Genomic DNA, 72,089 nt, shown 5'->3' with positions numbered 1-72,089 from the left:
CGGTGGAGTCGAGTCTACACAGGACGACGTCGCAGTCGTATTCGGCAACCGCGTGAACTGCGGAGAAATTCGGCGGCTCTTCGCTTGTTCGAACCGGCGGCATTCCTTGATGATTGCGTCAACCGTTCCGCAGTCCTTGTATACAAGAAGGTTAAAGGCGTCATCTGCGATGCCTTTGAGCACGTGACCTACTTTGTCGCACTCTGACATAGTGGCGTCGACTTTCATGCAGAGAGCTAATATGTCCTGAATGTATGATACATAGGACTCTGTGGACGTTTGTGCACGGCATGCGAGCTCCTTCTGCGCAGCGAGCTGACGCCCGAATGGCTTACCAAACAGGTCACAAAGCTTGCGCTTGCAGAGATCCCAGCTGGTGAGTTCATCCTCGTGGGTCTCGAATCATACCCTGGCAGTGCCCGTCAGGTAGAAGATGACGTTGGCCAACTTTAGGGTCGGGTCCCACCTGTTGTGTGTGCTCACGCGCTCGTACATTGCGAGCCAGTCCTCCACGTCGACGCCGTCCGTTCCGTTGAAGGTCCCAGGATCTCTCGGATGGGCAATGATGAACGCCGGGTTGGCGGACGCCGACGGAGCGGCCCCTTCGCTGGTCATGGTTGAAGAGCCGGCGAGCTGACGACCGCTGCGAAGTTCCGTGCTTGCTGTGGCTGTACCCAGCACCTCACACCAATAATGTAACGTGAAGATGTGCACACCAAAAGGGAAAAATATATTTACAGGGAAACAGCTTACAGCCACGCAGCCGAACAACCAGGCACGTGAAGCCCAGCAGCAGAAACGCACTTCGTCCTCTTCGCGTTCCAAGCGCGAGCGCACCAAGCACGAGCGTTCCAAGCACAAGCACAACCGTAGCAATATATATATATATATATATATATATATATATATATATATATATATATATATATATATATATATATATATATATGCGCTTCGCCTCAGTGTATTGTAGTCGTTATGGAGAGCGCGAAAGAGACGCAACAACGGCAGAACGAAGCGAGCAAGAGACAACGCGCTCAAGAGCCGCCAGAAGAGCGCGCCGCACGAGAAGCGTCGTAACGACGATGCGGCTAAAGGAAGTCGTGCCACGTCGCGGAGTGACTCCTCAACTGCGGAAGAGACCGGTTTGAGTTCTCGAGAGCGTCAGAATGAGACGCTGCGTAGACGACGTGCCGAGGAAACGAAGCTTTCACAATTTAATTAGGGTTAACCAGAGCTAAACCACAGCCACTTTTTTTCACGCCCCACGTATTCAGAACCTCTTTGTCATACGATTTGCAGGCAGCGTATCGGTGTTCACACAAGCGATTGGCTACAATAGGTGTTCTTTGTCCAAATCTGCATAGGTGTCTTTGTCCTATATTAAACCTTTATCATTCTACCACTTTGGTGCATTAATAATGAATTTATTTGTTTTCTTGCTTCAAGCAGCCAGCTTTTGTTTCAAAGTGCACATGCTGCGCACGCTGAGTCGAAAACGCCAGCACGGAAATTCAAGACATTTTGTTTTCTGCAGATGTTGGTTTTCTCCTGCGAAAATAGCCCTGCCCGAGCCACAGCTTCTACACACCGCCAGTTGCACCTGTCTAAATGCCAGACAAAGTTTTCCATCCGGGTCACGCTTTAGAATCATCTTTAACGCTGCGCGAACACAGCATTCAAACGCTGCCGTTTTGTGTTTTTACCCTGCTTTTTCTTCTTGAGGAGTTTTGTAGCGAACCATTCATCCTTTTCGGGTTTAGTGATGTTTAGTAAGGCATCTTATATGCTCCCGATGTGCTATACAGCACAGCAGAATAGCTACTCAGCATTTCTTCGAAAGATAAAAGCGGTGACGAATTAATTGCTCTTTGTAGAAAAAAAATAGGAATGCTCAGACATATCTGTTTCGAAGGAAACGGAAACCCTGAACTTTCGAGCAGCGGAAGCTTTATTGAGCCGCCATAAAGGGCAGATGGTCGGCAACGCGATCGCATTTGTGATTATGCGAAAAAATTCCGACGAAGATTTCTATTAAAAAAGAAATCAAAAACGCTCGTCAGCAGTTCTTTGAAATATCACGAAGGCGACACGTTGCCGGCATTCTACGCTTTTAGGCTCCCGAGCATGATCGCAGTGATCTAGATGCTGACGACAATGTCTATGCTTCTAGCATTTATAGATACAAAAACGCGTCATCATATTTAGAAAGATCACGAGGGCGACCATCTAATCGCTGACAGGTGCTGTTTGTCGACCAAACCGATAATGAAAATCACTGTGGCGATGAAGTTGGTTGAGAGGGTTTGACGTCACAAGGCACTCAAGCTATGAAGAACGCCGTAGTTTTGGGTTCTGGATAACTTCGACCACCTGGGGCTCTTTAACGTGCAGGAGCATCGTACACCATTTCCAGTCCATCGCAATGAGACCGGCGCTGCCGTGCTCGGAGCCGCATCTCTCCAGTCAGCAACAGAACACTATAACCACTGAGGCCCCGCGGCGGCTTGCGCTAATAGTAGTTAACAGGGATACTCAACAATAAAGAGGGCGTCTGCGTGTCGTATTTTATGCGGTATAAACTTAGCACCCTTGCAATCGAGTACGCGCACACATTCGCCGAACCTATGCCAATGTATACAAATAGCCAAAACTTTCGTTTTAAATATATAGGATTCAACAGATAAAAAAAATCGGAATGGAAGAAAGTGCACGAGCGACAGCAATTGCGCTAACACTGGAGACCTCAGAAACTAAATATTTAATTTGGTGTGCGCTTTCTCTGGCCGATCCAGTACTGAAATACGAATGAATATCTTGCGTCGTGCCGCAAATGGGCACAGTGGATACAGTGCCCTACCCGTATACACCAATATTTATCCCCTTAAGTCGCAGAAACTTGCGCTTGAACAATATTTCGAGATGATAAACTAATTAAATATCCCGAACGTTCTTTCAAATGTAGGTCCTGTTTTCCCCGTATTGCAATTTCAGTAAATGTACGCCAAATAATGGTCAGTCAAGCAAAAATTTGTCCTTGGTTTTGTCAAACATTGTCGTACCTGTCATCGATGTACGTTTATTAACCAGTAAGTACTCCGTATCTTTGCCATCCTTAATTCGCAATCCTTAATTCCTCCGCAATAACTGACCATCCATTATTTCCAATTTTTCATGACTATCTCTGGCACGTAATCAATGGGAACTAAAATTAGTTACTTAACATAGCGCAATTTTCAGTAAACGTCTGCTGTATATTACGGAGGGATAAATTTTATCCGAAAACACAGCAGCGGTGGCCTAGTGATTGAGCATTCCGCTCGCATGCGGGAGGTGCGGGTTTTGATCCACAGTGCCGCCGGGTACTCGACGCTGATACAATCGGCGCATGCTTTCCTGGCCTGGTGCTCGGCTTAATCAGGGTGAAGTGCCTGGGAAATGGGTCTTTGGCCCCCCTTCAGGAAAACGAAAAATACCTTGTGTCATAGGGCTATTTGACAGCAGGTGCCCTTGCGCCATAAAAATTCACTATTATCATAATCAGTTTTACGTGAAAATAAATTCTCTTTAATTTCTCATAGCCGTGCATAGAACTTAATTGCGGATTATAAGACATATATATTGAGCAATTGATGAAAATAAAAATGCTGCGCAGTCCACACGTCTAAATGTCCGCACGTTTAAATGTGCATGGGCAAAACATGCACATTTAAACTGTAAAACCGGCACGTGTCTACCGCAACTAAAGGCATTTCTCGCAGGCTTTCAAAATTATGTGCGGCAGATATCACTGGTAGAATGTTTAATGGAGTAATTTTTTTCTCTTGTTTGATCCAATACAACCGACCAAATTGCCCTCACGAATTTCCTCTCATTTGGTGCTGTAGATGTTGAACCCAATGCAGCGGTAAAAACTCCTTTTTAAAACGCCCATCTCATCTGCAAAGTACTTCATAAGCGTCTAAACCATTAAATTCCGCACTTGTTTTTAGATTGTGTATCAAAAACACAACGAAAATGATGCCATTCTCCGGAATTGCCATTCTCCGAAAACACCCTGAGGCTTTCCCCTTCCTTGGTTACTTTGTCATTGGCAAGAACTCTCTGTCCGCCCTGTCTCTGCCATATTATCTGGAATGTAAAATTATATAGGTGTTTCTTGTTTGGAAGGAACGACCTGTAGCGACCCGCGCTCTCGGCAGTGGCCAAATGCCATAGGGGATGAAGGGTCGCCGGCAGAGAACGCCCTGGGACCTTGGCCCGGCCAATAGCTGCCGCCGCTGCTTCGCCGCTATCTCCTTTCTGCAGCCCTCTAATAATTGTGGCCGCGGTCGCCTTCTAGGCGACCTCCACATGATGGTTACCGCGGACTGTCCGAACGCCCCCGCAACCGACGTATTGCATCGTGGTGACGCACCGAGCCGCTCCTTCTTCCTCAGCGGCTTTCCTGGATGGCAGGCTGGCAAGACATAGTTTTCGACCCGCCGCTTCCGGCGTGCTGGCAAAGCACTCCTTGGCGAGTGGTTGGCTCACTTCGAGGCAGCGCTGCAGCGGAACGGCATCACCATCCAGCCGACCTGTGCAACATCATACCGCCCGACCTGCTTCGCCGACTCGCCTGCCCTGCCTTAGGCTGCCGGCCATACGATGAACTGCATGCTGCCGCCTTGGCGGACTTCGGCGCCTGCTACGTCCCGCTGCCTTTCTACAACGCTGCAGACCCGCTTTCATGGCCGCCAGCATCTGGCCCCGTGCCAGCCTCACTCTCGCTAACGCAGCCTTCGTCCGAACACTACCCGCCTTGGCAGCCTCTGGCCCCGTCCCTCCTCCCCAGCGTCTCCGGCCCAGCCGTCACTTTCCATGACACTCAATGTAGGCTTAACACGAGCAGCTGTGCCGCACGTCCTGCTCAGACAACTGCCCTCTGCCCTTCTCCGGACCTGCCTCCTTGCTTTTCTTCGTGTCAGCCCGTTACCACGTCGCATGATGCCCCTGCTACTCCTCATTACAGTAGTTCCCCCCCAAATACTTATTCTGGCCAGTCCCCACCACATCGCCCTTCACTGAAGTAGTTGCCAGCGCATGCCCACTGCAAGCAATGCTCTGCTGCATAATGCGATCAGTGGTTTTCGGCATCCCCGTCTGCCCCATCACAACCTCCAACAGCTCAACAGGCCGCTGCAGCGATGTTAGCGCGCTCTTGGCAAAGCCCATGACAGCTATCCACACACGCAGCGCCTCCAAAGATCCACAACACAATAAAAGCAACTCGAAGCAGGATAAATCCTAACCGACGAAAGCGGTAACAAGCATGGCGATTGTCAGCCGTCCAAATTGCCTGAAAAGAACCCTCCTTAGGTTCCTGCGCCTGTCCTCAAGCTAAACCATGCTGCTGTTGTTGGTACTTCTTGCTCCACACCGGTTTTAGAAACTTCAAAGGCGCCTTACGCCACTTGCTCGGCCACCACCAAACGCAAGTTCGACAGGAGCCTCCCTGACCGCCTCCCCGCCGCCCCTCTGTCCCGCCCATCCAGGTTCTAACCACGCTGAAGCTTTATCAGCCGCCGTCTAGCAAGCTACCTAGGCTCACCATGCCAGCGGACGTGCCCCCAGTTGCTGTCGCGGTGCCGAAGCAATCGCTAATTGCCGCTACCTCAGCGGTGTACCCCAGAGTGAAAAGCATAGAGCCTGTGGATAGGGCACCGCTCGTGCAGCCACCCGTCGCGTTCAAGCCACTCACTCCATGGTTGGCTGTGAGCGTGCCCCAGCAGCCACATGCAGTCAACCACAGCCATTTCAGGTCTCGAACCTCGCTGGGTCTCGCGTGGCCGCCCACCTGGGTACCGGGTAGCTCGGCTCGGCATCGGTTGCGCGAGTCTCGTGACGCGCCACACATCTACTTGCCTCTGCTGAGCCGTCCATTTGCGGCATTCATCAGTTGAGCACCAGAACCACCGGCACTGGGTCTGTGGAGGTTGCCTACAAGGCGACCGCAGCAACATTTATGAGAGGGCTGCAGTGAGGAAAGCGGCAAAGCAGCGGGGGCAGCGTCCGACCTGGGCCAAGGTCCCAGGGCATGCTCTAGCCGTTGCCGGTGACCCTTTGTCCCATTCGGCATTTGGCCACTGCCGGCAGCGCGGGTGGCCACACGGCTCCTCCCTACACGATTAGTCGGCCCGTGAAGCCGGTATGAGAAGAATCGTGCAGGGCGTCCGGGGCCCGAAGACGAGGCTCAGGCGGGCGACTCTTGCTGTGGCGTTGCGGCCTGGCTCTCAGTGCGTGTCGATGGACGCGTAGTGGCATGTGAGGGATGTAAGTCAGCCTGATAAGTGTACCTGTAGCGCCCCTCGCACTGCCCTCTGATCGAAGGCCATGGAGCGGCACCGTGAAGGAAGAAGAGGTTGGCGCTAGGCTGGTGCAGCACGAGCAGCGCAATAAAAAAACTGTTCGAATCTCTACGCTGTTGGAGCTGGCTCTTTTTGACCTTAGCTCCGACAGATTTGGGGACCTGGCATCGAACACGCAACCCCAACTTCCTACATTAATTCCGCTGGTTCTTCTTTTCCGTTCTTTCTGCAGGTAGCGACACGTCCCATGACACTTCGCCTCGCGGTGCTTCGCAGTCCGCGTTCCCACCAGTAAACCTTCCGGCATTTTGGCCCAACAGCCCGGACCTGCTCCAGCAGGTTAAGGCGGACTTCCAGCTGCGGCGTATTACCAGCTTGAAAACCAAGTTTCCTCGTCTCGTGCTTTCCCTGCCTCCAGACGTCACCGGAAAATTAGCCGACGTCATCACCTCACCGGACACTGCCCGCCCCTTCGACACGTTGAAGGTGGCTATCATCGACCCCAAGTAACCATTCGAGCGGAGCTCCTTACCGCCATAGAGCTCTCTGAAAGCCGTCCTTCGCAGCTGCTCCGTCGCATGCGCCAGCTGCTAGGAGACCTCGCTGCCAAGCAGGACACTCTTCTGCCTGAGTTGTTTCTCCAGCATCTTCCCCAAAACAAGGCCCTCGTTCTCGCGGCCGCGGGTGGTGTGCCATCGTATAATCTTGCCGAAGTCGCTGACCACGTTGCGGCATCCAAACCTCAGTGCTGTGACCACTCCGCCTCCAGCTACTACCGCAGCATCCCAGACTGCTGTCAAAAATGTCGACTGGATGCCCTTGACAGGTGGCTCGCTGTCCTCGGGTCCTTGTCACGCCGTTCTCCAACGAGGTTCAGGTCATGCCGCCACTCCCCGAGCCCCGGGACCTTCGTGCTCCACGGAGCGCCAACCATCCGACGCGCGGCCAGACACTTCGCCCCCAACAGTCTGCTGGTACCACCGTACATTCGGTAGGTCTGCCGTCAACTGCAGCCACCCATGCTGCTAACGGTGAAAAGCTGCAGCCGGCCACTGACGGTGGGAAATGGTGTTGGTGGACGGATGTGCCATAACATTTAAATTTTAGACGAGATTACTGGTGCTCATTTCTTGGTCGATTGGGAGCACAGGTCAGAGTCATAGAAGATACCTCCCCGCTCCAAGCGAAAGACAAGTCCCCCATTCCCACGTACGGCCAGCGGTCCCTTAAGCTAACCTGTGATTGCGCCGCACGTTTTGTTAGATTTTCATTCTCGCTAACGTCGGCCATGCTGTTCTCGGCGCTGATTTCCTCATTTTTTTCAACCTGGTGGGCGACATGCGAGCTCATCGGCTCATAGATCCCAGCAGGCACATCTCCGTCAATGGTGTGCTCTCCACCGCTGCGCCGACGGGGCTTCGAGCTTTCGTCCCTGCCTCGCCGTAAGCGAAACTTCTCGCTGATTTTGCCAACCTGACGAAGCCACACACCTGAGAGCCACCGGTGCAACACTCGATCACCCACCACATCATCACCTTTGGACCTCCGGTGTTTCTACGTCCTCGCCGCCTCTCTGGAGAACGCCTCGCCATCGTTCGCCGTAAAGTTCAACACGGGCTTGAACTCGACATCGTGCGTCCTTCCTTCAGCAACTGGGCATCGCAATTCCTCACGGTGCCAAAGAAAAATCCAGGCGACTGGAGACCATGGGAAGATTGCCGCATCCTCAATGCTGACATGCTCAGACCGCTATCAACTTCCTAACCTTCAGGATTTCGCATCTGCTGCAGATATCCTAATCTAGGCCACGTGCGCCTCTCTGCGCATGCGTCGATGGTTCCTCTTTCCTTGTTTCTCTCTTTTCTCTTATATATATATATATATATATATATATATATATATATATATATATATATATATATATATATATTTCCGAGCTGGAAATAAAGGTTGTCTTTTTGCTCTGTGAATTGGCCTGGATTTCATCGCGTAGCTGCCGGCCTTTGGCCGGTAGAACGTAACAGTGGCGACGAGGATTCTGCTGCAGCAAGGAAGCCAAGGAGAAGGAGCCCACCACCGACCATGGCACACAGGCTACCGGAAATTGAAGACGATAAAGATAAGTGGCAGGCGTACCTAGTCAAGGTTGAAGCCTATTTCGAAGCGAATGATGTGAAGGACGATGATAAGCAAAGAGCTCTGCTGGTAGCTGCGCTTGGAACAAGGACAATAGAAATTTTGAACGGAAAGTTAGCCCCGCGAAAGCCTAACGCCCTGACCTACAAAGAAGTTGTGCAGACGTTAAACAGCTGCTACGACCCGGCACCGAATGAAATTTCTGAAAGTTTCAAGTTCTTCCATTGCTGCCAGCAAGAAGAGGAATCTGCACATGCATTCATAGTGGGAATACGGCAGATGGCACACAACTGCAATTTTGGAACTATGCTGGACAGAATGATAAGGGACCGTATTGTGTGCGGCGTCAGATCCGAGGATGTGCAGAAGCAGCTGCTAGCGAAAAAGATCTGAATCTTGAAGAAGCCGAGGCTCTTTCCCTTGCCGCAGAGGGCATTGAACGGGATTCGCAAGGTTTTGTTGCGGACCAAGAACAAGCAAGATCGCTAAAGCTCTCTGGTTAATAAGAATCGCCCGCGAAGTCGCAAGGCGTGCAGCAATGCAAATGTGGCGGTAATCATGGTCACAAGACCAATGCTTGTCGACTAATCAAGCATAATGTTACAAGTGTGCACGGCCAGGGCATTTAGCGAGAATGTGTGCGGCAAATGAAACAAGCAAAGTGCTAGTAGTAACTGCTCAGGTGACGGAAACCGAAGAGAGTGATAGCAGCACGTCACAAATCTGGTCCTTGATCACCACGCGCTCTCTCATACCGCCCATCAGGAAAGCGTTTGTGTTGAATGGCATCTAAATAATGATGGACATATGATACTGCCTCCCCTGTTTGTGTCATTCCGAAGAGCATTTACAAATTGCACTCTCACCCATGGCCGCAGCTACCAAAGGCGGAAGTACAGCTTCCATGCCATCTAAGAAAGTTGCCGCTTCTGGGTGCACTGACAATGCCAGTTTTTTATGAAGGTACCACAGCGCAGTGAAGTCTGACAGTTTTAGACTACAATGGCCCCTGTCTATGCGGTCGGGACCTGCTGAAAAAATTAACAGACGTACGCATTCAGGTGCTGAGCGTGTATTCGACGGCTCCTGCGCCAAAAAAAATCCTTGGAGGACGTGCCGACGGTGCTCCAGCAACACTCCGACCTTTTCACTAAAGGCGCTAGTCTCATGAAAGGCCGGACTGCACATCAAGGCTGGAGCAAACCCCAAGTTCTTCAAGGCAAGGAAAATTCCTTTTCCACTTTGTGATAAAGTGTCTAAGGAGCTGGACAGATTAGTCTCAGCTGGTATAATATCTCCAGTCCCTCATTCCGAATGGGCAACGCTCATCGTGCCAGTTTTGAAGGACGGAGCAGTGGGCATTTCCGGGGACTTCAAGGTTACACTAAACCCTGTGTGCGATGTTGAGCAGTACCCCTTGCCTGTCATAGACGATATTTTTGCAAACTTGTGTGGAGGAAAAAAATTCAGTATTTTGGACCTTCGCGATGGTTACAATCAGGCCGAGCTAGATGAAGACTCGCGGAAAATAGCAGTGATACGCACAAAAGGGGCTCTTTTGCTACAAAAGTTTGCCGTTTGGCATCGAATCAGCTCCAGCGATATTCCAAATGAAAATTGAATCTCTGCTGCAAGGACTAAAAGGGACCCAGGCTTATCTAGACGACGTCCTGATAGCCGAGAGCAGCGATGCTTAAAACGTAAACCGGCAAGCTGTGCTACAGCGTTTCTGCGAGAACAGTATCAAGCTTCGTTCCGACAAGTGCAAGTTCGGTGAACAATCAGTGACATATCTTGGCCATCGTATCGATGCTGAAGGCCTACACCCACTCGTGAAGCATGTGTATGCAATCAGACTAGCCGCTTCACCGCGAAATGTTGCTGAGTTGAGATCCTTTCTCTTAATGGTTACATTTTACAGTAAGTTTTTGCAAAATCTTTCCACTATACTTGCACCCTTGTACAGCCTTCTTGAAAAAGGTGCAAAATGGGTTTGGCACGAAAAAGAAGATGCGGCATTTCAGAAGGCCAAGGATGCTTTGTGTTCAGCCCCAGTGCTAACGTACTTTAATCCGCAGCTGGAGTCTATGTTGGAATGCGACGCGTCACCTTACGGTATCAGTGCTGCCCTTTTTCATCGAATAAACGGTGAAGAGAGGCCAATTGGTTTCCGATCACGAACGCTCACCTCAGCAGAGAGAAAATACTCCCAAATTTAGCCCGAGGCTTTAGTCCTGGTATTTGGCATGACACGGTTCCGCGATTACCTGTTCGCGCGGGAGTTCACGCTTGTAACGGACCATCGCCCCTTGTTGGGCCTTATCAGACAGGATCGTCAAACTTCTGTCAAGGCGGCCGCCCGATTTCAGCGCTGGGCGCTTTTACTCGGGGCATACCAGTACAAGCTGATCTGTAGACTTGGCAAACAAATGCTAATTTCTGGCGCTCTAAGCCGTTTGCCTGAATTGCTGCAGGAGCCGCTAGCGGAAACCGAAGATCTGTCGGAAATGATGCTTATCATAGACGAATGGGACCAGCCAGCGGTTTCCCACCTAGAGATTCAAGCTCTCGCAGCAGCTGACGGTTTTTTTTGCAAACGATATGCAGGTACGTGACTGAAGGATGGCCCTCAGTCGTAGAAGATGACAGCAGAGAAATGGGGGAATTCTGGAAAAGGCGACATGAGTTGTCTGTAGAGAATGGGCTGTTGTACTGGGGCCATCTGGTGGCGATACCAAGTGAGACGCGTGAGAAACTCTTCATGCTGCACGAGTCTCATCAGGGTGCGTCTACCATGAAGAAAAGGGCGAGGGCTAGATTTTGGTGGCCAGGTCTAGATCGAGACATTAGTAGAATGGCCTCAGGCTGTCGAAGCTGCGTGCAGGCTCTGCCCATGCCACCTGCACGGAACCCCATTAGCTGGCCGATTTCGCGAGAGAGGTGGTCACGGCTGCATGCCGACTACGCAGAGCCCATTGCAAACAAGATGTTGGTAATCGTCGACGCACACAGCCATTAGATAGAAGCCATTCCAGTATATCGATCAACCGCTAATGCAACTGCCGATTGCATGCGAACCTTTTTTTAGCAGTTTTGTGTTGCCCCGCACCATAGTTACGGATAACGGTACACCCTTTGCCGGTTCAGAGTGTTGTATTTGTGCAGAAAAATGGAATCGAGCATGTTCGTACCCCGCCTTATCACCCTCAAAACGATGGTCTCGTCGAACGGGCCGTGAGAACTATCAAGGAGGGCATGAAGAGAATGCCTGGTGTGGAGCTGGAAACTGCTTTGGCTAGAAATCTTTGTAACTGCAGAAATTCGCAACAGGCTTCAGTGTTTTCACCGTCTGAACTTCTTGGATACAGTTTCCGTACAAGACTAGATATGTGTCTTCCTCCCAGGAGCCACGAAAAGCCCAAGAATCCAGCGGCTGATGCCGCCAGTTGGTACTTCACCCCTGGAGATGCCGTCTATGTGCGCAACTACGTCATAGGAGAAAAGTGGACACCAGGCAAAGTAAAATCGACGAGTGGTGCCCGTTTAGTCACTGTGGCTACCGAGGACGGTGTCGTTCGACGCCATGTCGACCAGATCCGGAAACGTTCATCAGACACAGACGGAAGCATAGAAATTTCAAGTCCCGAGGAATCGACTCCGACGACCTTAGGGGCACCGAAATACGAGGCTCAAGACCTTCCCAAAGGGCCTGTTCCTGACCTACGTCGATCCACAAGAACGAGAAAGCCAGTGGAGCGCTACAGCTACTAGTGGAAAGGAATGCTGCAGATAACCTAATCGGGGCCACGTGCCCCTCTCCGCACATGCGTCGATGGTTCCTCTTCTCTTCTTTCTCTCTTTTCTCTTCTATATATATTTCCGAGCTGGAAATAAAGGTCGTCTTTTTGCTCTGCGAATCGGCCTGGATTTCATCGCGTAGCTGCCGGCCTTTGGACGGTAGAACGTAACAACATCAAACCTTGCTGGTTGCATGATCTTCTCTAAGATTGGCTTAGTGAAGGCTTGGCATCGATGTCCAGTGGAGCGCGCTGATCCTCCGAGGACGGCCATTGCCACATCAGTCGGCCTTGTGAGTATGTTAGGATGCGTTTTAAATTGCGCAGCGCCGCACAGACTTTTCAGCGAACTATCAACCAAGTTACGGGAGAACTCGACTGCGTGTTCACTTACATTGATGATTTCCTAGTCGCCAGCTCATCCGGTTTTGAGCATGGAGGTTAACTGTGCGCCCTTTCCACCCGAACAAGTGCCTTTTCGGCGTCGCAACAAGAAGTTCGTAGGCCATCTTGTAACTCCACAATCTATTCTGCCTCTCCACAAAGTCAAGGCCATTCAAGATTTTCCACCCCCCGCGTCACTTCAAAAGCCCAATGAATTCTTGGGCCTTCAGAACTTTCATCGCCGCCTGCTCCCGAGGTGTACTAATTTCCTGAAACCGGATACACACCTTTTGGCTACCAAAAAGATCCAGCTGTGCCAATTGAGTGCACTGATGACGCTGCATCTGCTTCGCTGCTTCCAGGTGACGCTCGCAGACGCCACATTGCTCATACATCCAGATCCTGATGCTCCACTGCGCCTCGTCACCGATGCATCTCTAGTTGGCAGCCTCTCGGTTTTTTTTGTCACAAAAGCTGAAGACACCTGAGGCTAAATACAGCACTTTCGGCCTTGAAATCGTCGTGGTGTACCTCGCCATCAAGAATTTTCGCCACTTCCTGGAGGGCCGGAACTTTCCGTCGTTACAGACAATAAGCCCTTGATATTTGCCTTTAAGCGGAATCACAGCAACCGCACTCCACGCGAAATCCGCCAACTCTTTTATCTTATTTTTTAGTTTACTGGGGATTTCCGTCACGTCAATGTGGCCTGAAAATGCTGCTGCTGATGCGCTTTTCCTTATCGGTGCATGGCAATCGGGATCACCAGTGAACATGAAGGAGCTTCGGCTCCACAGTGCAACGACCCAGAGCTTCATCTTTTTCGCACCTCCTCCATGTCCCATTCTTTTGCTAAATGTCCACTGCGGTTTTTCTCTAACCTCATTACGTGCGAGACATCCACCGGTGTCTCGCACCCGTACGTACCTTTAGCTTTCCGTAGCGTGGCTCCTGAAAAACTGCACCACATGAGCCACCTTGGTATTCGCGCGACGCAGAAGCTGGTCACATCTCTCTTCCTGTGGCCAAGCATCAAGCCGACGCCCGTCGATGGGAACGACTCTGCCTTCAACGATAGTGCGCCAAACTTCACCGCCATACCGTCACGCCTGCCTCTTTTTCGGCCTCCCGACGCGAGGTTTTCCCACGTTCAAATAGACATTGCTGGACCGCTCTCATCCTCACGTGCGACTTCCTGCCTGTTAAAATGTGTGCATCGTTTCACCCGCTCTCCCGAGGTGTTGCCCATTGCTGACACTACGGCAGAGATTGTTGCTTCAGCATTCATGGCCGGCTGGGTGTCACGTTTCGGCTGCCCGTATGTCGTCACCACCTACGGCGGCCGCCAGTTTCAATAAGGCCCCGTACACAGCCCTTGCCAACATACTGGGCATCCGCCACATCCATACGACTGCCTATCATCTGAAAAGAAAGTCTTGCTGGGCAAGTTGGTAACTGTACACCTTTGGTTACAGGCGCGTAAACAGACGGGCGCTCCGTCCCGTATTTCTGCCTTGTGCTTTGTCTGTTTTCTCGCTTGTAACCAAAGATGCCTATCATCATTCGGCAAATGACATGGAGGAGCGTCTTCTTCGCCAAATGAAGACGGCCCTTACCACTTATCAGCCATGGGAACGCCCGTCCAACCACCTTCCCCATATCCACTGGGCATTCGCCCAGCACTGAAGCCTTCTCTAATCTACTCCTCTGCTGAGCTAGTCTACGGTGTTTCTTTGCGCCTTTTTGCGGAATTCTTCTCCTGCGTCTCCTCCATTCATCCATGATGCTTCCCTCCACCTCCGAGACGTAAGCGACACATTTCGCCACATTAGTTCTGCCATCACTGCTGCCCGTCACCCTCCGTTGGTGTTTGTCCACCAGGATCTTGACTCCTGCAGACATTTTTTCGTACACCGTGAGCACGTCAGTCAACCCTTTGCGCAGGCCTACGATGGACTGTTCCGCGTCCTATATCGTGCGATGAAGACTTTCATGCTCGACAACAATGGCCGTGAAGACGTCGTGTCTGCTGACAGACCCAAACAAGGCTACATTTCCGCTCATCCAACCGTGGTTCCTACAGACACTCTCGCTTCGACAGTGGCACCATTCTGTGCGGCCTCCTCCAAACATATCAGCTGGCAGAACCTGCCGCGTTCATTCTACGAGGGGGGGGGGGAGCTCTGCAGTGCCCCTCACATTGTGCCCTGGCCACAGGCGGCGGCACAGTGCCGAGAAGGAAGAGGTTGGCGCTAGGCCGCCGCAGTTCGAGCAGTAGAATAGAAAAACAGCTCGATCCTCATCGCTATCGGAGCTGGTTCTTCGCCTCCTCAGCGCTGCCAGACCCCTGATTTACACCCGCTTTCCGCACCTCTTGAAGCGAAAGCTTTACTGGCCGCGAACTTGCGATTTCGCCGTGGCGGTGCTCGTAGGAGGCACATGACGTCACAACGCGCGCCTCGTCGCGGAGCTAAACCGATCTGGCCGGGCCGGCGGCGGCTGGCGCACTCGGCGCGAAGTATAGAGACATGCTCCAAGTCTTCGCCAGTGCGGTTAGAGTGCACTGAAGCGGCCGAACGCGTCTGCGGTCAAGCGTAGTTGGAGTATTGGGGGTCTCGCTTTGGCCGACGTCACTATGCCGTGCAGCGCGCGGGCGCGTTACGCCGGAGTATAAACGCGCCTTAACGGAGGATTCGCTTAACCGCTGAACAACGCATTCGGTGGCGGCATCTATGGGAGCCACTGAAACCGTCAGCACACTCGCTGAATAAAAAAAAAAGATTTGCCGACGCTCGGGGATCGAACCAGAGCCTTTCGCGTTTGAGGCGGAGACGCTACCACTCAGCCACGACGGTTCAGGCTTCAACTATGAAAAAGGCGCATCTAATGAATGCACTCTTCCGATGCAGAAGTCTCCGCGCTTTTGCTACGTATATCGTGGCCTAACAGAGCGAAGCCATCAGCAATTTTTTTTTCTCTACAAAGTGCACTAAGATGCTTTTTACGTGTAGGTTACTTTCGTGAAAGGCTTTCAGTTTTCACAGCAGCGAAAAAAGCGTTCTGCCAACAAATTTTCTGTGTAACTGTGTAATGAATCTGGTTGTTCTCGACATAGCAATGTAAATGGGAAAACTGCGCTACAAGATGTTGCAGCATAAATTAGTGAAATAGTGCCATAATGTTTTATGATGCCCTTCATTTTTATACTTACGATAGAACATAACTCACATTTTATCTAATGTCACTTATGTCGCTTATCCTACTAATTGGTCCGGAACTCGATCCTTGAAAAATTTAGATCATGTCTTCAGCTTTGCGTGCACATCACTTCCACGCCGGCTTGGTTCTCACGATAAAAAATACTAAGCTGTGCTAAGCGCATGGCAGAATATCGCCGCATTAACTGTCTTGGTTCCTCGGGTTACGGAAGCAACCAGTTTACACATCGATGTTCTGTAGGCATAAATATTTCACTGTGGTAATCTACAACACATTAACAATAACAGAAATAAAAAGCTCGCACTGGTATAAACAGCCCTTGCTTGCTCGTGTTTTGTTATCTACAAACGCATATTAAAGGAAATACGAATAAAAATTTCTCGCAGCTACTTTGGTCTCCCATGCTACCTCCCCTCGTTTCCTACCAAATTAAATAAAATATTATTGAATATACTAATATTTATCTTTCATCTTCGAGAATTTGGCATGTGATTGAAAATTCCCAAAAGAAATTATTTCGTCTGAGTACAAAACATCGCTTCATTTTTCCATTCCACCGGAAGATGAACGCATTATTCGATCGGCCATACCTGTTGTTGATCCCTGATATATACAAAAAGTATATTTAAATGCTTTTGAACATCAGCCATAGGGGCTTAGTCACTTTGGCATTCAGTTTCACATCCGAAGCAGGCTGCTCGATCGGGGCGGCGGCGGCGTATGTCAATGGATGCGCAAAACAAAAATTCAGTTGTGCTGTTGAATGTCAGCTGCATGTTTGGGAGGCCCAGGAGGTCTAATATATACTGGACCTTTGTACTGCAGCGTTCCAAATAGCCCATGTGTCATTTCGAGTCATTAAACCTCACAGTATAAGCATTATTAGTTCATTAGCAATTTTATTGAGAATCTTCCGCATACCAGTCGCAGATGTCATGCAGTGAGAACGTTGATCAAAAGGCAATTCTCATTAGCTGGCCACTGATGCACTACACTGACGCTATTTAAGCACGTCCTATCCAGCTATATTTATTCTATTAGAACCCTATCGTCGAGGTTCATCGTATTGAGAAGGTAATCTCCTATTTCGTTCGCTCATGCGCTAAATATGTTCTTTCCTTAATGCACCGCCTTGTAGAACGCATATGCGAATTCTATCCTTTACTATGTTCCAGGACATGAATATTTGCACTGTACTTCGAAGTTCTGCGGAAAACATTGTTGTTAATGTGTTTTATGTAATTCATTAACTGCTGAAGCAAGGACTCTAATGAAACTGGTGGAGCCCAAATAATATGATGCTGTTAGTATTAATTCTACTTGATACGTGATGAAACATCTCCTTGTTTTAGTGAGCGTAAAAATTGTGCATTTGACATCCAGAATTATCCAGTAAATTGCAGTAAATACCCTGCGTTGTAGCAGCGCTTACGTGTTAAATGCAACAGATATAGAAATGATATGAACGAAGAAGTAAAGTATGAACAGGAAAATACACTACAGTTTATATCGTTCTCTAAGAAGAATGTGAAAACAATGCAAGACGCAATGGGGGTCGCACAGCAATTAGCTGATTTGACCTACTAACAGAAATAGACGGTCTGGTCTCGGAAAGATCTAGAAGGAAGGGTCTTGGAAGGAAAGAAGATGTCGTGAATTGTGTCTTGGAAGGATGCAAAACCGGAAAGATCTGGTTATACAAATCTGGACGAAACCAGGCAGTCATCTTTGACGGGCAAGAAAATGTAATTTCTCGTCACATGCTGAAAACAGGTGCCCCATGCAGTCTCAGAAACTACGTGGTAACGCTGAATATACTGCCTAGATAAAGAATGAATGCCCACAATGAAACGTGACTCTTATGTGTTTTCTAACGATTTAGGAAGCTGATCTCTTACCCTGAGATATGTGTTGCGTGGGTTTGTTATAGCATTTAGGCCCTGGGACGCGCATTGTCCAGTGTTCAAACCTATTTTCATGTTCACTGCCTGTTCTAGCAATTTTAGCGAACAGTTCGAGCTGGTGCAAGCACTAAGGCGTTACGCAACATCTACAGCTTTCAACATTTTGGGGCCTGGCGCATATCTTTTACAGAAGTACATATGTTCAGAGTATTTGTAACGTGATAACGCCCGTTACAGAAATGCCAAGATACAGCATATACTAAAAAACGCCATGCCGTTCTCAAAAATGAAGCGAGCGATATCAAGATTTATAGCACTAAAAACATAGGCTAGGTGAAAGGATTTAAGGCCACAGCGCTATATTTTCCAGCAGTATAGCACAGCGTTGATGCCATTCCTGAAGCTTTACATTTGCGTAGCTGATTGGAATCAGCGTCAGATCTTTTCTATTGCTTGCAGTCTATAAGAGTTATGGGTTATGGGGACTTACCGTCTCAAAGCGACTCAGGCTATGGGGTAGGCCATAGTGAACGGCTCCGGAAATTTCGACCAACTGGGCTTCTTTAACGTGCACTGACATCGCACAGTAGACGTGCATCTAGAATTTCGCCTCCATCGAAATTCAGCCGCCACGGCCGGGATCGAACCGGAGTCTTCCGGGTCAGCAGCCGAGCGCCATAACCACTGAGCCACCGCGGCGGGTTTCAGCCTATAAGAGTGCTGTAAGTATTCCCTGTCCAGCCTAAAACAATGAATAATGTATGACGACTTTTGAGGCCGCCTGTACACTTGGTAAACGCATGCCGATAATGGATAGGCGAAATATACTATATGTTATCGTTTTATCTGTGTCTTAGTCCGAAATAGAAGAGTCCAACATTAGGTTCTTAATTTGGCAGCTCTCCAAGTGGTTTCAACACTGCTGTTAGGCCAGAAATTAATCACAGGAATCTTGCACTTATACACATTGCCGATTTCCATTGCATTTATTTGATCACCTAGAGTTTTTTAGTAAAACTGGTAAGGAAACTTATTTCCACAATAGTCGGTCATTAGCTTTGTCAACATAGTTTTATGAAAGATAATACCTTGCATTGGGGCTTAAGTTCGATAAAGCGCCTCTTTTTCTGCAAATGTGCTGTAAAAAAATGCCTCCAGTGAAACTTCTTCGGTCGGCCTCACAGTCTCCACTCCAAATTTCACCTAAGATGTAGGAAGCCTAATAGCCTGATAAAGTAGAAACCTGATAAAGTGAAAGAAACAGTCGAAACCTGATAAAATCTTGCCAATGAGCGCTGATGTAAAAATGCATTTCAGGAAAGGCGTGGCGGTTCTTAAGACAGCTCATAGATGGCGCTATTTGGCGCTATATTGGCGGGTTTTTACGCATAGGAATTTTGGCGGGCTTTCACAAGGCGTAGTCGGCCGGACGATGGGTCGGCAAGCTAGGAAAGTTAAGGAGGACAAGGACGGGGAGTTAGTACAGTGCCAGGAGTGCGACCGTTGGTGTTACTTAGATGAGACAGGGTTCGGGAGCTTAGCCGAGGCGGGTGAGGCTAGCTTCGTGTGTAAGATGTGCAAGCGGTTTGGGGACGCCGTTCATGCGTTAAAAGGGGAATGGGAAGCTGGGTTTAATGCACTTAATGCGGACCGGCAGGTCGAACGAGAGGATCGGATTAAGCTGGAAGCTCAGGTCGCCGATTTGATTAAAAAGGAGGAGAATAATGCCGCCCTGTTGAAGCGAATGGTGGGCGAGATTAAAGAAGAGCGGGAAAAGCGGACCCAGCTAGAAAAACAGGTTGAAGCGCTCAGGTCGCGGCCGGCTGGGCACCCCAGTTCGGAGAAGTGTCAGGTGGAGGACGAGGCTCGTCGATCGTACAGTGCTGTAGTGCAGCGAGCATTGAGTGAGAAAAATGCGAACGAAATGAAAAAGGTTAAAGCGGGCATGGAAACTCGCGACAATAGCGTAAAGCGGCAGGAGAGTCAGCTAGAGCGATCCGGAGGCCAACAGATGGAATTAGGAAGCGAACGTTTGGGGCACAGGAGAGTTCTGGTGGTCGGGGACTCGAATGTAGCGAGGGTTGAGGGAGGCGTTCTGACGGCAGTGAAGGCAGACAGGCGGGTGCAGGTGGAGGCTCAGTCGGGAAAGTGCATGGTGGATGCAATGGCCAGAGCCCGGGAGGTGGTGGTGGGTAGCATGGATGGCGAACACCTTGTGGTCATCCATGCTGGTCTCAATGATGTACTGCAGGGGAGGAGCCAGAATCTTGAGACGCAGTTGGAGGTGGGGATGCGTAGGCTTAGAGAGGCCTCTGAGAGTGTGCATGTGACCATATGCACAATCCCAGAGGTCCAGAGGCAGGCTCGCGAAACGGAAAGGAGGGTCGTGGAGACTAATCGGGTAATTAGGCTATTGAGTCGACGACTAAGATACGAGGTGATGGAGGTCAACAGGGAAGTGTACGAGGTTAGGCCCCACCCTTTTGCACAGGATGGCATCCACTACGGTGGTGCCACTGGCAAGAAGGTGGGTAGTAGGATAGGTCGCCAGGCAACAGCTTTTTTGGGGGGACCCAGAGCTCTGAAGGAACCAGTGTAGAGAAGGAAGAATTAAGATCAAACGGGCAATGGAACCATAGGGGAAGAAAGAGACGCAAGCGCCAGGGCCAAGTTAATTCAGATATAGGTTTCATTAACATGCAAGGTGGCAGGAATAGACTGAAATGGGAGGAAATAGAAGAACAGTTAAGACAGGAGGAATTAATGGTATATGGTTTAGCGGAAACACATCTTAGAGACATGGAGCAACCACCCTGTAACCCAGACTACGCATGGGAATATTGCAATAGAACAGAGGGCAGCAGAAAGGGAGGTGGAATTGGGGCATTCATTCATAAAAGTATGAATTTTCAAAGGGTTAGACTGGGATGCAGGGAACATTTATGGCTAAAAGGAACAGTGGCAGGCAAGCAAACACTCCTTGGCTTTGTATACCTGTGGACAGGGGTTAATGCCAAAGAGGAAAACAGGAAAATGTTAGAATGTATTGCAAGCGACATTGATGAGCTAGGAGGACAGGGCGAGATAATTATATTAGGCGACATGAATGCACACATAGAAGACCTGGATGGGTGCACGGATTCGACAGGAAGCATGCTGCAGGACATGTGTGACAGGCATGATTTAGTTGTATGCAACAGCACCGAGAAGTGTGAAGGGCTCATAACATGGGAGGCGGGGAGTCTGCACTCGACGATAGATTATGCACTAATGTCACAGAGGATGTATAACAGATTAGGGGTAATGAGCATAGATGAAGATGGTTCCAGAAGTCTAGGTAGTGACCACAAGCGTATCAAGTTGAGCTTCAGAAGAAAAAGCAATGTAGGACTGAATCAAGATAAACAATCAGGGGGAAATTTTTACTCAGAAAAGCAATTGGAAGTAGCAGCCAAACAAATCGAGAAAGTAATTTTTGAGGATAGCGAAACAGAATGGACTTATACCAAATTAACTCGATTACTGGAGCTAGAGCTAGCTAAGGTGGGAGTAAAGCTAAAAGGGAAAAGATGCAAACCCAAGAGTTGGTGGGATGAGGAGGTCAAGAGGGCAATAGAAAAGCGCAAGGAAGCATCCAGGGAACACAGATATTCCAAGAAGAGGGGGGAACCAAAACCCGAAGTAGACAGAAAATGGGATACCTTCATAAAGTGTAGAAGGGACGCATCCTATTTGATTAATGAGAAAATTAGAAGAAAGGGTGCCCAATGGATGTCAAAAGTAAATAAAAAGGATAGAAAAGCAGCCCAAAAATTCTGGAAACATCTAAATGCAATGAGTAATAAAACTAGGCTAGAACAAAGGTTTATTGTTACAGATGAGGGTATTCGACTAGAAGGGGATGAAGCAATAAAACACATAGGAACAAGGATGACGGAAAAATTTTCAGCAAAGCACGTGGTACATAATTTATCGAAGGAGGATAGACCGGTTACAGCAATAGCTTCACTTGAGCAAGGAGAGTGGGAAAGGGCAGAGAAGAAGGTTCCTAGTGGCACATCAACAGGACCAGATGGTATCCCGATTATGTTGATAAAGAAGTTAGGACCAAAATCCAAGCAAACATTAATACAGGTAGTGAACAAAATGATAGTGGATGAGAAAGTCCCCGATGAATGGCGATTAAGTAGAATGAACATGATATATAAGGGAAAGGGGGACAAAGCAGACGTAAGTAACTATCGCCCCATAACAGTGACGTCTGTGGTTTACAGGGTGGTGATGCAAATTATAAAGGATAGACTGCAGGCTTGGGTGGAGAACGAGGGGGTGCTAGGGGAACTACAGAATGGGTTCCGGAAACAAAGGAGGTTGGAGGACAATCTATTTTCATTGACACAGTGTATAGAAATTGCGGAAAAGAAACATAGGCCCTTATTGCTAGCATTTCTGGATATTAGGGGAGCCTATGACAACGTTACTCAGGAGCATTTGTGGGAAATATTGGGCACATTGGATGTGGAAAATGGAGTAATTAATCTTTTAAAAGATATATATAGAGGTAACAGAGTGCTCATAAAATGGGAAAAAAATGTATCAGGGCCTGTAGAGATACAGCGGGGGCTTAGACAAGGATGTCCTCTGTCCCCTTTGTTGTTCATGTTGTACCTGCAAGGTTTGGAGGCCAAGCTAGAGGGGAGCGGACTAGGTTTCAACCTATCTTTTTTCAAGCAAGGGGAATTGATTAAACAGACATTACCGGGACTAATATATGCGGACGATATAGTGATAATGGCTGACAACAAGGAAGACCTGCAAAAGTTGTTAGACATATGCAGTACAGAGGGAGATAGATTAGGCTTCAAGTATAGTAAGGAAAAATCTGCAGTCATGACATTTAATGAAGAGAGCGGCGAGCATAGAATACAGGAGTTCGTGCTAAAGGTAGTGAATGAGTACAAGTATCTTGGGGTGTGGATAAATAACAGTGTTGAGTATCTGACAGAGCATGAAAAATATGTAATGAATAAAGCTAGTAGGAATGCAGCTGTCATGAAAAATAGGGCACTGTGGAATTACAATAGGTATGAGGTGGTAAGAGGGATCTGGAAAGGGGTGATGGTCCCTAGCCTGACCTTCGGGAATGCGGTCCTGTGTATGAGGCCAGATGTTCAAGCAAGGCTGGAAATTAGGCAACGGGGAGTAGGGAGGTTAGCTTTGGGAGCACATGGCAATACACCAAATCAGGGGGTACAGGGTGATATGGGATGGGCGTCTTTCGAGAGCAGAGAGGCTAGCAGTAAGATAGCATTTGAGGAACGATTGAGAAGGATGGAGGAAAAGCGGTGGGCTAGGAAAGTTTTCAGATACCTGTATATAAAGAATGTTGACACGAAATGGAGAAAGCGAACTAGAAAATTGACAAGCAAATATCTGGACAGCAGTAAGGGGGCAAATCAGCAATTATCGGTTAAGAAAAAGGTTAAAGGAACAGAGAGAGCTTTGTGGAAAACAGGGATGCTGACGAAATCGGCACTAGAAACATACCGGACCTTTAAACAGGAAATTGTCAAAGAAAATATCTATGATAATTGTAGGGGAAGTTCTTTGTTGTTTGAGGCCAGGACTGGAGTTTTGCGGACTAAGAAGTATAGAGTTAGGTACCAGGAGATAGACACTTTGTGCATTGCGTGCGGAGAGGAGGAGGAAACGGCTGAACACTTGATACTTTTCTGTAAAGGGCTTCACCCTACAGTGGAAGGCAGCGGGGCTGACTTACCCAAGGCATTGGGGTTTAGGGATAGTGAAGGAAAAGTGGATTTTAAGAGGTTAGAAGTAACCAAGCGAAGGTTATCTGATTGGTGGCTAAAAGCAAGACAGGAGTAAAATTTCACAAGACATGGCTAGGTGGCTTGAGCCACCGCCCGATGTAAAGGGTTCAGCCGTATCCATCCATCCATCCATCCATACCAAAAAGAAACTTAACACCAGGACCGGTTACATAATCATGCAAGGAGAAAGAAAGAGAGCGAACTGGTTAGAAAGAGAACACCAGTTAAAGGTTAAAGGAAATAGGCGTGCACGCTCTGTGCGAGACACATCTCAGGGATATAGAAGGTCCAAAGTTTATTGATGGCTATGCCTGGGAAGAGTGCAACAGAGCAACAACGGAGAAGAGCGGGTGATGGGTGGGCAGGCTGATACAGCAAACAACAAATTTGCAAAGAACAAACTCAACTTTCAAATAACATATCTTGGTATCAGGAACTATTACCGGTAAATGGGCATGGCTAGGGGTAGTTTATTTAGGAACAGAGGACACATGCAGGCAGGAAAACAAAGATCTAGTTAAGTCTCTTGATGACGATATAAAAGTTTGTAAACGGTGCCGATATGATTCTCCTGGCTGACATGAATGGCCACTTCAAGGATCTGGAAGGATGCGCAGATTGCAACGGGAAGTAATTCATAGTCTTCTGTGAGCGCCACAAAGTAGTTATTGTATATACAGAAACATAATGTCAGGGACAAATCAAGTGGGAATGCTGTAACACGCAGACAACCATTCACTACTGCATAATGCGAGAGTGAATCTACAGCAAGCTCGTAAAAGTGGAAAGAGATGAAGAGGCGGAATACAGCCTGGGAAGTGATCATCAGCATATTAGTCAGCAATTGGAAGCCCATATGAAAAGAGCCCTGATTAAACCACGAACAAATAGCGCTAATAGAGGCAGGCTTAGAACAAGCAATAGAGAAACGCCCAATGGAAAAGCGGGATTATTATCCGTTTGAACTATTAATCAGTACAGAAATTAAACAAGTAAAAGGGTAAACCGCTGGTGAATAAGGAGGAAGCTGGTGGAATAAGAAAAATGAGGAGGCCGTCGAACAAGGACGGCTTCAAGGAAACGCGAAGAAGCAACGAAAAACCTGTTATTTTTAAGAAAAACTACTAAAGATAAGAATCTTATCGCCAAAACAAACAGGAAGTGCAGGTAAGAGTCCACGCTAAAATGAAGCAGTCCACTAATAGCTCGCATGCTAAAGTTTGCAATGCGACAAAAGGAGGGCCAAGAAAATACTGGAAACATAAAACCTGGCTGGGTATCGAAGATTGCAGAAATAGATTCAAGATGCCGGAGGAAAATGTTGCGAAGGGGGACAGCGCTCAACCACATTACGTCTGTTATAGCTGAGTTATTTAGGAGCAACGATATGATATAGCCTCCCCAAATAAGGGTGCAATACACGACAGCATAATAGACGTATGCTTAGAACTGGCCAGTCTTAACTGGAAAAATTTATGGTGGTTCAGCTCTGGTTAAACCTCGAGTGACGCGATACTACAGCTGGCCGACTGGAACTTAACCAGATGAATTGTAAAGTCAGGCTTTCACCGCTGCGTTTCACTAGGCACTCCTTCTCATCTTCTTCCTACTTGACACGGCCCATGCGCACAGGTGTTGCAGCTCGCGCCGCCGGCAGCAGCAGCTGCTCCGCGGCACTTGACCAGCCAGGTGGCTGGTCACGTGACCAACCACGTGACGAACCACGTGAAAAGCCATGGCACCGCGCCACCAGCAGCTGCTTCGCATCACGTTATCAATCACGTAACCAACCACGTGACCAACCACGTGACCGTGGCGCCGCCATGCTGAAGGCTCGAAATGATAACGTAATGTCGCTAACGCTACAAAAGGCAGAGACGAATATTCCTAACTGCACGACCGCAGGGAAGGAAGAAATTCCAATCAACCTGATAATCAAGTTGGTCCAAGAAGCAAGGAAACGTTGTTAAAAGCATTGGATACAGTAATAACAAATAAGCAAACTCCGGACATCTGGCGACAGAGTAATATGAATTTGATTTTTAAAGGGAAAGGAGATAAAGATTCCAAAAATGCTGAGTCCTTACTACTAACTGCATTTACGTTTTCGTTAACCCAGTTGGTTTTGGATGCTACAAGAATTTCCAGCTCTGCTGTACTTGACGTTGCGTTTGCAAGTAGCTCGCTTTCAGACTGCTCAGTCAGTGTCAAGGACGGTATATCTGATCATCAGTTACTTGTTTTTGAGTGTCCTATTTCGGGCTTGGGATCGTATGTTAAACCTTCTGACACATTTGTAAGAGACTATACGCATGCTGATGATGACGGAATTATTAGTTGTATGGAATCTTTATTCCCTTCTTTTATTGAGACAAATGACTTTAATGTGCTGTGGTCAAAGTTTAAAGACATAGTCATGCACTGTGAAAGCACCTACGTGCCTTCGAAGAAAAAGCGCATCAACAGGGAGTACCCGCGGATGGATCGTAATCTGATACATCGGAAACGCATAATAAAACGCTCTCGAAAACGTGGTGACAGGAATCAACTTGCAAGTCTAGTACGCACTTTCAAAGATAAAGTGCGCGCTGCAAGAGATCAGTTCTTTTCTTCCACATTGACTTCTTTCATGTCGGAGCAACCAAGGAAATTCTGGCAATATTTATTTAAAGATAAAAGCGGCATCACAGAGATTAGAACATCTGGCACAGGCATTGACGATCCTTTGACCATTGCTAATGAATTTAACGCCTTTTTTCAATCGGTGTTTACCATAAACGCATCGCACGCGCACTTGCAACCTTACGCGCTTCGTAATCCGATGCCCGAAGTAGATTTAAGCAAAAACGGCGTCCTCAGTCTTTTACGTAATCTAGACAAAAAAGTCATCAGGTCCGGACAAAATATCTAATGTTTTGCTCAACAGATACGCAATCTGGGTAGCAGAGTACTTATATGTAATATATAAAACATCGTTAGAATCCTGTGTGATACCAGATGACTGGCGCCTTGCAAGGATAGTTCCGATTCACAAATCTGGATCCCCTTTAGAACTAAATAATTACAGACCAGTTTCCTTAACATCCACAACTTGTAAACTGCTAGAACATATTTTATTTAAAGCGATTATAACACATTTAGAGAATAACCATTTACTTCATGCAAATCAACATGGATTTAGGGCTGGTTTATCCACAATAACACAGTTAGCTGAGATAACGGATGATTTTATGAATGAGCTGAATATGAGGGGTCAAATCGATGCAGTGTTTTTGGACTTTTCCAAAGCGTTCGATGTAGTTCCGCATGCCAATTTAGTAACTAAACTGCTCTCAATGGGCATTGAACGCAATATCTTCCGTTGGATAGAATCTTATTTGTCGTCAAGAAAACAATACGTTCCTGTTAAAGACTGCGTTTCTGGTACACTGGAAGTGCACTCAGGGGTGCCACAGGGGTCAGTTCTCGGTCCCTTGTTGTTCTTAGTTTATATCAATGACATCTATTTACCTGTTCAATCGCCTGTGAAGATCCGGTTGTTTGCGGACGATTGTGTTATTTATACTAGTGTAAATCATCACTCCGACCAAGTAAGGCTTAATGACGCGTTGCACTCAATTAGAGTATGGTGTGAAACATGGGGACTGAAGCTAAACACTTTGAAGACGGCAGCTATTACATTTACCAACAGAAAGAACCCTTAGATTTTGCTTATATTTTTAATAATTGGGTGATGATGGTGATGGATTTTTATGGCGCAAGGGCATCTATGGCCAAAGAGCGCCATGGCAGAAGGTATTTTTCAAATTCTCAAGGTGGGGTCGAAGACGCATTTCCCAAGCATTTCACCCTAAATAAGCTGAGCACCAGACCAGGGGAAAGCTTGTACCCATTGTATCACCGGTGGGTACCCGGCGGCACTGGGGATCGAACCCCGCACCTCCCGCATGCGAGGCGGATGCTTAACCACTTGGCCCCCGCTGCGGTTAATAATTCTTATATTCAAAAAAAAACCAGCGAGTGAAGTATTAGGTGTTACACTCACAGGCAATTTAAGTTGGGAACCCCATATATAAAACGTTTGCAGCAACGCGCTAAAAAAGCTGGCATCTTTGAAACGGAAATTGCGCCGTACTTCATCGACCGTTAAGTTAACAGCATACAATGCTCTTGTCAGACCAAAATTCGAATATGCGGATTTAATCTGGAGCCCTCATCAAAAATATTTAATCAAGAAAATAGAAAGAGTGCAAAATTTAGCTTTGCGGTTTATATACTACACATACTCGCGTTTTTCAAGCGTGTCCGTTCTTCGCGACAGGGCGAAATTGAAAAAACTAGTTCACCGCAGAATCGTATCTCGCATCAAATTTTTATATCAGCTGTACCATGTCACTACAAAATAGCGCGTGAATGTTATTTACCCGAGCACCCCATGCGCTCCGCTCGTACAAACCACAACAAAACAATTAAGCAACCATTTAGTAACCTTAACATCCATCAATATTCTCTTTTTCCCCATGCAATTTCACTATGGAATAAATTACCCGAAGAAGTAGTTAACTCTAATACAACAGAATCGTTCGCTCAGCTTTCAAATAACCTTTTCTTTGACCTCTAAGGTAACCGCAATGAAAGCAGTTTCTTTTGCGTTACGCTTTTTCATTGTTATTTTGTTTACGTATTGCACTGTTGTACGTTCATGTTTATTTCTGTTATGTATAGTGTTACAATGATGTATGTACATGTTTTGTTGTGTTCTTAATTGCTAATTGGCATTGGTAATTTACGTTGTTGTATGTACCCACTCCTGCTTGGGCCCGAATAGGGCCTGCAGTATTTGTAAATAAATAAAAGAAGATGAACATAATGTCCTTCAGATCGATTACGATAAGATGTGTTATTTATAGGCTTGCAATTTGAATGGTGAAATTAAAAATAGAGTCATGCGTAAAAAGTATTCAGATGCTCTGAGAACTTTAGAATCGGTTCAGAAAGGGTAGGCGCTTCAATGATAGCCAGTTAGTGCTTACCCAATGCATAAAAATAGCTCAAGTGGAAAACGCACCTCTGCATTTATCTCTCCTGGATGTGCCACAACGTGAAAATGGAACTGTTATGAAACTATTAAAAATTGAAGGTATCGGTCATAATGTAATTGATTTCCTACAGGAAATATACCGAGACATAAAGTTGAAATGACATCGGAAGGGATAAATAGTGCGACAACTGTCAAAGTAGGCAAAGGATTAAGGCAAAGTAGAAGCATGGGCGAGTTGGTAGGTACTCATTATAAAACAGCGCACGAAATAGAAGGACGTCTCGTTGTCTTGTTTCATTTCGTTGTCTTGTTTCATTGCAGATTTCCGTCGTCCTTGTCATGTTTGCGCTGTATTAGAATGATTAAGGCAATGTTGTTCTCTTTCATTGCTGGTATTAATGCTTTATGTGATAAATATGGAAACAGGGCTACAACGAAAGTATCTAGTTTATATAATCTGTCGTACAGAATAGGTGGAAAGGGCATTGAGCAAAGGCTGCCTGGGTTAATGTATGCGGAGAATATTGTACAGTTAGTAGATAGCCAAGGCGATTGGCAAACTTTTTTTGCTGTGGACACAAAAGAGACGGTCTAGTTTTCAGTTTTACGGCAATTAAGTAAGTTTCGATGGTTTTAAAAGATACAGCTAAACAGGAGCTTACAATACATGTCCATGAAATACCAAGACTGCCCGAATAAAAATACTTAGCGGTATGAGGTAACGAAGGATAGATATACGCCGAAGAGCACTATCAGCCTGTTAGAGCGAACGGTCGAAGGGATTCTGGGATAAAAAACAGAGGGCAATATGGAGGTACAACAAGTGTAAAGTACTGAGAAGTATTTCGAAAGGAATAATGGTTGCGAACGTCATCCATCCATCCATCCATCCATCCATCCATCCATCCATCCATCCATCCATCCATCCATCCATCCATCCATCCATCCATCCATCCATCCATCCATCCATCCATCCATCCATCCATCAACCCACCCATTCATCCATCCATCCACCCATCCATCGATCCACTCACCCATCCACCCACCCAAGCACCCATCCACCAACCCATCCATCCACCCATCCACCCATCCACCCATTCATCCATCCATCCATCCATCCATCCATCCATCCATCCATCCATCCATCCATCCATCCATCCATCCATCCATCCATCCATCCATCCATCCATCCATCCATCCATCCATCCATCCATCCATTCATTCATTCATTCATTCATTCATTCATTCATTCATTCATTCATTCATCCATCCATCCATCCATCCATCCATCATTGGTGCTGTACATAATTTTAAGACGCCGCAGAAGCAATTTTGTGCCGAGAACTCTAATATTTAAATCCTCAAAGAAGAGGCTTATTCGCCGCGTCTCCTCTCGCGCGACCCATAGCAGCGGAGATTTTCAGTTGCCTCGAGCTTGAAACATTTCTAACCATCTATCCCCATATTACAATAGAGAATGGAAGTAGGGACAGTAAGGAGCAGGTTAGGCAGAGAAAAAGGTTCTGCATAGCTACCATGCACCGCTACAATAGAGAAGTGGTTATTTACAAGGAAACAGAGGATGGATGGATGCCGATTGTCTTCATATGGCTGCGTTTCACTGTGCACAGATCATCGCCATCGTTCTGCTTCCTCTGGCGCAGCTTTACTCAGCTGGTTTTGCTCCTATGTGGCTGCCTGAGGCTTCGCAGCTCAGTGTCATGCCTGCGCTGCAGCTGCTGCCACTTGACGCTGCTCTTTCGCTACCTCTGTCTCCGTTTCACGCTCGAGGCGTGTAGCTTTGGCAAGCGTTGACAAAAAACGTCGAATTTCCTCCTCTGCCTATGAAGCGCCTGCTCTGAGCCCTCCTCCTGTCATGTTGCTTTCCATGAAGGTGAAAGCACTTGATGGTTGAGTATCCAAGCCTGCACTGCATTTACCCTGCCCCACCACACAAACCAAGTCACAACAGCACCCACTTGCGAATTACTCCTGACATCTTCCAGACGCGAACTATTGCGCGTCCCATAGATCTCTGGCGTTCTCTGTACGCAGCTCGGAAAACAAGTGCTTGCGTTTGGCACACAGCTCGAAAGTCTGACAGTTTGGCAAACTCGCTGAATTCCTGTGGCGATGGCCGAGTAGTAGCAGGGCACAACACGAGCGTAAACAGGAAATTAAAAAAAAGTGGCGATGGGCGAGTGGTTTAAAGCATCGGCCAGCATAGTTCCTGTGTTCGTACGAATCCGTCTCGGCGCTGAGCGTACAGAAGCTTTTTGTTTGTCTATTTAGACTGAGTCACAACCACGTACAGACACACACCTATACACACACACATGACCGGCACCGGGTCTTATTACGGTGTTGCTTCTAATGCTTACGCACATGCCCACAACTCCAGAAATTGCCCGTCAGAAACGGTGTCGGAACGCTGTGGTGGTTGTCTCGTGCGTTGTGGCTTCTGAAATAAAGCTGCTCTTCATGCATGAATTTCTATATTATGCAACAAGGATTGGACAACACGAGCGCTAAACTTGCGCTAACCGATTTTTATTTGGCGCTTATTGCTTTACAAAGTAACAGGTAGGGTACCAGGGTAGAATCATACCAACTAAAGCATTATCTTGTCAACAGAATGACGCGAAATGTAAAAATGACCAAAGAATACAAAAACCAACAACCAATTCTCAGCGCGTTTCACACTATCGCCCGCGGCTCTTAATGCAAGAAAGCTATGTACTTTTTTGATAATGGTGCAGAAGGACTGCTAATACAATTCTCTTTCTCCAGTTTTTCTATTGCCGTGGCTTCAATTATCTCTCGTTTTTCGATCACCATGTTCGCCTATCGCCGAACATTCTGCAAACTTAGGTGTGCACTTGTGAACACTGCAGTGACGGGTAAAATTAAGAGACCCCTTCTCCCTAACATTTCTGAGGTGTTCAATGAGACGCTTATTTATGCAACATCCACTCTGCCCTACATACAACTTTCCACACGAAAGCGGAGACTTGTAAACGATGTTGTCGGTAATTACACAGATGAACTTTTATGCCGTATTGAGCAGGGATTCCGATCAATGACGTCCGGGCAAGTGGCCTTCGTCGTGAAAGGTTGCACGGAAAATCAGAGTTAAAGTTTGCATCTCGGCCCTAGCAAAATTGTCCTGCGTGTGCAAGGCCACATGCCCGGACGTCGTTGATCAGAGTCCCTGCTCTATAAGGCATCAGAATACGTTTGTGTCATATACCGGCAACGTAGTCTACAAGATACCGCTTTGTCGTCGCAAGTTGTATATAGGGCAGACAGGCAGTTACCTAAATAAGCGCCTCAGTGAACACCAAAGATATGTTAGAGATGAGAGGTCAAGTAATTTGGCTCGTCACTGCCGTGATCCTACGTGTGCACTGAAATTGGAAGAATGTTCGGTTATAGAAAAATATGGCGATTAAAAAACGGGAGAGAAAATTTAAGCCACTGCAAAAGAAAAAACCTGAGATGAAAATTTGTATCAGCAGTCCTTCTCTAGCATTCTCAATAAAAGTCATCGCTTTCTTGGATTCAAGGCCGCGGGGGGATAGTGTGAAACGTGCTAAGTAGTGGTTATTGTGTCGATTGGTTGCTTTTACGTCTTGACAAAACATGCTGTTGACAGTACGTGTCATCGCAAGGGAGTGGCGCATCGCTTAAGCGCAGCACTGCTGCGCCAGGAGTGGTATGGAGACTTTAAGCGATCTGTGAATGCAAAGTAGGTAGTGACCAATTTCGCATATATGGACATACCCTTAACGCAGAACTCAAGTCCGATTTCACCGATCTTTGTCTGTAGCCTGCTTGACGTTGAAAACCAAGCCTCGACGCGAAGCAGAAATGAAAGCAGCCGAGTTGCCTGCACATCTAATTAGCAAATTTGCTTTACCGGGCTAAATATTCCGCCATTTTAGTGCGTTAGGACTTGTAGTGGCCATTCTAGCATTTAGCAGTTTTGCGTTTGTTTTCCTGAAATCTGGTATGTAGCTACGTGCCCACCTGTCCTTGTGGTTGTGGGCAACCTGCCCAGGTGCGTATATATTTATATAAACAGGTAGGTAGTGGGCAAACTGCCCACCGTGGCAGGTGAAAGTTCAACTAATGATCGATGGCGAGAGGTTTCTCCGGAAGTGCAACCTGGTCTCACGATCCTTACCGATGGCAGCGTCTGCCACAGCGGGGCAGTGGTGCTTCGCTAAACCAATGCACCTATGCCCAAGGACTGGTATGACGACTCCTAGGGATTTGTGAATGTTAGGTCGAGTATGACCAAATGAGCATATATATGAGCTTTCACACATCGCTATACAAACAAGTTCAACTGTGCAAAATGAATCCCATCTCCGGAACTGAAGTGAAAACCGAAGTGCTAGCGCACCTAATTCGCATTACCTCTATGTACGTAAATCGGCCGTCATTTTGTTCTACGGTTCGGAGGAAATTTCGTATTGTGTCGAAAAAATCGTCAAACATGTTTGACTCTTTATTCTGCCTCGTCAGTGCGGTGCTTTGCGGACGATGCCCACCTAAGCGTGCGAGAATACCAAATAAAGTTATTAAATGCCTAAAAACACAACATCGCGCCCGCAGCAGCACATGCAATAAACAAAGGCAGGCAACCAGCCCCTGACCGTATCATCATGCACAATCCTTAGCACCCACTGCGCTTGCTTATCTCTCAGTGACTAGCAACAAAGATTATTTACGTTTGTGTTTCATGCGCAGAGGGCACACAGCGATACTGGCAATTAAACACATGAAAGTGGAAAGAAGGCGTGATTTTATTAATGACGTAATTTATTGTATGCTGTATTTTGGATTGTTTTGTCATCTGTAGTGAGCCTATGATAACACTCGAAATCTTCAGCCTTCCAGTATAAGGCAATCAGCTCGTGAATTAAACCATGCGCCTTGTGTGGCACTGAGGCAAAAACTTAGTCCGTCAACCTTTTGTGGGCCCAGCTGGGTTGGGTGCAGCGGTAGGCTTTACACTATCTTAAAGAAAATGGGAAAATATTTGGTTTTCTTAGCGGATTTAAGACTGGACGAGTGGCGTTTTTTGATGGCTGATGCATATCTCCTGTTCCTTTTCTGCCCAGATACTCGCCTGAATCTCAGCATGCTGAAGGTTGTTGGCATTGCCTTTTTAATGGCAACATACATTTACTACATTGAAATCGATGCGACTACATTTGTACCAGTTCCCATGCTTAACAGTAAGTGTGAATAACACGAAAGTATAGGTTTCACCGCAAGGCCTAAAAGCCCGTTCTTCATTTTTGAAATACGCGCGACATAACCGTGTATACTTTCAAGTGTACATTGTTGCCTTTCACAGTAAGCACTGAGAAAAACGTGTTTTAAATTAAACGAAGTAAACGTGATCGGAACATCATAGTTCTGCAAACAAGGGACAGAATAACTAAGCGAGATTTTGAAGATTGACGCTCATCATTCTCGCGCACAGGTCACTTTTGTTACAGTCCTATTTCTTTCCTGTTTCGGTTTGCAAAGATCACTCCTAATGGCACTGAGTGGCTTTGTTTAGAGTCCCACAGAGGACGTAATGGGAAGCGGAAAATTAACCGTGCTTCAGTTTAGAAAAGGCCTGCGCAGCAATTAGTGTAAGAAGAAAGACTAGCGCCTCTATCCGCGCATTTAAACGCAACAGCGTTAAGGCACTTGTATCGCAGAAAGGTGGTGTCGTCGGCGTCGGCCGTGAGCCAGAAATCCCTCTTCCCCCTCTTGAGCAAAAATCCGTCCTCTTTCCATGAGCGAAAAATCGCTCCTCCTCCCCGTGAGCGAAAAATCCCTCCTCTCCCCGTGAGCGAAAAATCCCTCCTTTCTCCACGAGCAAGAAATCCTCCTCCTCGCACTCCTCCTGCTCCTCGCATTGTACGCCACTGCCCCCAGAGGTGGCGCGTGACGGCAATGGCTCCCGCTCTTCTCGTTCGGGCGCAGGGGGCCATGGGGGCACGCAGAAATCACGCGGTGAGCGGCGAACAACGCAGCGCACATCCAAAGCGCGTTCAACACGAAGGTTGTGGCTTTCTGCCCGTTCGTTCGGCGCGGAAGCTATGATGGCGTTCGTGGCATCGGGTTTGTCGAGAACGATGTGCCGACAAACTACGAGTGCAACTTGTGTCCAGCGCGTTTCAGCAAAGCACCTGGCAACGCTTCTACGTGGTTTGCCGCTCCGCGTGTCCGTTTCACCATACGTAGCTGAGCGATTTGTATAACGGACAAGGCGTCGCGCCGAATGGGCGATGGCGTTCCATTGACTCCCTGGCAGTGCTGCAACACGCTGTCGCGTTCCACTCTTAAAGCCGAAGCTTAAGCGTTCTCCAATTTTTAATTAGGTGATACAAGAAGATACGATTTTCGGCTCATGTGGTGCTATATGGATGTCTTCTGCTTGTTTCAGTGGAAAAACAGCATTACGATTGCTCTCAATTGCGTATTTCCGACTTGCGACTTTATTCCCACATATTTAGAAAGGGACACGTGTAGTTGATTGGCTTTTGTAGTGTCTCCAAGTTACAAGTTTTTCGTAAAATGTCGGAGACCATCTAAAACAATTCTGGAAATTTTATGAGTGAAACAAAAGTTGATAACGTGCATAGAGGTATTGTGGCGTTGAAAATTTCGTAATATCTTAAAAAAAGCTGAACTGTGACGGAGGCATTTTATAGGAGAAGGAGGAGTTTATTAACACCCACGCAAGTGAAGAATATACCAGATACGATTATGCGCCTATTTTTTCTCAAATCCTGATAACTTTCAAAATGCAGGTTATTTTAAACCTGCACGCCGGGCGCGCCGGTATGCAATATTCATATGTTGTTCTGTTCCTTTGAAGACACTACTTGCATCTATCACAATGAGAGCGTTAAAGATGGATATGCTGTGGCGTTGGCCAAACCTTGCGAGAAAATAAAGTGCAACGCTGTCGAAAAAAATGTAACAGTGACAGGGTAAGTGATGGTCTGCAGTTTACTGCTCTCGTACGTATATATGCACAGCATCAACTGTGCCTCAGTGCTGCTGGAATCATGAGTTAGATTGTACTGTGGTGGTGTTTCACAACTTCATAAGCTTATCTAGCATATCAACAGGTCTCCACGCAAGTTTGCAAAGTCAAGGGGCAAACAATTGCGGCTTCGATCAATGCTCTGAAGGTAGTTTGATGTGAAACGGCACCCAATTACCCATTGCGCCTTGGCTTGAAAATTCACACATGTGGCTCTACAAATAGGGAAACCAGAGAGCAAGCTTCCGGGCTAGTTGGTCATGAATGTTGCGCATGTTGTGGTGATGCATGTTCCTATATGCCTTGTGCTACAACATGAATGAACAGTTGGTAATAGCACTCGTGAGCGTTTGTGTCCTCTCTTCTTTCCCTCGTCCGTTTCCTGCGCTGACTTCTTCGCAACGATAAATGATTATTTAGGCTTAGAATATATGCAAAGTTTTCGTTCGGCGGCTTGCGCCGAAATATTTCAGATAGAGTGTGAGTTTAAAATTATTGCGTTGACCACGCTTGCTACTCGATTTCGTTATCATGGCTTTTCGAAGTCTGTCAGATGATCTAAAAACAATATGAGTTACTAAATAATGTTTAGGAAGGATTGAATGTTCTAAAGCAATAGAAATAAAGTTTTTTCACATTTACTAGCTAGTGGCTAAAATATGTTTTGACATTTGGAAGGCTGAAAAAATCCTAAATGCAACAATATGCGACCTCTTGTACCCTCTCCATATTTTCAACACTTCATAGTGTGGCTGGAACAAGAATTCGAAGAAATCAGCATTTGAACCTATTTGCAGCTCTAGATTGAACTGTGAGAAAAGCCTTCTGGAGGGTTTGGATACGTAATGATAATCCTAGAAACAGCTGTTCGTGCTTAACGTAAAGCATCAGCCGTAAAGAGTAGGAATGCCATTTATGGCAAAAACTCTACACACGTGATCGTGCATCTGAGTTCTCACTCTTGCACGCTTACATTACTATCTCGCTATATTTTCTTCCAGTGCATGTATTATGTTCTTTTCTACAAACACGAGGAAAATATTAAGATTCTCTTCATACTCTCATTATACAACCATTACACTTTCTGAAACACAAAAGCAGTCTAAGTCATCGTTGTCACGGTTACTCACGGAGCTCCGCATGGTAGAATAGAGCAAAAAAGGTGCTCCCGTAATGCCATAGCTTAAGGGGGGGGGAGGGGGGGGAGGTACTTGAATCCTCTGCTCATGGTTTCGGAAAACCTACATGTCTTCGTCTAAGCAATGGTGGTCATATTTCGCTGCATATAGTGGACCTCTCCTTGTGAGGAGGAAACGCCGGAGAGAGCTAACGACGAGAGAAAATGCGGGAGGCGGAGGGTATGAAAAGGCGGCATACGTTATCTTGAAAAGCTATTCGAAGTATGTCTGTAAATCTCGTCCTTGAGCTTGTCATAAATATGTGCCAGGTAGGGAGGGAGCAATTCATGCCGTCGTCTGGGATGTTAAAATTTTTCATATAACTTTACCATACAACTGAGGAAGCCAGTCTTTAAGGTTGTTGCAAGTACAGCCTGTAAAAGATGAAGGCACCTCAAAGACGGAAGGCACCCGAATAAACGCTGGAGCTTCCCTTTGCCCTTAAGTGAAGTTGGCTAGTAGTAAAAACCAAAATAGTAGCCCTTGGAGACTGCCGCTTGTTCGAAGTTTATGTGTTACGCAGATTTTCAAAGAGCAGTCTTTGACGTACATGCATATAATGTCACGTGCCTGCGACGAAAATACGGACACATATTTGTACTCACGATAACGCGCTGCCGTGGGACTATAACCGTTAATTTTATCAGCTTGTGCCCGTTAACAAAAAGAACTTGACCGAACCCATAGAAAGACGCACACAGGTGTCATGGAAATAGGAATACTACTCTATTCCGGCTAAACTGAATGTAGAAAAGACACTTAAATTTTTGTCTAACACCTCTCAAACACTACACGCAATATTGTTTCTTAGAATTTACCGCGTGTAAGCACGATATTTCCACAGTGATTAGAAATAATCTGGTGGAACGATCAAACAGATAAGCGTGAATTCTAGCGGTTAGCAGGAAAAAACCGAGAAACCAACATTACAAAGCAACAAGACCTAAGTAGCATATCATAACGCTCTAACGCAAAAAAAATATTTCCACTTGATTAGCCCCTTCGGTGCCAATGATGCCCGCTTAATCGTCGACAGGTGCCATTCGCCAAAGTTTCCACTAGGGAGTGTTTGAGGTGATAACTTCCACCCACCTGCAACAATTAAAGAAATTAAAACACTTGTCAGGAGCTGACAAGTGAGAATATGCGGATCAGTATTGTTTTTTGTGTAAGTAAGGGCTTTCGAGTATACTAAGCGAACGTGTTTTGCACTGTGGTAGTTATCGTTCCCTGTCAGAAGGACCCCAACTAGTCATGATATGTGGATGATACGAGGCACTTCAAGTAGAGGTCATCAGTAAGGCCGAAGCAATGCTAAATTTTCTGTTACCCTGATCACACATTGCCATTTTTACGAAAACAAATGAGCTTACAAGCCTTAAGAGGTTTTTGCGGGGAAACATCACAGTGCCAGCCGACATCCGTAACTACACCGTGGTACGAAAGAGCAGACCAGAGTTAGCGTAGTTAAGCGTCTTCTACTTGCGGCCTTTCATTCGAGCTCTCTTCCAGCCCTTCATGCTATTTAAAACGCAGATTATGATTTCCCAGCGCTCGTGTGAATTGAGCCGGAACTCAGTCGTGATAGAGCAACGCTGCCTACAAGTGCGTCTTCTACCACTTCGCCAATAACCATGACAAAGTATTTCATGCAGTGTTTGTTGGGGTCACGTTTGACGTGTGTGCGCTTCCTTGTGCTCGAGGGCAGGCGAAAAACTTAGTAGTTTGTATAATATTACTCCCTGGGAGTACTTGCACAAGATAGCCTAGATGCGGCCCTGCCCCTATAGCCGTTAGCACGTTGCAGCGCTGGTTTGATCTGTCGAAAAATGTCGTGGTTTTAAGAAATAATTGGGCGGTTAGAAATGCCTCAACTCAACACCATAACTATCTGTTTAAATCTCAAATAATTTAGCAAAAACGCACATTCTACACTCACCTTAGACGTATAGCTATGGACCAATTGAAAAAACTCTTTGAAAACGCGAAGATTGTATTTTATTAGACGGACGGGAACAGCTTTCTATCCACGCCGTGTGAATGTGTTATTACTGCAGAAATATCTTGGTTTACCAAATAGCTGAAGGCCTCGCTGATGAGAGCTGGAAATCATAGATGATATTTTTGTCTTATTCATCTGCCAGTGAATGCGGGCTCACTTTTAGCTGTAAGAAAGGAAATGGATGACATCGTGAAATTAAAGCTCGTAGTAATAAACCCGAAGAACTGTTATGCAGTTCACATCTTCAACGTACGAGTGCACAACCGCTCATAGGACAGCACAGCAACAGCGAAACAAAAATGCCTAAAGCGAAAGCTTTTCCCCGGGGGTAGCGTTGACATACTATTGTGAACATATTAAGCAGCTTTGGTTGACCTAAACAAACAGGCTCTTAACTTCTAGTTTTCTTTTGTAATATTAGGAGGACTTTAAAACATAAAATGTCAGCCTTAACTACAACTCTCGAGATGTGATACACAAACGAGCAATAGCTGCGCACGTAATTTTCTAAGCAAAAAGAAAAAAGTACACTGAACAATTTCCTCGTCTTTATACCTCTTTCATTCTTGATACGTGATTTTTGCGCGAAGAAAGCTTCGACCAGTTTTTCAAAAGAAAAACTGGTTTCCCGAGTGGCTCCTCAACGAGCCTTTAATAAGTGTAACCAATACCTGCTCTGATTGATTTGTAAGAGTGCCAACAGAAATTAATACAAATAATTTTTGACATTAATACAAATTTTTTACAGCGCTAATTTGTTAAGGAAGACGCTTCTAGAAAACGTGTTCTCTTCGCAAAAAAGAAAAAAATCGTCGGCGAACACGCCACCAGGTCTTGCTCATAGGTTGTTAGAGTTGTTAGTCAGCGCCAGTCCTGTCGTCAGTATTTTTTTCTTCTCTTGTCTTCATCTGTTTCCGCGCTGGTCATTTCGAATCACAGCTCTTGTATCGCGGATCGCGCTAACGTTGTCGTTACCGCAATCGCATGGGCACGTTGTGTGCCCTTTACATGATTGCCATCGTAATCACGTGCAGGGCGCGTTTGAAATAATTCTGCACCAAGCGGATCTAGGCACTTCTCAGCTAAATGTCCTGCGACTGAGCACTCTTTGAAGCAGGCGAAGCAGCGCAGGCCTTTTCGCGGCAACTGAAGCATAAGCGCTCTGCGAAGACAACGGCAATGAACTAAGGGGCTGAAGCAGGGGCCGCGAGGCGCTTAGCACTCTCTGGAGCGTTCGAGACAAGAACGAGGCGCAGAAGCTGCCTGTATAAGACGTTGCGAATGCAAGAAGATGTCATAAGAACCATTTTGCTCCTTCTATTGTGAAACTGACTTTTGTGGGTGGAGCCCTCCGTCCAAGGTTTCATCACCTGCGGCTAAAAACTATAGCTCGCTTGACCAGTAACCACTATTCATCCGGGCTGGTGCTCGAAACGGCTGCTTCCGATGATGAGGAGCGTGGCGCTGAAACGAGTGCAAGGTCAGGAAGACACTATAATTTTGGAGTGACATGCGTCGTGTCAGCCGCTACATCAGAAGCAATCCTCGCAGGTTGCATTGAGGACTCGCCCCCGTAAGCAAGATGGTCAATTAACATACCCGCATTTGGATGTAGTGACCCCGCTTGGGATTTTCATAAGGGACTTCAACAAAGGCTCAAATGGCTATCACGAGTTGGGACATATACAGGGTCTTTCACCAAAGATTTTATACAATTTAAAAAAGGTTGTAGCGAAGAGCTTCTCTGCGCTACGTAAAGCAGTCGTCGCGTAGGACGGAGACTGATCTTGAACGACCTTCAGCCCAACCACTTCAGCTGTGTATGACCATATGTGGTACAGTTATGGAGTCGAACCCTTGACCCCTGATTTCTACCTCTGATCTCTAGTTGACCTTTCACCTCTCAAATTTGACCTTTGACATTGGGTGACCATTGGGCTGACATCTGACATTTGGCCTTAAGAACATCCCATGGTCTGTTGTGAAGCCACGTGATGACATCCCATGTGGGGTGTCGTAAGACCACGTTATCACGGCACAGCCACGTGGTCGTGTGGGTATATATAGAACGGCGGCCGCGAGCGTGTAGCGGAGCTGCCATGGACGAGCCTCAGGAGCTTAGGAAACGTCCTTGCTTTTCTCTTAATTTAAGAGTTATGTTAAGGCACTGCAAATTTTTCGAATTAGAACCGTGCTTTTTTTCTGCAAAGCACTCTCAGCGTTGCAGTATACCAAAATACAGCTAAGTTGTTCTAATTACCAGGCTGGTTAACTGGTATTTAATAGTTTACTTTTGGACTATCACTGTTAGGCTTCTTAACTATTAAGAGGACTGTCGCTCACCATAAGTAAAACCCATGTCATCTTTTAAAATTTCGAAAACGCCGTCACCTTCGATGCTGTGGCCCGACAAATTCTGGATACATCGCGCCAAAATACTTGTCCATGCACTCTCGAGAAGATTCCATGCAAGGCAACCTATCAGTACACGTAACTGCTCAAAACAGCCAAAATTTAATTTGGCCACAGCATCAATGGTAACTGCATTTTCAAAATTTAAAAAACTGACACCGATATTACGTTCGGCTATACGCCTCTCTGTAAATAAGAAACGTAACAGTAATAGTTAAAAAGTTACCTATTCAATATTAGTTAACCAGCCTGCTAGTTAGCACGTCTTAGCTGTATTCTGATGCCCTACACCGCTGACATTTTTATGCCCAAAACGGGGTCTTTCAAAAATTTCAAAAGTTTCAAAAGTTTATTAGTCTTCGGTTAAGCACCCTGTATAATGGCTTTTGAATGTGGCTGCTTACATCTTCAGGGGCTACACATTTTACTGTATTCCCTGTTTTTTCTAAAGCTAAGGCCTTGCTCTTATGTGTCATGTGAATAGGCTTATGAGGGAGCGAGTGAGTTTTCCAGTGACGGCAAGGGAGAGTGAAAAAGGTGGCAAAGGTAGTTGAGGATAAAAAGCTAGAAAGAGTTTGATTTTTAGGTCATTCTGTGTTATGCAACTCGGACATTGTGCATGGCCATTGTCAATTTCTTCCAAGAAAATCATGAATTATTGCATCATATGAAATAGCATAAAAGCTTGATTTGGCGACAGACGATTTCGCGTCGTTGCCACAGATTCAGCTTGCAAACGGTACATATACTTAGTGGAACAAAAATTTGTAAAAGATACCATAGTTTACGCTTGTTTACAATTTTTTATGAGTAAAGGACATGTTTTTATGCGCAACAACTTCAGAACTTCTTTTTATTAATCATGAAATATAAAGCACGGACAAATGTACAAATTATGAGAATCCGACAACTTATGTCAACATTTATTTTCAAATCGTATTATACCTACTATTTCGCCAAGTTTTCCGGAATGAAAAAGAGGCCGATAAGAAACTTAAATATTAATACTACTATCGGTAATTCGAAATTTGAGCGCAGCGCTTCGCGCTCCACCTGCATATTACGCCGCCGGTGGCTTAAAACGCTGCCAGCAGCCGTTCAGGATCTTCCAGCGTCAGCCACCTTCCGGGTGTACATTCCTCCGCTCTCGCCGTGACATGTGGCGTTTCGCTCTGATACTACCTGCCACGATTGTCAGGTGGCGTGTTACGTCGCCTATGCCAAGGCTGACGACTATGACGCGGAATCTAGAAACGGGCAGCTAAATTAGCGCTCTGAAATGTTTCAGTGATTAGAAAATGATAGCCGCGTCAGAAAAATAGTTTTGATTTGAGAAAACAAGGTTTTTGCAGCATACTGAGCCGTCAGTTTCCTAAAGTGACAATTCTTGTAAAAATGTCAAAGGCGGTGCCTTACACCTAATATTTCAGAATATTTATTTTAAAATTTTCGTTTTGTGCGAGGAAATACTTTGCAAGTTTCTGCGGCGTTGTCTGTGTCTGTTTTTCACTGCAGGTCGCGCTGGAACTGGCCGCAGACGGGTTATGGGTTATGAGTGTAAAACATCACAAAGCGACTGAGGCTATGATGGACGCTGGCCGCAGACGTACACATAAGTAGGAGTGTATTGCACAAATGCGATGGTGCACTTGGACGCTGACAATTACGGCAATACCAAAATCAGCTGGAGAGCTCAGTTACAAAAAATAAAAATGAAGCGGCTAGACACTTCGAGCATCAGGGAAACCTGTCTGGAAATTAATGCTGAGGAACAAATATCGCTGCAGCCACGTTCGTCATACCGCAGCTGAGAGAAGCGCAATCAAATTCAGGCACTGCTTTAAATACGAGCCAAGCATGGCGGCTAGTGATCATAGACGTGAATAACATTAAGCTGTCCTTAGTGGGAAAACAAGCGGCGTTGATACCCCTACGCGGGATCATACCGTATTCTGTGAGGGTCATGGAGTAGCGCTTTTCGTGACTGTCGGTCCCCATGCCAGAAACAAGTCAAGGCAAACGAGATGGTCAGTCTACCTCTGCAGCCTTCAGGAGGAGAAGGCTTTTGACAACGAAAGGAAGTCTCCAAATCTCTATGATTTAAACATATGGTCGGAAAAAACTTCCAAGCATATCGCTCCCCTCTGGGTGCAGCAAAAATATCCTAGACTAACAGGGTGGATTGAAAAACCGCTACATTTCGAAGGATCACGGACGTTTCATTACATCCACACGTCATGTATTTCAACTGAACGTGATGGGCTTACATTGTAGTGAGTGACCAAAAAGACTTAAGTGTTAAAATGTGGATTAAGACGTCGGGTGACCATTTAACACCCAAGCATCCGGTGCATTCTCTTAACGCAGAGCAACGCAGCGTATGCGTATAGAAACAATCTGGAATTATGTATTCCCTGAAAGTCAGCCAAACATGAAAATCAATCAACCATGAAGATAGTGGAGTACCGGACATAACTAGCGCCTCGCTGCACAAATTTGTCGGTGAGCGCCACGACCTCTCTGTCTGTACCACGGATAACACTCTGTAGCCCTACATTTGCCCATTTCTCCCATCACAGCCAACTGGCAGCGCTTTCTGTTGTGACCATTCCCCAAACACTCTTTGGGGACTGCAACCCGAACTAAACTATGTGCATCTGAAATTCAGCTGCAGTGCCCGTGCCCTTCCGAGGCCCCACAATCAACTGTGCATTAGAATTCAACGCAAGCCATTGTCTACAGCAGCTTCCCCGAACCTGGCCTCCCTGCAACACACTCTTATGAGATCAGACAACCTCAGTTTGGAAAAGAAAGCTCATCCGCGATGGTCGCCGATATATTTGCTCAAAAACCATTTTTACCTATTTCTGAAAGGAGTGAAGCTGCAACCATGCTCTCTTTCTTTTCTTCGTTTGCTATTCGCGCTCTGGGATTCATGCCTCTGCATCATGCCTAGGGACGCCCACGCGCCTCTCAGCGTCTCAGCGTCTGAAACCACTTCTTGTGCCGACGCGCCCTGGCCGAGCGCACATTCATTACCGCCGTTTCCTTCTCCTGGCTGGTGATATACCGAAAATTAAAGTGCACCTCGACCTGCAGGAGGCATAGGCTGGAGCGCGGGGCAAATATGACGGCAGACTGACATATTGGACCGAGGTCAACGAAGCACCGCTAGGTCTTCCTGGTGCTAGTCGCTACCGGAAGGAAGGGCGGAAGAAGCATCGGGACTCGTGACGGAAGGTTGGACTTGCGTGTTCGCTACCGGGTCACCAAATGCGTCAAAGCTGAGGCCAGGAAATACCAGCCTCGACTGCCTTGGGTTTTGAACTGATCTTTTACGAGGCTGCTTGCGCTGCCAGGCTTAGTGCAAACTTCTTAATTGAGTGTCTCTATATGCGGAGCCAGTTGCGGGCTGCGGCTGGAGCGTGACGCCAGGGGCACACATTTACAAAAGAGTAAACAAGAAGGAAATCTCCAGGCAAGAGCATATCTCTTTCACACTCACTCAGCATAGATTTATATCAGGGAGTGGTACTCATATACTTCTTGCAAGCCTCTCCAAATTAGCGCATAGAGATTTAAAGGTAAACATGGCCGAGGCTGCCTCTTTCTTGCATTTAGCTGAGGCCTTTGATCCTCTTAGCCAGAACACACTGTGCAGCGAATTCTATCCAAATCGCTTCCAAGATGCACGTAAAGTCTTTGCACTAATATCTGTCAAAGAGCTCAAGCAATATTTCACAAGTCACCTAGAACTGCCGTTGGATACATGCAAGTGGAGTTCGCCAGGGAGAAATTGCGTTTTAATTTTAACGTAAGAGCTTTAAAGACTTTTGTAGAGACAATACGTTGTCGGCGTAGTGGGCGAAAAATCACAAGCATGGCTCTTGCAAGCGGTGCCCAGAGGGCGACCTAGGAGGCAGGTGGGCCACCTAGGTCACGTGACCTTGCAGGGTCATAACAACTAGCCCACCTTATCGTGAGGAGACTGCCAACGGCTTGAGGTGGAAGTTACCTTAATGGCGGTTGAATTAATGAGTGGTCGCTCGGAAATAGCGACTTTGGCCTCACAAAGCCAAACGCTACGAGCACCTGCCACTCCGGACAGCGGCTCGTCACTTAACCGCTGCACCACAGCTCCAGGAGAGGTAAGAGGACTTGCTGGGGTCCATAAAGTAAAGCAGAGAATGACGTACTTCATAAAATAGAATTAACCCAATACGGTATTGCGTCATGCCCTTAAAGCGACGCTTAAGAAATTCCTCAATTTTTTTATATATGATTTATGCGCATAATATTTGCAGGGATGTGGTATGTGTTAACTTTTGCCTGCACAGAGATGACTAGCTCTCCCACAGAATATAAATCACGCGAAGTCTGCGCGTGTGTGCATCTCGACAGCACTGAATTCCTCGGTTGTTTAAAAATATATCATTTGAAGCTGTATGTATCATCAACAAGACTGATATTATATAACCTGAGGCGAATGATAGCTGGAACACTAACCCTGCATCTGTATTTCCTTTAATACTCGTTCCGCGCCTCCACTTGTCAAATACACAGATTGAGATTTATGTCTACTTCGATCTTCCTCAGTAGAGTGGATAGCTGGGCGAGTCGGCACATGATTGCAGAAAGCAAACAATGGACACACAAGCGCAATGTATGGACACACAGAACAGGAATGCGTCGCCTTGTGTTCCTGTTCTGTGTCTCCGTCCTTTGCGCTGGTTTCCTTTCTGCATTTGCTCTTCTTGTGGTATTGAAAAAAAAAGTTGTATTTGATCCGCGTGTAACTTTCCCAAATCGAGTGAATTATGTGCCGTTAGCAATCTGTTGCTCCTATCCGATTACAGAATTTTGTTGTACATATCTTAGCCGACACTGTAATACATACCGTTTAGACTTCGTCTTGATTTCTTGTTGCCTTTTAGACCTATAACGAATACGCTAGTGCAAAACCTCTTAAATATGTAGGCCAGCATACTTATCCGGCTGTGTCAAGAGTAAAGTTGAAATTATCTTGAATTTGCGTACATTGACGCTCTTCATCAAATATTTTCTCTTATATACATATATTATACTCACTTCATTCAGCAATGAAGGTCAGGAAGAGAATTACATACGAATATATGCTTTTTAATGCAATGAGTAAGGGCGTGCAATCTAGAAGGTCTAAGACATTGTGATACGCTCCGTACATTTTATTATTGTCACCAAAGTACAACTGCATCAATATAGCATAAACATGATATTGAAAAAAAGACATTGGTATTGTAAATGCAATTCGTGCTTGGAGCTTTATTATAGCGCTTCAACTTATTCTGCTTATTTGACAATATTACTTCGTTAACTGTGTACGTACGCAAAGCCATTTTTCAATGGCGTCTTATTCCTGGTAAATGTTCACAGTACCTAGGACCAACGAAGAAAAGCTACCAGATTGTTTATTATTACTTGGTCATTAATTGTTTTCTCAGAACTCTTCCTCAACTTTTCGCTCGTCTTTCACCGTCCATGTACGTGATTTTTATTCCAAATAGCAAGCGTAAACCGTACCTTCTAAAATCATATCCTCACAGAGCTGCCGCGTTCTGCAAGAAACACCAAGGTGATACTTGGGCATCCGCGCCATGTTTTTATTCATAGCGAATTTTAATGATGAATTAGTTTTGTAACACATAAAGTGCACATTCATATAGCTTGGATATATGTTTTGTAATGGCCCTCTTTATTTGTTTTCTGTAAAAGTTCGATCCATTCTGTTAGCTTATGTGATGCATTCTTGAAAACGCCGTTATAAGAAAGCGCTACACCGTCTGCTATAAAAACAAAATGAGCATTTGGCTCACTGCAGATGCTTCGATGGTACTCTGCCGTATATTTTGTACAAAGTCCTCTGTTTATATGTGTCCTGGATGCGGTTAAGCGCTTCTATTTTTAGTTTTTAAGCTATGTATTTAGGCTGTGCTGGCGCAGGTACAACGTCAATATCGTTTCCGCATTTTGAAACCTCGCACGAGCTTAGGGAAGGGTCGCAGTCGATTCCTAAATACAGATATAATCGGCACATATTGAGATCTCAACAGACTGCGGCAGTGAGTCAACCAGAGCTATGAGAGCAAGGTTGAAGACAGTTGGGCTCAGCACCCCACCCCGTCGGATTCGACGCGAATTTAGATGTAAAAAGGCTGGTAAATATTTCTGCCAAGAAATGTTCACTCGTGGCGTGCACACGAAAAAACTGATAAGTACCCCATATATATTAACGGCAACGTCATTCCCTACGAGAGAACCTATCGCTTCCTTGGCACTGTTATCGACAGGCACCTCTCGTGGCGTCCCCATTTTATGACATGAGAAAGGAACTGACAGCGATTGTTAATATTATCTCTCCTTCCTCGGGGGAAAGCCCTGGGGCTCATCTGTCCACTCGATGCTTCAGCTGTACCGTTCGCTGTTGATGGGCTACATGCGGTACAGCTTTCCCATTTTAAGCAATATTAGTAGTACGAACATCTAGACTGTTCAAAGTGCACAAGCGCAAGCTCTACGCATTTGCTTGGACTGCCTAAATGCCTCAATTGCAGCCACTGTTCTTGTCACTGGGGAGCATACTGTACTACATACAGTGCGGTTGAAACCATGAAAACACACATTCGGCACCTCACACGATTTCCGAGTCATCATCTCAAAGCTCTTCCAGTAATAAGACCACACTCTGCATTCGCAAAAGTAATTGAAGCTCATCGTGCCTATCTTCCTACCCAGTTCAAGCCTGCTTCAAGACTGTGCTCACCCATATGGAGTCTGCATGAACCTCGGGTACACCTCTCTATTCCGGGATTTACTAAGAAATCTGGTTTACCATTGCCTGCTCCGGAACAAATGACACTGTATAATCTGTATTTAACCATAGTCACCGCATACATGTATACACAGATGGCTCAGTGAACTCAACAAGCTCTGCTGGGTCTGTGGTGATACCGACCAGGTCCATCTTAATGAAGATGAGGACTACCTATCTCATCTCCAACTGGTGCGGAACTAGCTACCCTGCGGCCTGCAGTTCAGTTCATCAGTCAGTATCTGCCTATAGCAGCTCTTCAAAGCCTGCAGGCTGCCCTACGTCGCGGGTCGCACAAACAGCTTGTTGCAGAAATTTGCAAGCTGTACCATGGCGCCACATTGAAAGGATATTGGATAATTTTGCAGTGGCTTGCAGGACACTGCAGTATTAAAGGAAATCACCAGGCAGATGAAGCTGCTAACCATAACGACGAGATCCCTGTCGATATCCCTGTAACGAGAGCTGACACAGCGTGTGGCTTCGTTCTTTGGAGCTGGAGCTCACACTCGGAGTCCTACAACCGTCGCCTCAGGGCATTGGATTTTGGACTGCGCCTCCATCTTCCATGTGACATAGTACGTCGCGAAGCAGCGTTGCTGTGCCATCTACGGCTCGGAGTTTTCGTCACAAATTAATGTCCTTTCCGGTTCGGGATGGCCGACCGCCCTTCTTGCATAGACTCTGTCTGCGAAGATACAATGAGTCATCTCCTATGTGCCCTGTCCGCGTGAATGAAAGACCTGAGCTGCGTTGTGCTCTGGACCGCGTCGTTCCTGGCCCTTTCAAAGAGGACAGGATCCTCGGCCCATTGCAACAACAGTAGACTGCCATTAAGTCTTACGAGGCACTGCTTTGTTTTTCGAACGACTGTATTGACAGACTGTGGCTGTGTTTCCCATTCCTTCTCTCTTCCCTTTATAATCCTGTCATTTCCTTCCCCACTGCATCATAGCCAACCGGAAGCCTTTCTGGCTGATATCCCTGTCTTCCCCCTCTCTTTATCTGTTTGTGCTGTGTATTTGGAATTCGAAAAATCACAAGCTTTTCTTGCTTGCTTACTACAAAATTTCTCGTGAGTCTTTGGCTGCAATGACAAACACAGTTGAAGAGCGTGAGCTCTTATTCATCACGTTTCTCGATTTCTTGGGGTCTGGTTTTGTGACGTCATAATTAAGTAGTCCCGTGACTATGTTTATCGCTTATTACTTAGTAAATAAAGAGGTCCTCATAAAACGAATTAGATATTTGGAATCATCCAGATCAATAGAACACGCTAGATACAAATCTTTACTAATTAAGCTATTGCAAGACTGGCCTTCGGCTTTAGAATCTTCAGAGGCTGGCGCTTAACGAAGACGACGGCGAGAAGCGCTGAACGCTCCGAAGCTCGAGCGCCTGTGTCTTGGCCACTCCCCCGTAGTGGGTATGTGGCGGCAGCGTCTGAGGCCTTCCTTCCTTCCTTCCAGCTCGAGCACCGAACGCTGCTTTGCTCCTGCGTGCTCTGGACTAACGGCTGCCTCTAGTCTGTGCCTAGACTATACCGCTGGTAGTTCGCGACGCTGTGCTTTGCAAGACGTTCCTTATTACAAGTGGTGGAGGTGCCAACGATTCCCTGGCCTTGGAGCTTCGCACCCGCGCATTGCCTACCGCCTCTGCAATGTCTGAGATCTTCACGCAAACTGCTTCACCGCTTCCGTCGCCTGTCGTCTGTTCCGGCGCCGCACAGCACCGTGACCCGGCCACCTTCAGCGGCACAGATGATACGGATGTGGAAGATTGGTTGCCTTCCTATGAACGCGTAAGCGCATAAAATAAGTGGGACGATAGCGTCAAGCTCACCACGTTATCTTTTATTTGAGCAACGTAGGCAATCTCTGGTTTCGAAACCCCTAGGCTGACATCTCAAGCTGGGCAGCTCTAAAAACCAGACTGACAGAAGTCTTCAGCCGTCCCGCAGTGCGAAAGCTTCGCGCCGAGGAACGCTTGCGAAGTCGGGCCCAGCAAACTGGCAAAAATTTCAACAGTTATATAGAAGATGTCGTCGACCTCTGCAAGCGTATAAACCCTTCTATAAGGGAGGCCCACAAGATAAGAGATTAAGAAAGGCATTGAGGATAATGCCTTCCAGATGCTCGTCGCCGAAGATCCCCAGGCTGTCTCCGGTGTCATCGACTATTGCCAAAGCTTCGATGTGCTGCGAAAACAGCGCCTTTCTGCCGTCGTGCAGGATTTCAGAGGCCGCACTTTCCAGCTTGGCTCTCCCAGGGGACGGTGCTCTAGACCAACAGTCGTTCCTCCAGAGCTTCCAGCAGTTTGTACGTGAGGAAGTCGCACGCCAGCTATATTTGCCCACCTGCCCGCCTACGCCTGCGCCGTCGCTCACTCCCAACCTACAGCGCGTTATTGAGGAGCAGGCCGCTGAAGACCTGCCACCTCCTCCTCAGCTACCCCTGATCGGGGCTCCTATGACGTATGCCGATGCCGTGGTGCGGTCGCAGCCCTCACCTGCTGCCCCTGTCTACAGGCCACCTACCCGGCAGTTAGAACCCCAGTGACCTGCAACCCCACGTTACCGTCCGGTTGCCCGCCCTCGATCACAGCCGCAGCCACTAAACCCCTGGCGAACACAAGACAACCGCCCTATTTGTTACGCCTGGGGCGTCGCTGGTCACGTGGCTCGTTTGTGTCGCAGTCATGACCACCATCCCTACGATTATAGGAGTGAGCCGGCGTAGGACCTTCCGCCGTCGTCCTCGCCTGCGTCACACGAGCCGCCTCCGGATTCTTCTTCTCCTAGTTACCATTCCCGCTCCCACCACTCGCCGTCTCCTGGCCTCCGTTCCCGTTCACCGATGCACCGCCGCCAACCGGCCATCCACGCGGAAATCTAACGGCCGCAGTTCCGGGGGCAAGAACTTCGTCACCAGCGACTAACTCAAGACCTGTTTCTGTGCCTGCTAATATTTTCCCGGGTTCGTTGAGGGAGTCGCTGTCGAAGCACTTGTTGACACTGGCGCAGCCGTTTCCGTTCTCAGTCACACCCTCTGCCGCAGACTAAAAAAAAAGTGACGATGCCCCTTTCTGCCATTTCTCTCCTCACCTCCAGCGCTCAGGACATATTCAACCGTTAGCCGCCTGCACCGCCCACCTGCTCATCGAGAACGTTCCCTACACAATCAAGTTCATCGTCCTCGCCCGCTCCTCTCACGACTTTACCATTGGTTGGGACTACCTCTCCTCACATCACACCGTTACTGACTGCGCCCGTGCTCAGCTTCACTTGCCGCCCTACAGTGACACTCCCATGGACGTACCCGGCGCTGCTGCCGCTACTGTGGTCGTCTCAGAGAACACACACGTTCCGCCTTCCTCTTCAGTTCGGGTGCCTCTTGTGCTTCTCTCTCAGATGCAACTGCCACCTATACCTCCTCCTTACGATGCGCTGACCAGAAGTCTGTTTTGCTGCCTCATGCCGTGCTGACAATTGTTCGCGTCTCCAGCGCTATTTATTTAGACACTCCTTTCTCCTGCCCTACCACTTCACACAGTGGCCAATCGCTTAGTAGTGTCGCCTTTCTCGATCCCGCCTCAGCATACCCCTTCGACGATAGCGCGGCCGGCCTTTACGTGAGCGCCATTACGCCTGTTCCCATCGCCAATCAGTCTTCTGTCGATATTTTTCACCGTTCCGTCGACGCCGCCCTGACGTCTACCCAACGAGACCAGCTTGTCGCCGTTGTCGAGCGTTTTCAACCTTCGTTTGACTACCAACAACCTTCCTTGGGCCGCACCGCCAATATTACCCACTGTATTGGCACTGGAACTCATGCCCCGTTGCGCCAACGTCCGTACCTCATGTCAGCCGCTGAGCATCGCCTTATTGGCGAAGAGGTGACCGACATGCTCACGCGCCACGTGATACAGCCGTCATACAGCTCGGGGGCATCGCCAGTGGTCCTGGTCAAGAAAAAATACGCTTCCATCCGAATCCGTTTATGCTTGGACTACCGTCGTCTGAACAAGATTACACGCAAGGACGTTTACCCTCTCCCCCGTATCGACGATGCCCTTGACTGCCTGCAGGGCTCTGAGTTCTTTTCTTCATTGGACTTGCGCTCCGGTTACTGGCAGGTGCCCATGGCGGACGACGATCGCCCAAAAACTGCATTCGTCACACCCGACGGGCTCTATGAATTTAATGTCATGCCCTTCAGCCTCTGCAATGCACCCGAAACATTCGATCGCATGATGGAAAAAATACTCGGAGGGCTCAAATGGCACACTAGCCTTTGTTTCCTAGACGACGTTGTGATCTTTTCTCCTGAGCTTTAGTCTCATCTCCAGCGCCTTGAGACTGTCCTTCGATGCCGGGCCGAGGCTGGCTTCCAATTCAATTTGAAAAGTCCCGCTTCGGAGCCCGGCACCTCACTATTCTCGGACATGTCGTGCCGAGTGATGGCGTTCTTCCGGACCCGGCCAAGTGGCGAGATGTGGCGAATTTCCGAAGCCCACTTCTGTAAAAAACCTTCGCAGCTTTGTCGGCCTCTGCAGCTACTTCCGCCGCTTTGTCCGCAATTTCGCCACTGTCATCGACCCCCTGACGAAGCTTCTTTCCAGCCACGACCTTTCGCCTTGGTCGCCAGCCAGTGATGAAGCGTGTACGGCACTCCGTCGCATCCTGACCACTCCACGGATTCTGCATCACTACGACCCTCGTTCTCCGACGGAACTCCACACCGATGCCAGCGGCGTCGTCCTCGGTGCAGTAGTCGCTAAGCGTAAGCAAGCCTTTGACGAATACGTTGTCGCTTACGCTAGCCGCACACTCACAAAAGTTGAAGCTAACTATTCTGTCACCGAGGAGTGTTTAGCCATCCTTTGGCCGATCGTCCTTCCTTTCGCCCCTACCTGTTCGGGCGCCTTTTTGAGGTTGTCACCGATCACCACGCCCTCTGCTGGTTGTCCTCTTTGAAGGATCCCTCTGGTCGACTGGAGCTCTGGGCTCTGCGACTCAAAGAGTACGACATTCGCGTTATCTATCGCTCCGGCCGCAAATATGCCGATGCCCTCTCACGTTCCCCAGCATCATCTGAGGCGTTGCCTTGTATATCTGCCCTGCCTTCTTTGACGTTTAATTCTGCTGATATGGCTCCCGAGCAACGCAAAGACCCATGGATCATTTGCCTTTTAGATCTGTTATCCGGGCAATTGTCTCGTCCTCCTTCCCGCGCTCTCCGTCGTCAGTCCCACCATTTCGCCATCCGAGACGAGCTACTTTATCGCTTCAACTACCTCCCGGATGGTCGCAAGTGGCTTCTCGTCGTTCCGACACATCTGCGCTCCTTCATTTGCTCTTCCTACCACGACGATCACCAGTGTGCAAATGCCGGATTCTTGAAGACCTTCACCCTATTATGACAGTGGTACTATTGGTGTGGGATGACCCGTTATGTCCGCCAGTTTGTTCAGTCCTGCACCACATGTGAGCGACGAAAACACCCACCTCGCTGACCCGCCGCTCCTATGGAGCCGCTGCCTTGTCCAGCGCAGCCCTTCGAGCGTGTTGGCATCGACCTTTACGGCCCTCTTCCCAGCACATCAACAGGGAACCGCTGGATCATCATTGCCATCGACCACCTTACACGCTACGCTGAAACGTCGCCTTACCATCCGCTACAACCCTCGACATTGCGTCCTTCATTCTCCATGGCATCATTTTTCGCCATGGTGCGCCCAAAGAGCTGATCATTGATAGAGGTCCAGTCTTCCTCTCTGAAGTTGTAGAAGCTCTCCTTCAGGAATGCAATGTCGTTCACCGCGCCAGCTCCGCCTACCATTCCAAGAGAAATGGCATGGTTGAGCGTTTTAACCTCACCGTCGGCGAAATGCTGGCCTTCCGACCATTGTAACTGGGACCGCGTTCTCCCTTTCGTCACATACGCTTATAACTCCGCTGCTCAAGCCACCACCGGGTTCTCTCCGTACTTTTTCCTGTATGGCCGTGAGCCTTCTTGCACAATGGACACCATTCTACCTTACCTCCCTGATGTTTTCCGAATTTACAGCTCTTTCTCAAGCCGCAACCTATGCCGAAGAATGCCGACCGCTTGCCCGGTGCTTAACTTCTCACACCCAGCAGCATCAGAAAAACACCCGTGATCCCCCTGCACTTCCTCCCGTTTACTTTCCTGACTCTTTGGTCTCGCTCTGGGTATCCTCCTCAGGTCCCGGCCTTTCCTGCAAACTTGTTAGCAAGTACCAGGGACCCTACCGTATTCTTCAGGAGACATCCCCTGTGAATTACCTCACCGAACCCCTTACGCCATTCCCTGATCATCGTCGCCGAGGCCGCGTCATTGTCCACACGACCCGACTCAATCCATACTACGACACCGCCGCCGTCACATAGCCATAGGCCGCCAGGATACCGCCCTTTCGCCCAGGGAGAATTGTAAGACTGGCCTTCGGCTTTGGAATCTTCAGAGGCTGGCGCTTAACGAAGAAGACGATGAGAAGCGCCGAACGCTCTGTCCCTCGAGTGTGCTCTGGACTGACGGCTACCTCTAGTCTGTGCCTGGGCTGTACTGCTGGTTGTTCGCGACGCTGTGCTTTTCAAGACGTTCCTAATTACATTATAATTTAATTATGGTTGGGCTTAAATTGTATTCCTTACAATTTGCCGATGGTATCATGATCTAACTAATGGCATATTCGTAACGGGCTCAATAAGTTGAACATGTTATACACGAACATCGCCTAATTAGGTTAAAATTTAGTTAGGGTTAGGCTTAACATAACGGCCATGACGGCAGCACTCGACAACTCACATTTTATATCTCATGGTAACCGGGCACTTACCGCATTGATGTAAGGAAAAATGACCCTCCAAGGAGTCAAAAATAATTTCGGCCACAGCTGTTCAAAAATATCCGAACTCAAGGCAGTAGGCACCCGATCGTCCTAAGGCATGGGCAAGTAGCCTAAGCACGTGGTAATACATCGCAATGACGATAGATTGCGCTACTAAGCAGCTAACGCTCGTTACTTCAACGTCCTCCAGCTGGTAGCGGCGTATATCTATTTTTTTCATTTACTGTGTTTTGATATCTCTTAATTTATAGTTCATACACTCCAAGCACTTGCGTTTGGCCTTCGTTTTCGCAGGCAATGCTGTTAATGCCCAACCGCAAACACCGCGACGCTCAGTCTAGGAGTTTTAATAAACATTAACGTTTATGGTTCTTGGTTTATGTTGCTTAACGTCCCAAAGCTACCCAGGCTATGAAGAATGCTGTAGTGGAGAACACCTAAAATTTCGATTACCTAGGGTTGTTTAACGTGCAGTGACATCGCGCAGTACACGAGCCTCTATAATTTCGCCTTAATCGAAATTCGGCCGCCACGACCGCAACCGGGCAGCGTCTTTCGTGTCAGCAGCCGAGTGCCATAACTACTGAGCCACCGCGGCGGGGCCATTGCCGACTACGACTATCATTCATTCTATGCATATGAATCAATGCCTGATGCCTTATTTGTGGTTACGCAAATCATCGGCGTCTGGCCAGCTGCGTCTATAAAAGAAATAAGGTTCCTTCCTTTGACGTGCTGGAAGTTGGGCGTGCACCAGTTATGAGCACCTCATGTCCGCAGAGAGTGCTTAGGATTTAAAGCGGGACCTAAACGAAAGTTGAAAGAAGTAAAAACACGAACCGCTGCGCTTGATGCTCCATAAAGTAAAGGCTACATATACATCGGCACCACTAGCGCACTGAAATCTGCTTGTAAATGCTGTTGAGAAGTGGATCTAAACAACTGCCTATGGACTTTCAAAGTCATTCATCCGCCCCCCCCCCCCTCGATTTTCAATTTTCAGAGCCCGGCATCGCTGTCTTCTTGCGAAAATGTTGAATACGGGGAAAAGGAAACGTGAATAATTTGTTGCCTTGGGCTTTGCCCTTGTAATTCTAAATCTCTGCAAGACATGCCGCCAGAAGCTTGTGTACGGGGTACGGGAGGGAGAGTCAGTGCTCACCTGAGGCTATATTATAGTTGCGTGCAGCTGGGTGGGACGCATGAGCTTTCACATGCTATGTGGAGGTCCATCTGGGGACAGACGGGAGAACTACGCATATAATAATCACGAGAAACATTTTTAGCATAACTGAAACCGTTTATAGTGCACAGAGGAAAATACTTAACAGGTTCAGAACTACATTCTTTTGGGATAGTTGGTTGAGAAAAATTTAAATGGCGCAAGAACACAAACACAGAAGACAAAAACATCGAAAGAGCGCTACAACTGTCATGTCTGGACTCCAAACACTGGGCGGCATAGGCTACGCATGGAAGGAATGTTCACATCTGCTACTTGGCAGAAAGCAAGCAGGTTACGTACTGGGCGCGGTAGGCCCGTGCAAGTGATCTTTTAAAGCCAGCACGGGCTATAAGATAAGCGATAGCCGGAGACTGCAATAGGGCTTGCAGTACGCTATAACAAGATGACGTGGTTTCTCACGCATACATATATTTCCTCCTAACGAGTGCGGATTACTTTTTCTGCATTATACAGTGCAAATACGGCTGATATCTGTCAGGAGGCCGCCGGAGCATCTGTGGGTAGCGGTGCTCCGCGGGGGGTCTTTCGCTGCCCCAGGGGCCGCAGCTGGAAGCGGCTCGGTGTCGCTTTCAGGAGCCCTGAAATCGGATAGAAAGTCATCCATCAAGCTCTGTTTGGACCTGCAGACGCTGTGCGGAAGCTGGTCTTGATGACGACGCCTTATATGCATTGCACGAGTTGTTTTGACTTGAACCTTGAATGAAACAGGGCCATACCGCTGGACGATTGTGCCAGGAACCCATTTCTCGGTACCTCTGTAGCTCCTTAGGAGGACCTGAACATTGATGTTGAAATGCCGCTCACGTGCTGTGCGTCGTGCGGTGTCTGTGAGCTGTTGCTGAGCCACTCTTCCCCCGGCTGAAGGTTTGACTGCGTCGAGTCTTGTCCGTTGTCGTCTGGCTAAGAAAAGGTTTGCTGGTGTTTCTCTCGTAGTCTTATGCGGCGTGCTTTGATACGTTAGCAGGAACGTCAGTAAGGTAGAGTGCAAGGATTCTACAGGTTGTCCATTGCGCAACGCAGAGATTCAGTGATTGTACAAATCTCTCAGCAAGGCCGTTAGTTGCTTGGATGATATGGTGCACTCACGATATGTCGACCACCGAAGGTTTTACGAAGCTTTCACATTCTTCTGAGACGAACTGTGGTCTGTTGTCGGTCACGATTTTTCCAGGTACGCCAAAACGAGAGAATATGTCTGTGAGACACTGGATAGTGTGATAAGGCGTAGTCTTCTGTATAACACAGACTTCCGGCCATTTTGAGTGCGCGTTCACAGCGACAAGAAACATGCTGTTTCATGGGGCCAGCGGATTCCAGTGGAATCTCTGCCATGGTAAAAGTGGGTCATGGCCTGAGATACAACGGAGCTGGTGCTGGTTTGTTGCGCTACTGCTGACACTCTTCACATTTCTTTAGCCGTTGCTCCAAGTCGGTGCCAATGCACGGCCCCCAGACGTACCTCCTTGCGAGTTTTTTGTTTCTCACGATACCCGGGTGACCATGATGCAATTTTTCCAATAAAAAATCGCGGTGTTTTGCAGACACGAATACTCTCAAACCGTACACCAAACCTTGAACTGTAAGCTCCAAGTGTTTTTCAAATAAAGGTTTCAAGACCTTTTCGGCGACGTGCGCCGGCCAACTAACAATTGAGTAGCGCAGTACCTTGCTCAGCAAAATGTCACGCCTGCTTTTACGAGCGATATCTTGGCCTGTGGTGGGCAACGCTTCTAAAGGAAGCGAGTAGAAAGTCTCGCTTTCTTCTGCGCGTTCTTTTTCATTGCTGTTGACCGGCAACCGCGACAGGCAATCCGCTTCCGCGTTATCGCTAGATTTCTTGATCTCAAGGGCGTAGTTGTAGGCGGACAACGTCCTGCCCAGCGCTGCATGCGCACCGCTGCCATCGAGTGAATGCCGGTTTTCGGGCCGAAAACGGCGTGTAGTGGTTTGTGGTTGTTCACGTGCGTTCACAACCTTCTGTAGACGTAGAAATGAAACGTTTTTACGCCGAATACAAGGGCACGGGCTTCTTTCTCGATATTACTAATTCTTTTCCGCACTTTATAAAGTGCGGGATGCAAAGGTGACTCGTGGCACCGCTACATTTGTCACTCTGCGAAATAAGTTGTCTATGTCGTACTTAGATGCGTCGCAGACGAGTTGAAGGGGTCGCTTCGGATCATAATGAGCTAGAACTGGAGGAGAAGCTATTGCTGCTTTTATCTCTTGGTAAAAAACCTTGCAGGCCTCATTCCACCACCATTCTGTGTTTGCTTCAGCAACCTGTTGAGGAGGTGTGCCAGAGATGGGAGAATCTGAACAACCTTGCCGTATTAGTTGATCATACCAAGGAATGACTGCAGCTGCTGCTTTTCCCTCAGAGCCGGCGCTTTAGCAATGCCGATACCCTCTCGGTAAATGCACAAACATCCTCGGCATTGAGGACATGACCCAGATAACAGTGCTGTAGTTGAAAGAAGGTTCACTTATCATGCCGGATACGGACGCCACGTTCTAGCAATCTTAACAAGATTGGATCCAAATTGAGGAAGTGCTCATGCTTTGTCTTGCCTGTGACCAGAATGTCTTCAAGATAGCAACTGACTCCTTTCAACCCTTTCAACATGTTATTCATGATTCTCTTATATATGCTTGGGATGGACAAAATGCCGAAATCCAGACGGTTCATGGTGTACAAGCCCTTGTGCGTGTTCAGCGCCAGTAGCTTCCGACAGCTCTACGCCATAACTACTTGTTGGTTGGCCCGGTCAATTTCGAAAAATTTCTCTCCTCCTACAAGAGGTGCTAAAGGTCATCTATCCGAAACAGCGGGTAGCGGTCTACTTCCAGACAAGGATCGACGGTGGTCTTACAGTTGCCACACAGCCGAAGGCTTCAAACCCTCTTCGCTAATGATACCAAGGGGGCCGGGAAGTCACTTGTAGCCACAGGCTTTATGATGCCAAGCTTCTTCATTGTAGCAAGTTCAGCTTCTACTGCACCTTGTATAACAAATGAAACGCTTCGCGCCTCTGTAAACTTCGGCTGTGACCCTTCGCGATGCACAAGCACAGCCCGCTCTTCCAGTGATTGTCCCTAGCTCATCCTTGAAAAGTTCGGACGGAATGACTTTCTAGCAGGGCTTCTAGCTATTGTTGCCAAAACCTTCAATTCTCTCGAGAAGGACTAATGTGCTTCACAAAAACCAGGTTCTTCGAATCCACCCGAATATCTTGCAACCATTTCCTGCCGAGGAGTGCTGTACATGAGATGTCCACGAAGTATACGGGTAGCTCCATGGTCTGGTCCTCGTGGTTCACTACGACTTTAGCCTGACCCTCCCGTATCAGCATGGCCAGTATACGTGCAGCTTTAATGAAGCTGGCTGAAGTTGCTTACATGGAAACAGCTTCTTCAATTCGTGCCATGATATGACGGATTCCCGCTGTGCCGGTGTCGAGCTCCATTGTCAGGAGGACCCGTCAACGTCCAGGAGCACAGTAAAAAGGGCCACGTTAAATGCTTGCAATGAAATACACCACTCCTTTCGAACGGGCGCCAGCATCTACACTTGTTTCCAAGGCTTCATCTGCCTAGCTTTTCCTCTGCGGCAGAAATGTTGTAACCTTTGAGGTTACATTTGTAACGCATATCGTCGCTATGAGGGCACGCTTCGTTTATGAGAAGGGGAATCTGCACTTGCAGCAGCTTTTCAAAGTCGCGGGATGTTTTTATGCTCGAACTTTGTTCACTTCTGAGGCCATGGGTACGCGCTTATGCGTAAACGCCGCGATTTGTGCTGCCGTTTTCATGGCTGGAGCTCTGTCGACAGCCTTCTGAACGTTAGCTTTTTGCCTTCCGTGAACAATACATGCTGATTGCCTTCGCGGAGCGCTGCATCCAGGAATCTTCCAAATTCGCAACTCTGCTTCAGTTTTCGAAGTTCTGCAAAAACCTCTGCAATTGACTCACCACTTCTTTGGGACCGCTTGTAAAACTTCGCCAGCTCTGCGATGACGGACGGCCGCGGTGCCAGATGATCGCCCAGGAGTTCCAGAAGATTGTAAAACTCTCTTGAAGGTTGTGCGTCCGGTGCTATCAACGACTTGAGCAGCGCGAAGGTCTTCCTGCTGATGAGACTCAGCAAACCCGGAACTATCTTTGCTGTGGGAACATCTTTGACCAAATGGTAAGCCTTCAACCTTCCTTCATACGAGCGCCAATCGCTCGTGGTGTCGTCGAAAGCTTCAATGTGACCGATATGACTCATGACTCCTTGCGCTGCGGATCCTTTTACGGTGGTAATCCCATCCTCGTCGCCAATATGTCATGTCTTCCTTCCAAAAACTTGGCGGTTCAGACTTAACATCGAAGAAAAGTTTATTCCTGCTAATTCGCAGAAAGCAAGCAGGTTACATACTGAGCGCTGTGGGCTTGTGCAAGAGGCCTTTCAAAGCCAGCACGGGCTCACAGATTAGTGACAGCCGGAGACTGCGCCTTGGCTTGCATTACGCGATAACAGATTCAACTGAGTTTATTACGAAAAACACCTTTTAACTGCCAGTACATTGTCATTATTATTATATTTTGAGAGGCAGAACAATCCAACCAGAAAAAATATACAGACTCAAGATATATATATATATTACTTTTTTTTCTCGGCCGGCTCCCCGCGGCTGCTCGGTGGGCGCCGGGGGACGGCGCGTTTTTCTTTTTCCTTGTTATTTTTTCTTTCTTGCCCATCTTCTTTCCAGCGTCCGTTTGCTTGTTCGTTTCTTCATGTGTCGTACATGTGTGCCAATGCCAACTACTTTAGAGGAGGAGAAAGATCCCTATAACTGCAGTCTTGAAAAAGGACAGGCTCTGTCAGAAACGTCGAATCAAAATAAACCTATGGATAAATGAAGCGTTTCTCAACTTTGCATTTTACGTTTATCAAGCGAATACGTTTATCTTTCTATACTATATATATATATATATATATATATATATATATATTTGTGTGTGTGTGTGTTTTAAGGGAGCTAACAGTCACCGAAACAAAGATGCACAGGGGATGTTTAATTTTTTTTAATGTGTAGTGCTGATTATTGGGATAATAATATTTCGATTAAACTATCGCTTGAAGAAAATTACTTAGAAAGCAGCGTATAAAACAACCATGCCGCCGGTGGGATCCGAACCCACGATCTCCGAAAATCGCGTCCGGTGCTCTTACCTACTGAGCCATGGCGACGGCTGTCCAATCTGCTGCGCTCGTCGGTATTTATGTTTATTGGGTGTAAACGAACAGTGAGAGTGTTCACCAGTGCCACCCTCGTTCATAGAGGCGGACGTAGCACGTCCTGTATTACCGCGAGCGTTACGTGGAACGTCATCTAACGGTGAGGGCGGAAACTGTGCGAGAGTCCTCTTATGCTACCTATGGCATCAAGACTGCCAGAACCGAAACCATCGTTAAGCTATTAGCAGACGAAGTTAAGGAAATGAGGGGCTCTTTTGATAAACATATGAAGGGAGCTAACAGTCAGCGAAACCAATGTGCACAGGGGAATGTTTAATTTTTTAAAAATTTGTAGTGCTGATCCCCCCATTAGGACAATAATACTTCGATTAAACTATCGCCTAAAGAAAATTACTTATAAAGCAGCAGAAAAAACAACAACCATGCCGCCGTGTGGATCCGAACCCACCACCTTCGAATATCGCGTCCGATAAGAGCACTGGCGTATATATATATATATATATATATATATATATATATATATATATATATATATATATATATATATATATATATATATATATATATATATATATATATATATATATATATATATATATACGCCAGTGTATATCTGCTCCCAGAACAACGCATGAAAAAAATCGAAAACACGATAACATGACCGAAAAACGAGATCTACACATAACCATTTAAAAAATCCAGTTCCCGGTCCCTTTGTTAACCTAAGATGTGCTCATGTACGTGGACCCATCTTTCTCTTGATTAAATGTATCGACTGCTTTCCTTTTAGCTCGCTCTCTCCATCAGCCAATAGACTTTGCTCATGCCAGCACAGGTTCGCAACCTTTACAATCTCCGTTGTTATCAGGCAGGTTCCCCCTTTCATTGTTTCTTTTTCTCCGTTTATGCACGCTTGCTCTCTTTTAAACAACGGCCGGTCTGCCCAATGTTCAGCGGTATCTCGTACGCCACATCAGGCCTGCATTCAGTATATCACAGCCTGTGCTTGTTAGCGCACATTGGGGCGCGTTTCACCATCATGGAGCAAATCTTTGCAAGCTTACATGGTGCTGAAAAGCCTACGTTCACTTCGTAAGGACCGCCTGCCCTCTTGCCGTTGTGCGCTATTTTATGCATATACGGAATTACCGCCACAGGCCTGTTATTTCTCCGCTTTCTTAGTAAATCACCACTGGAGGCGAGTTTGATCTTTTGCAGCAAAGCTTCGCACACAGCGGTTATCAAATGACATGGATAGCCAGCGTTGTTCAGTCTCTGAAGCTGCCTGTCAAAGACAGCTTCACGCAGTGTTCTTATAATTTTAAGAGAGCGACGTGCAATCTCGTCATGGCTTTACCTGTTTTGAATGGGCACTGCTTAACGGCATGACCTTTTTTTGGATCGGGGGTTGTACCCAACTCACATTATTCACGACAGTGAAGTCAAACCGAGTGTCCAGAAACTGCATCTTGCCCCATTGATGACCCGCCGCGGTGAATCAGTGGTTGGGGCGCTCGGCTACTGATCTCGAGTTCCCCGGTTCGAACCAGACCGCGGCGGCTGCGTTTTGATTGAGGCGAAGCGCTAAGGCGCTCGTGTGTTATGCGATGTCATTGTCAGTGCACGTTAAAGATCCCCAGGTGGTATAAATTATTCCGGAGCCCTCGACTACGATACTTCTTTCTTCATTTATTCCCCAGTACTTCCTATATCGCTTCCCTTACGACGCGGTTCAGGTGTCCGCCGAGGTATGAGACAGACAATGCGCCATTTCTTTTCCCGCAAAAACCAATTTTCAATTTTACGTTGAGACAGTTCCCAATTGGTAGTGAAGCCTTGGGAATTGTTTCTAAAATGTTAAGAGCATAAGCAGAGCTTCGTCAAAGTTAAAAGCGGTAGGCCAATCAAGACAATAAAATAATCATTATTATAACGGAAAACCTGTCCAACACGAGCCTGATTTAAACGCGCACAAAAGCCCTGCTCAATAAAAAGTAAAATATGTTAGTTAAATGGAGGTAACAGACAAGTCAATCAAACACCAGTTCGTTGTAGATAAAACTTCTGGTGAAAATCAATGACAGTTCATTGAAGATAAAATTCAAGCAAAGAATAAAAAGCGTCACTGGTTATCCAAATGGCTTTTTGATCTCTTACTTGATCAAATTAATTTACGGTCCCACTAATAGCTGTAAAGAGACCATCGCGAAAAACAGAGTGATACAGGCTTTCAACATCTATTGAGAACGCACGTTGTGCATTGTCCAATCCAGCTCTCATTTCAGTCAAAATCGAATGAGAGTTCCTAATAAGAAAAGGGTCATCCACAGAAGGGTGCTTTACATGATCCTGTAAAAATTTAGACACAGGGCACAATCATGTCCCCTTTTCCAATACAATTACCCGCAAGGGACACTCAGGTTCATGGGTTTTACAGCTGAAGAAAACCTTTAAAACACCTTTCTTTGCAAAGTTTACGAACTTGTGCACTGATTCTAATTGCCGATCTTCCGTTCATTTTAAGGCAAGCTGTTTCTGCTTTTAAGGACGAATTTTGATGAGATAACAATATTCTCAATACCTTACTCTGATATAGTTCGCACTAGGCCGTTAGGAATAACAGCAAAGGCTCATGCTTTATCAGCTTCAATTACAGAGAGAACGGCTTCTTTCATGCTTTAACGGCGGATTACCAAAAGGCCTTTTACTCACAACGGATAATGGCGTCCACTCCGTCACCTAAAGCTATCTCATGGTGTTGTACACTTGGTCGGGTTGCGACGTGCCGTACCATCCCAAGGGGCTAAGGTCTGCAAGCTGCTGGCTGAAAGCTGTTGTTTGGGCCTAAATGAGACGTGTCTATTACATTGGAGGGTAGTTTAACGTTGCTCATTTTGGTAACAATACACGGAGCATTACCTCTATTTGGTCTTTTGGGATGGTGAAGTCTTGCCTGCTGCCAGATGAACTCCATTATGATAGCCGCTTGCTTTTTGAAAGCCTGAAACTTTCGGTAGGTGATTTGAGGATTCCGGGCGTCGTTCACTAAGACAACCAACCAGTCTTGTAACACACGGATTTGTCTCAGATTTTCAAGCCACTTTCCTGACTTGAAAATCTTTATATCTTCCGGGCGTAGCCCCACGAAGGTTGCACACCACCACATGTGCCTTTAAGCTCCGGTAAGATGATCCGATGATTTATCCAGCAAGTAATGATCGTAGCATGACATGTAGAAACAGTGATGAGGTTCCTGCAAGAGATGCCAGGTGTCTGCAAGAGTGGTGAACACAGGAAAAATCTCAGAATAGAAGAAATGCGCTGCAGTAGTACTTGCTGTTGGGCTAGTCGGTTCATAATAAAATAGAATGTCGCAGGAGAACGAAGACAGGCCGACAGAAAGATAGAAAGAGCGCCTACTACACACTGAGGTTCTAGTGGAGAACGCCACCTTTTGTACGCCAGTAAATTATCATTATCGGTACAATATAGAACAAGCCAAGAAGAAAAAAGAAAATATACAGTCGCAACATCATATTTATATATATACACCAGTGCTGTTCCAGAACGAAGTATGGAAAAAATTGCTGGTGGTTTAGCTCTGGTTAACTCCGGTTGAAAGCGAAAAGCTGCATCTCCGAAAAACTGCTACGTTTGTGGTCGAGCGACTTGCGGTTTCCATAGATAGCCATACTGACACACACACACACACACACACACACACACACACACACACACACACACACACACACACACACACACACACACACACACACACACACACACACACACACACACACACACACACACACACACACACACACACACACACACACACACACACACACACACACACACACACACACACACACACACACACACACACACACACACACACACACACACGCACACACACACACGCACGCACACGCACACGCACACACACACAAACGCGCGCGCTTGCACACACACACACACACGCGCGAGAGTGTGTACGTGTGCGTGCATGCGTGCGTGTGTCATGACTGGTCTGGCCAATGTAGACACGGCAATACATGACACGCCCATCTTTGTGTCTTCCTGTGTTCGTTCCCTAGCGCCGGTCAAATTTATGCCCAATTTAGGACAGCCAAAAGCTCATCGGGCTTGCATGGCAGCGCCTGAAAAAGATAAGTCGCGTGCGGTGCTTTTGCTCATAAAGAGGACTAAATAACTACCGAAAAGCAAACATAAAAACTGGAGAGAAGAATCAGAATTGCAGTCATCAGTGTTCGCACTTAAGTAGAAAAAGTTCCAGACGCAATAAGCAATATCCACGTCAACATGTCAAGAACTCCAGATGATAATGGCAAAGGCTAATGAGACCTTGAAAGGCAGACCAGACTAGAAAGGAGAGAAATTACTGCATTGCGAGAAATTTCAACATAACATAAAAGGTCAGCGAAAACAGTCGAACGCGATAGCTTCTGTATTTGATAATTCGTTTTTAATGATGATACCTTTGAAGGCGATACATTTAAGAATGACGGCACACATTGCACTAGGATTTCTACCATAACTAACGAAACAGTGCGGAATTATGTATCTGTCTTTCGCGCTGACACATCTGCTCCGAACGTACACAACGCAATACAGGGTTGATCAAATTTTTTTTTCGTTCATTACATCTTGGACATGAATCCAGACTCCAACACACACTTAATGTCAGGAACAAATTATAAAATCAAAAAGCGATAAAATAATAGTTAAAAACGAGCCAATCATACAGATTTCTATCGCGTATTTCTAAATAAAGCTTTTCACCTAATGACCGTATATGTAGGTTTCTATCTGAAACTCATTCTTACCTAACCAGCATTTCAACCATTTGCGTTTTTATTAGAAGGAAACCAAATCGGAGATTTTTTTCCAGGAAGATATACCCTTTAAAAATATAAGCTGATGCCTTTAGTGTCCAGTGTGCTTTTTACAGACAATACACTTGTCTTAGTGCTTCTAAGCTGGCTTCAGGATAATACTGCCACTGTCCAAGCAACTCTTAGAGCGCCTTCGTTAACTCCCTTCCTGAAAATAATAAGCTTTCCTTACTAGCATTTAAATATCCCGAAAATTTAACCGTTCGAAGAGAAGCTTGGGATAGTTCGGAGAAGGAATCGTTAGCGTCTCGTTGTGGAGGTACAGCGGCAAGCTGGAATATTGAGGTGAAGGCGGGAGAAATGGCGGGGGTATTTTTATGACTTGAAATACGTAGGTACTAGAAAATTTCTGGGCAGGCAGAATGACTAGCGTAAGAGCTTGGAATGCATCAAGAATGAATAAATTGCGGTAGAGCAGTTTTTTATTGTGCAAAATGCCCTTCCGCATAATATGGTTATAGGTGCTGTACAACATGTGCAGTCTGGTGTCGGCTAGGAATGTCGAGAAGGCCCCTTTATTGGGGCCCATGAGACCAGATTCGAGTGTCTAGTGGTCTCCTGGGGTGGTAACCCTGAATGCGGAGGTGTCGCTTGCGTGGCTCTCGAAGTCCAGAAAAAATCAGCAGAAAATTAGATAATGTCTCCTCACTAGCATAAGCTGGGCAGAAGGGGCAACTCAGAGGCGGGGTCTGTGATGTCTATGGGGCTTTGACCGGAGGCGTCAGAGAAGCATTCTCCTCAATGCCACCTCCTCAGGGCAGTTAAATCGCCGGGAAGTTTGACCCACGTGGTGAAATTAAAGCCCGCGTGGAGCGGCGGTGAAATTCTGTTTAAGGCAGTACGGTGTCTCGTGCGCATAATTTCAGTAGAGGAAGCGGGTATGGCACATGCAATGGATTGGACGCACTATCCGCTTCTCTATAAGAAGACGCGTAATGCATCGAGCCCACAGAACTCGGGCCAGACATGGATAAGGTTTCACGATGGCGCACACATCGCAACAATGCCCAGGGGACAGGCTACGCGCCGTAGAGTCTGTACTTCTTTTGTTGAGTCGGTATATAGGTGAAGTCGGTTTGGTTGTGGAATACAGAGAAGGTTTTTTAAGGTGGACAAGCCGCTACGAATGGCAATGAGCTCTGCTGTCACAAAGGGAAGTGGTGCGTCTGTGATGTAGGAACATCTCTGGCGTTCATTAGGCAAAGCGGGATAGAGAAGACTGGTGTGCAACATATGATCATTTGTGCTTACGTCCACGTGAGCTTCAAGTGCACCTATGGAGTCTCCTGTGAGAGGAGCCTCTGTTTCTCTCACTGAACAATGAGCGTTGCACGTGACACGTAGTGGTCGGTTGTGGCTACCTAGGATGCTGTCAAGGAGGAGGTTCCAAAGGCGTTGCGTGAGGAAGAGGATGAGTGGGATGAAAGAAATTTGCTATGGAAGATGCCGCAGGGCTTTCAGATATTTTCAGGCTGCGACATTACGGCGCTGCTTCACGAGCTCATGAGTGGTGTACAGCTGTGCTTCCGCTTACTGTGTGTGAATAGGGGTCAAACTGGGAAGGCCAGTGAAGCATGGTAGATCTGGATCATATTACTTTCTGTGTGTTTTTGTCTGAATGCCTTTGTGACGAATGCCCGCAGTCTGTATGCATATGAAGAGGCATGCCACAACCACGAAGCAGTACAAAGTTGTTGTTTTTTAATGCTGAACTATTTTTTCGTTATAGCCTGTTGAATCTTTAAGCATAGGTGCATTTATTCAGGGTTGTGCAATCTACAATCTTGAGGAAAGGTATGACAAGCAGAAACGGTTCCTTCATTTCTCTTGCCAGAAAACAGGATAAAACATATACCGAGGCGCAAAATGCAACGTAGTAGTATAAAGAATGCTCTCTGTAATACGGCACATTACAATGTAATACAGATGACTACTTCTTACACGCGCATGCAGCATAAAACCGATAAGATTGCACCTCACGTATATTAGGAACATTTTTACTTTCTGCCTTCGTGGCATAACAAAGTAAAACATTTCGTAGTCCTATTGCCGTCAAGTTCGTCACATCTGATATTTCAGCGTTAAAATCTCTGCAAACACAATAGAAACAAAGGGTTCAAAAATAGCGGCTTGGACTTATAATATCTTTCCCGCCATGTGGCTTTACTGCTGCAGGCCAAAAGAATAGCCGTCACGGCTATAACATTGTCCCTTTTCTTCTAATTTCAGATGTCCGCCTCCAGACCCATTTTTAAAAGCAATAGGCGAAGTCAATTTAAGCAGAGGACCTGGAAAACCATGGCCATTATGTTGCCCGATATTGTGCCGCAATTGAACGGGCAAAGTAAAGGCTGAGGACGGATTCCTGGCTGTATCAACCTGGAACACCGGCCCACAGAAAAGGCTTTTGCCACATATGTGATAATTCTGCGTTCGTAATAAATAAAAGCTTTTGCTCCTCATGAAATTAGAGCTCCGCCTTTTATGAGAGGGAGCGCATGAATCAGGGCATTCCTAATGGTAAGTGATTATGTCGCACACATTCACAATTTAAGTACGAGCATTTCCCATGCTTACTCCTTTGTATTTGATTCAGTCTGCGCAACATCAGAGAATTTTTATCGTCAAATTGTGTAATGCGAAAGCGGAAGCCTTTGTATTCCAGTACCAACTTCGCTATATTTGAGTTCAATCAGCACATTCTAAAAGGGGGCTGACACGGTGCTTAAGAAAGTTAGAAATTATTTGTAGAGCTGAACACAAAAACTGCTTCGTTGGTCGAATGCGCTAATATTTCAAAGGAATGCAAAAACCGCTTTTTAATCTATGCCTACATCTATAGATAGTGAACGTCAACCTCGCCTTATGATTAGCAAACTGCGCAATAGCCTCTATCGCGCACTACTCACACCTGACCTGCCAAGTAAGCAAGACTTGGGAGCAACCATGGAATGACACCCATCTTTTAAGCTCCTTCCGTGATTCTAGATACCGCTACCACACTGAGCCCAACAAGAATTTAAGAAGTTGAAGTTTATTCTGAGTTTCCTCATACAGAAACTAAAGCTGCTTACCCCGAAAAAAAGGTGCTTCCTTGCACCTGACCAGGTGCAAGGCCCCATACAACCTGTACACAGGGGAAACAGCGCGGTACAGATCAGATTGTTTTCTTCACTCAAAGATACAAATTAAAAATGAAAAAATACAACAGAAATAAGCCTACAAAAAGCTAAGCACAATTTTTGACGTTGACGACAGCTTTATTTAGATGCACTTATATAGTTCTACATTTCGGTCAGTGTACGCTTGAATACACCAAGTAATGTGTGCCGATCAATTACGGTAACAATATTAAAAAAAAAAAAAACTGGCCATAGCCCACTATTGCATAAAAACTGGGTCTGTCAAGCAATAAATGAGTAGAAGCGTGATGGGAGTTTTAAAAACGCCAAAAGCGAAGCGGTGCATGCCGCCAGCTTGCTTCCAGAGCTTGGATTCATTTCATTGAATTACTCTGATAAGGAGGTTCAATGGGCGAGGAATACAAAAATTTAGCGCAGTGGTGCCTGTTTAGGAAGCTGGCAAATGGAATGTGCATCATGTCATTTGAAGTCTTACTCCTCAATGGACGCTTGCGCTTGATCCAATAGAGCGCCAACATATTCCTCGGTCGCACGTGAGAGGTGCTAAAGAATGGCGCAGCATCAAGTAACGAGGACAAAAGGAGAGCATATGCTGCGCCATTGTTTCCTTTAGCATGTCTGACCAACTTGCCCAATCTCTATAGGCTTAAGCGCGTGAACGGAAATTGTAGAAAATCTGTGCGCCCCTAGAAACGCTTAGTAAAGAACTTTTAAAAGAGCCAACGTGCTGTTTGGAGTTTGCGCTAAAGAGTAGAGCAGTACCCAAAATTCAAGGACGACTTTGCATTCAATTACAACTTTTTTGCCTCTTTTTGTGTGTCAGCGTCTTTTTAAAGTTTTTAAAATCATATACTGCAAGTCGCGCTCGCCATATCCCTGCCGCATATCAAGCTCTAAATTTTCCTGAAGAGTTAGAATTGATAAGCGCGCGGGCGCGGATAGTGCTACACCCTTGTCGTCCTGACTATATTTATTTCGCTGAAAGAAAAATGCGTCATCTAGTGACCTCCATATACAGAGGTCCTGAGCGAGTTGCGGTCATTTTAATTACGTTAAATTTTCTTTTATATGCCAACCGCAGCCTCTGCCGGCCTCTGTTACGTTGCACCTCTCTTCGAATTCGTTCAGCTAGAGTAAGAGCGCGCCTCTTAACTTCCTTTGGAGCTTCATATTATTGTTTACAGTTATTGTAGTATTGAGTCATCTATGTTTGATGATTTTGATAGAGCGATTTCTCTTGATATTGCTTCTGTGTGTGTTTGATCTTGGTGACGTTGTAATATAATGTATCGCGTATGTTCTATGTCCCATGCAGCTTTATTTCTGTTAATATTAAACCTCTCATTTTCCTTTGTGTAGCCTGCTGCATAGCACAGATTTTCTGTATCCTTGATCAGCAATGTTGATTGCAATATTAAATGTCATAAATACGCATTTCAAAGCTCGCTGAGTAGGCTTTCTAACTCCGTATGTTTATGAAGTGCGGCTGCTCCGCTTATTATCTTCACAGAAGGAGCTTTAATTGTTTCTAAATCATAAAATCTTAATACGGATTCTGCATTTCCTGCATTAGAAAAAACAGAACACCATTTCTTAATTGCGCTATGCGGAAAAGCCAAGTAGAGGCCGTTTAAAATGCTTATTTTGACTTTCATTACTTCAAACCACATCGCTGATTAAGAATATTTAAAAACAGTGCTCACCTACAGCGTTGACGGCGTTCAATTTCGCAATATGATATTGGCCTCTGTAGTGAAAAATTAAAAAAAAATCAATTAGCCGAACATTGGTAATTCGTTGTTTAATTATATATATCTATCAGCTACACAATTTCTTTCTTGCTGTAGAATTCATCTGCACAAACCACACTTGTACTTTTCATCGATTTCCAAAGAAAAATTTTTATTCAATAATTTGAAACATATGTATAAACACCTTCGCACTGGGAGACATTCATAACTTTTAGTGATTATCCGAATCTGCCTTTATGTGCGTCCAACCTCATTTTTACTCTCATACCTATTTTACTACAGTCGTCCGATTCGGCGCTCAATATCTGCATTGATTTGCAGGCAAGTTATACCTCTGTATTATGAAGTCGAAGGGGCCCTGCAATTTACTACCTAATTTGAGCGTTATGATTGTGGCGTGTAAACGGGATTATCCGAATTTCTGCATACCGAGGAAAAAATAAGCGGCCATTAGTGCGTCGCCGGTGTGTGTCGAGGGAGCCTTCAACACGTGCACCAATGCCCACCATAAAGCAGAGTTCGCGAAAACCAGCCGAATATGTTAGACATATCATCTCGTGCCAGCGCTTGTGCGGCCCGCAGGGGTTTCAGTAAAGAGAGCGAGTCTGCGGGAAATAACATCTTAAATGGAAAGCAAATGATTATTTTTGAGATTTAACTGCGCTTTCCGTACGTGGAGGCCGACACGGGTTGGCGTAAAAATGCGAGCTGCGATGAATTATAGGAATGTAGTCGTCATAAAGCCCTTTCCGAAGAG

At 46.7% G+C, this 72,089-nt stretch overlaps 1 long non-coding RNA gene across 1 annotated transcript; it reads left to right on the top strand.

Annotated features, from left to right (window-relative positions):
• Positions 1 to 16,861: 16,861 nt before the first annotated feature.
• Positions 16,862 to 68,910, top strand: LOC144100605 (uncharacterized). Its single transcript, XR_013307755.1, has 3 exons — positions 16,862 to 16,957; positions 18,414 to 18,509; positions 68,668 to 68,910. It is a non-coding gene; the product is annotated as an uncharacterized LOC144100605 (long non-coding RNA).
• The last annotated feature ends 3,179 nt before the right edge of the window (positions 68,911 to 72,089 follow it).

This window comes from Amblyomma americanum, chromosome 8 (assembly GCF_052857255.1).
Source record: "Amblyomma americanum isolate KBUSLIRL-KWMA chromosome 8, ASM5285725v1, whole genome shotgun sequence".
Taxonomy (NCBI): Eukaryota; Metazoa; Arthropoda; class Arachnida; order Ixodida; family Ixodidae; genus Amblyomma; species Amblyomma americanum.
Note: the sequence above shows the minus strand (reverse complement) of the source record. Positions and strands in the feature narration are given on the sequence as shown.